The sequence below is a fragment of the Phocoena phocoena genome, chromosome 2 (assembly GCF_963924675.1).
Source record: "Phocoena phocoena chromosome 2, mPhoPho1.1, whole genome shotgun sequence".
Classification (NCBI taxonomy): domain Eukaryota; kingdom Metazoa; phylum Chordata; class Mammalia; order Artiodactyla; family Phocoenidae; genus Phocoena; species Phocoena phocoena.
The window spans coordinates 111,498,401-111,570,187 of NC_089220.1; the positions used below are offsets into that span (position 1 = coordinate 111,498,401).

General features: G+C 46.8%; 1 protein-coding gene across 1 annotated transcript; it reads left to right on the forward strand.

Annotated features, from left to right (window-relative positions):
- Nucleotides 1–9,297: 9,297 nt before the first annotated feature.
- Nucleotides 9,298–42,954, forward strand: NOX5 (NADPH oxidase 5). The gene is given in 18 exon segments (XM_065871180.1): nt 9,298–9,416; nt 9,466; nt 11,081–11,244; nt 15,876–16,085; nt 17,084–17,309; nt 18,808–18,967; nt 19,131–19,265; nt 19,482–19,546; nt 20,869–21,036; nt 22,703–22,835; nt 26,119–26,279; nt 30,681–30,725; nt 31,109–31,233; nt 31,511–31,565; nt 31,567–31,599; nt 35,011–35,107; nt 41,617–41,783; nt 42,823–42,954. Coding segments are annotated over 18 exon segments (2,196 nt in total).
- The last annotated feature ends 28,833 nt before the right edge of the window (nt 42,955–71,787 follow it).

Consider the following 71,787-nt stretch of genomic DNA (forward strand, 5'->3'; position numbering starts at 1 on the left):
AAAATTATGTATTGAATTACTTAAAATTTTAATAACCATATGTGTCTCCATATTTCTAGTTGCATTTTCTTCATACCAGCTGGGCTGGTTTCATTTCTGCCCATTTTTATTTAAGTTCTTATTCTTTTTTTATGAATGTTTTTCTTTCCTTTCCTTCTTTGAGAATTCTAAATATGCTTAATGTCTATTATTTTCACTTCTTACAAAATGAATTCCCCCTATTATTGGTTTGATTGGCTGTCTTCTTTGCAGTCATTCTTTTGAGGTCTTTTGGAATACCAGCTTGTTGACTCATCTTGAATGGTGTGTGTGTGTGTATGTGTGTGTGTGTTGTGTTGTGTTTGTGTTCAGCCCTTCTCTAGAAGTTCTGCATTGCTTCCACCCAGCTTCCTGGTCTCTTCAGTTCAATATTAGCCTTACCTTAGTGGCCTCGGGCTCCCATCCAGGGAGAGCTGAGGATACCATGGGTCCAGTCACCAAGCAGCAGTTGTTGTGGTCCAGCTCTTGGCTAGGAGGCTAAGTACAAAATATAAATCACAGTCCCAGGCAATGGTCAGACACAGCTTTTTCCAGCCCTCTCCCATAAGCAGGGGCATGGCATGTTTCTGCTTCATCTCTGGTCAACAGAGATGTTTATCTTATTTGAGATCAGTTGGTCTTTTAAACTAAAAAAAATTTTTTTTATCTATCATTGCTTTGTATGTGGTACAGATGAGGGGGCCTCAAAGAGTAAATGTAATACCATCTTAACCAGAAGTCCCAAGTCTCAGCTTCTTACTTTTCTGACTCTGGCTTGTGGCTATGAAGAAGTGTCATTAGCATTTATGCCCACCTTTTGCTCACTGCTTTGCTTACTCCACTCCCAATTTTCCCCAGGTACTTGGGTGTCACACATGTGCTCACGAGCCAGCCTGCTCAAATCCCACCAATCTCGTGCTCCTGGAGCTGTCTACTACCTGGCAGCCCTCCTACTGGCTGTACTGTCCTAGCACCTCCCAGTAGAGGGGTGATCTCCTGGACTTCCAAACATTCAAGACCCCCGAGTCCAAACAGTACTGGAGTCTCCTGCAGTCCCTGCAAAGAATTCCCTGCCTTCCCCATCTCTTCAGAGAACTCAGACCAGAGTTCAAGGGCAGAGCTGAAGAACAGACCCGTGCTTCCCTCTCCTTCTTCCCAGGTTTCACCCCCAAACCCTCCACTTACAGTGTTCTCCTCAGTGGCCCCTTTCACACAGGTGACACTGATTTCTAGGAGACAGCAGTGAGCGGTCCTGAGAGAGATCTTAGTTCCCCTGCACAGGAATTGAACCTGGGTAGCCTGGATGAAAACCAGGAATCCAAGCCGTTAGTCCACCAGGGGCTAGAGGCTAGAAGCAAAGTGCCTCTAGCTCTTTCCCCCATTGAAGGCAAGAATGTTTCAAGGAGGCAAAAACTGCAAAATAGGTACAAAGTTTATTACTAGAGACACAGCCCAATGTATGGGAGAGCACACAGAGAAAGAGTGTATTTATTTAAGTCAGAAGCAAGGCAGAAATACACACCCAGAGAGAAAGGGTATAGCCATGCTTCCTAATGAGGAGGAGTGCAAGAAAGAGGTGATTTAAATCACTTACATAGGCACTTCTTCCTGGTCTTTGTTTACCTTTGGCCAATTATCTGGTTTCTTTTTCCACACCTGACCTGCCCTAGGACCCTCCCCAACATGTCTGCCAACTTTTTGCTAAGATGGACCCCACTGCAGAGGCCTGTGGTGGTATGTCCCACACCTATTATGGGGTGGCGCCCCCTCCCTTTTTGACCCCCAAGGAGCCTTCCCGCCCATGTGCAGACAGGGAAGTTTTCCTTGACCTCAGGAGTGGTCATCTTATCTCTTTACTTCAGCAGAGCTCATCTTCTGCCACTAGCTTTGTCCTTGGAGCATCTGGGTGAGAGCAAAGCTTCAGTTTTCCTCCACTTGACACATACCAGCTGTCCAGCCCAGGGGCCCATTTATCTCCTACCTCAAAACCAGCTCATGTGAATGAGTCCATCAAACACAACCCCCCTCTGAATCCCAGGCTGGGCTACCTTTTGCATGTGACTAGAAATAGATGCTCAACATTAGCAGTGATTTTGTTTGGGTAGGTAGATTATAGTGATTTTTTTAGAAATCTTTTTTAAAGTGTTTGTGTGCTTTTAGGTATTTTTCTAATTCTCTACAGTTAATGTTTATACTTTTGTAATCATGCAACAATATTATTGGGGACATTTCGGTTTCTTCCATGTCCTGGCAATTGTAAATAGTGCTGCAATGAACATTGTGGTATGTGTATCTTTTTGAATTATGGTTTTCTCAGGGTATATGCCCAGTAGTGGGATTGCTGGGTCATATGGTAGTTCTATTTTTAGTTTTTTAAGGAATCTCCATATTGTTCTCCATAGTGGCTGTATCAATTTACATTCCCACCAACAGTGCAGGAGGGTTCCCTTTTCTCCACATCCTCTCCAGCAAGTATTGTTTGTAGATTTTTTGATGATGGCCACTCTGACCTGTGTGAGGTGATATCTCATTGTAGTTTTGATTTGCACTTCTCTAATAATTAGTGATGTTGAGCAGCTTTTCATGTGCTTCTTGGCCATCTGTATGTCTTCTATGGAGAAATGTCTATTTAGGTCTTCTGCCCATTTTTGGATTGGGTTGTTTGTTTTTTTAATATTGAGCTGCATGAGCTGTTTATATATTTTGGAGATTAATCCTTCGTCCGATTATTCATTTGCAAATATTTTCTCCCATTCTGAGGGTTGTCTTTTCATCTTGTTTAGGGTTTCCTTTGCTGTGCAAAAGCTTTGAAGTTTCATTAGGTCCCATTTGTTTATTTTTGTTTTTATTTCCATTTCTCTAGGAGATGGGTCAAAAAGGATCTTGCTGTGAGTTATGTCAAAGAGTGTTCATCCTATGTTTTCCTTTAAGAGTTTTATAGTGTCCAGTCTTACATTTAGGTCTCTAATCCATTTTGAGTTAATTTTTGTGTATGGTGTTAGCGAGTGTTCTAATTTCATTCTTTTACATGTAGCTGTCCAGTTTTTCCAGCACCACTTATTGAAGAGACTGTCTTTTCTCCATTGTATATCCTTGCCTCCTTTGTCATAGATTAAGGACAAAGGGTTTATCTCTGGGCTTTCTATACTGTTCAACTGATCTATATTTCTGTTTTTGTGCCAGTACCATATTGTCTTGATGACTGTAGCTTTGTAGTATAGTCTGAAGTCAGGGAACCTGATTCCTCCAGCTCCGTTTTTTTCCCTCAAGACTGCTTTGGCTATTTGGGGTCTTTTATGTCTCCATACAAATTTTAAGATTTTTTGTTCTAATTCTGTAAAAAATGCCATGGGTAATTTGATAGGGATTGCATTGAATCTGTAGATTGCTTTGGGTAGTATAGTCACTTTCACAATATTGATTCTTCCCATCCAAGAACATGGTATATCTCTCCATCTGTTGGTATCATCTTTAATTTCTTTCATCAGTGTCTTATAGTTTAATGCATACAGGTCTTTTGTCTCCCTAGGTAGGTTTATTCCTAGGTATTTTATTCTTTTTGTTGCAATGATAAATGGGAGTGTTTCTTTAATTTCTCTTTCAGATTTTTCATCATTAGTGTATAGGAATGCAAGAGATTTCTGTGCATTAATTTTGTATCCTGCAACTTTACCAAATTCATTGATTAGCTCTAGTAGTTTTCTGGTGGCATCTTTAGGATTTTCTATGTATGGTATCATGTCATCTGTGAACAGTGAGAGTTTTACTTCTTCTTTTCCAATTTGTATTTCTTTTCCTTCTCTGATTGCAATGGCTAGGACTTCCAAAACTATGTTGAATAATAGTGACGAGAGTGGACATCCTTGTCTTGTTCCTGATCTTAGAGGAAATGCTGTCAGTTTTTCACCATGGAGAATAATGTTTGCTGTGGGTTTGTCATATGGCCTTTATTATGTTGAAGTAGGTTCCCTCTATGCCCACCTTCTGGAGAGCTTTTATCATAAATCAGTGTTGAATTCTGTCAAAAGCTTTTTCTGCATCTATTGAGATGATCATATGGTTTTTATTCTTCAATGTGTTAATATGGTGTATCACATTGATTGATTTGTGTATATTGATGAATCCTTGCATCTCTGGGATAAATCCCACTTGATCATGGTGTATGATCATTTTAATATGTTGTTGGATTCTGTTTGCTAGTATTTTGTTGAGGATTTTTGCATCTATATTCACCGGTGATATTGGTCTGTAACTTCCTTTTTTTGTAGTATCTTTGTCTGGTTTTGGTATCAGGGTGATGGTGGCCTCATAGTATGAGTTTGGGAGTTTTCCTTCCTCTGCAATTTTTTGGAAGAGTTTGAGAAGGATGGATGTTAGCTCTTCTATAAATGTTTGACAGAATTCACCTGTGAAGCCATCTAGTCCTGGACTTTTGTTTGTTGGAAGATTTTTAATCACAGTTTCAATTTCATTACTTGTGATTGGTTTGTTCATACTTTCTATTTCTTCCTGGTTCAGTCTTGGAAGGTTATACCTTTCTAAGAATTTGTCCATTTCTTCCAGGTCGTCCATTTTATTGGCATAGAGTTGCTTGTAGTAGTCTCTTAGGATGCTTTGTATTTCTGTGGTGTCTGTTGTAACTTCTCCTTTTTCATTTCTAATTTTATTGATTTGAGTCCTCTCCCTCTTTTTCTTGATGAGTCTGGCTAATGGTTTATCAATTTTGTTTATCTTCTCAAAGAACCATCTTTTAGTTTTATTGATCTTTGCTATTGTTTTCTTTGTTTCTATTTCATTTATTTCTGCTCTGATCTTTATGATTTCTTTCCTTCTGCTAACTTTGGGGTTTGTTTGTTCTTCTCCTTTATGTGTAACGTTAGATTGTTTATTTGAGATTTTTCTTGTTTCTTGAGGTAGGGTTGTATAGCTATAAACTTCCCTCTTAGAACTGCTTTCGATGCATCTCATAGGTTTTGGATCGTCGTGTTTTTCATTGTCATTTGTCTCTAGGTATGTTTTATTTCCTCTTTGATTTCTTTAGTGATCTCTTGGTTATTTAGTAACGTATTGTTTAGCCTCCATGTGTTTGTTTTTTCCTTTTTTCCCCTGTAATTGATTTCTAATCTCATAGCGTTGTGGTCAGAAAAGATGCTTGGTATGATTTCAATTTTCTTAAATTTACTGAGGCTTGATTTGTGACCCAAGATGTGATCTATCCTGTAGAATGTTCCGTGAACACTTGAGAAGAAAGTGTAATCTGCTGTTTTTGGATGGAATGTCCTATAAATATCAATTAAATCTATCTGGTCTATTATGTCATTTAAAGCTTGTGTTTCCTTATTAATTTTCTGTCTGGATGATCTATCATTGGTGTAAGTGAGGTGTTAAAGTCCCCCACTATTACTGTGTTACTGTCGATTTCCTCTTTTAGAGCTGTTAGCAGTTGCCTTATGTATTGAGGTGCTCCTATGTTGGGTGCATATATATTTATAATTGTTATATCTTCTTCTTGGATTGATCCCTTGATCATTATGTAGTGTCCTTCCTTCTCTCTTGTAACATTCTTTGTTTTAAAGTCTATTTTATCTGATATGAGTATTGCTACTCCAGCTTTCTTTTGATTTCCATTGGCATGGAATATCTTTTTCCATCCCGTCACTTTCAGTCTGTATGTGTCCTTAGGTCTGAAGTGGGTCTCTTGTAGGCACCATATATATGGGTCTTGTTTTTGTATCCATTCAGGGAGCCTGTGTCTTTTGGTTGGAGTATTTAATCCATTCACATTTAAGGTAATTATCGATATGTATGTTCCTATGACCATTTTCTTAATTTTGAGGGGTTTGTTTTTGTAGGTCCTTTTCTTCTCTCGTGTTTCCCACTTAAAGAAGTTCCTTTAGCATTGTTGTAGAGCTGGTTTGGTGGTGCTGAATTCTCTTAGCTTTTGCTTATCTGTAAAGCTTTTGATTTCTCCATCGAATCTGAATGAGATTCTTGCTGGGTAGAGTAATCTTGGTTGTAGGCTCTTTCCTTTCATCACTTTAAGTATATCATGCCACTCCCTTCTGGCTTGTAGAGTTTCTGCTGAGAAATCAGCTGTTAACCTTATGGGAGTTCCCTTGTATGTTATTTGTCATTTTTCCCTTGCTGCTTTTAATAATTTTTCTTTGTCTTTAATTTTTGCCAATTTGATTACTATGTTTCTGGCGTGTTTCTCCTTGGGTTTATCATGTATGGGACTCTCTGTGCTTCTGGGACTTGGGTGGCTATTTCCTTTCCCATGTTAAGGAAGTTTTCGACTATAATCTCTTCAAATATTTTCTCGGGTCCTTTCTCTCTCTCTTCTCCTTCTGGGACCCCTATAATGCGAATGTTGTTGTGTTTAATGTTGTCCCAGAGGTCTCTTAGGTTGTCCTTATTTCTTTTCATTCTTTTTTCTTTATTCTGTGCTGCAGCAGTAAATTCCACCATTCTGTCCTCCAGGTCACTTAACCGTTCTTCTGCCTCAGTTATTCTGCTATTGATTCCTTCTAGTGCATTTTTCATTTCAGTTATTGTATTGTTCATCTTTGTTTGTTTGTTCTTTAATTCTTCTAGATCTTTGTTAAACATTTCTTGCATCTTCTTGATCCTTACCTCCATTCTTCTTCCGAGGTCCTGGGTCATCTTCCCTATCATTATTCTGAATTATTTTTCTGGAAGTTTGCCTATCTTCTCTTCATTTAATTGTTGTTCTGGCTGTTTATCTTGTTCCTTCATCTGGGACATAGTATTCTGACTTTTCATTTGTCTGTCTTTCTGTGATTGTGGTTTTTGTTCCACAGCCTGCAGGATTTTAGTTCTTCTTGCTTCTGCTGTCTGCCCTTTGGTAGATGAGGCTATCTAAGAGGCTTGTGCAAGCTTCCTGATGGGAGGGACTACCTGACATTATTTTAAATGGTTGACATTTAACCCCCTTTCTAATTTCTTAAATGATTATTGGTGTGTTCAGGTGGTTACTTCTTGAAATTAATTCACGTCTCTAAGTTCACCAAGCATTTGCACACAATACTCTTATATTTCTGTAGCCCTTCCCTTTTCCGGATTCTATTGCCTTTCTCAATATTAATGGTATATTTTTTCACTTTTTTCTTTAATCATGCTTTTTCACTTAGTATTTTCAAAGAACCGACTTGTTTTTTTCACTATATTGAGGCATAATTGATGTACAATAATTAAAATGAACTATTTGATGAGTATTGACATATGCATACATCTGTAAAACCATTGTCATAATTAAAATCAATTTACCATTTTGACCTTTTTTATCTTTTTATCTTCTTAATTTCAGATCTTATATTTAAGAATCTCTCCTTCTATTCATGTATGTGTGTATTTTATTCATTTTCTAGTTCCTTAAATGGAAGCTAGCTCATTTATTTTTTTTAAAGGTTATACTCCACTTATAGTTATTATAAAATATTGGCTACCTTCCCTGTGTTGTACAATATATCCTTGTAGCTTATTTTATACATAAATCTTAATCCCTTACCTCTATCCTTCCTCTCCCCCATCCTCTCCCTACTGGTAACCACTAGTTTGTTCTCTATATCTGTGGGTCTGTTTCTTTTCTGTTATGTTCACTAGTATGTTTTATTTTTCAGATTCCACATATAAGTGATATCATAAAGTATTTGTCTTTCTCTGATTGATTTCACTTTAGCTCATTTATTTTTAATCTTTATTTATAAATACAGTTAATTTTCATTTTTCATGATAGTTGTTTTCTATAAAGTCACCACAAACCCTGAATGAGGAAATTCTGAACCTTTACTCCTAGGGAAAATAAATACAGGGTTTGGTTCCTGCCACCTTATGGGCACAAATTTTTCATATAATAATCAATACATAATTTTGTTTTATGTGTGTTTCTGTTTAAAGACTCCTTTAAAAGCAGAAATTGTTGATTCGTTAACATAGAACTTATGGTCAACAGCACCAGAACTCATGTCCAAACAAAGCTTATCTAACACATGTAATTTCTCCATAAGGCAGATCACAGCCTTTCTGTGCTTTGGAACACTAGACGGTCCTTCAGCATTACTCCTGGGGCCATTTTAAAGAGCAAAATCACCAACGAAGAGCACAAGAACGTGAAACACACAGCACTAAATAGATCGTGGGAAGGGCATTTGTTTACAGTCTGAGAGCTGAGACAAGTAGGCACATCATCGCTTTGTTTGACCTCAGGTGGGAACATGCACATCAGGAGACTCAAATGTATTCCCACTTTACCCATGTCCACAATGACTTCAAAAATGCTGCAAGTATTGATTTGAGGGTTACAAATAAATTTTAGCAAGTAGATGAATTCGCAAATGTGGAATCTGCAGATAATGAAGATTGATTGTAGCTAAATCATTTAAGGTTGTATTAAACTCATGGGATACAGACAAAAGCCATTCTCACAGAGGAAATTTATAGAATAAGATGCTACAAATTCTCACTTATTGACTCAATTTTGTATTGCTGGGTCCTGATGCCACAGAAAGTGTGGTCCTCATTTCATCACTAACCTCTGTTCCGATCACAGTATAGCTAGCCCATCTGTGAGGGGTTTAGATGGCTGATGCCCTTATGACATTGTAGAATACGCCCTGGACCTGGAGAGTCAAGCCCTGAGGTCTCAGTCCTGGCATGGCTTGTACCTCAAGTGTTCAGGTAGAGGGTGGAGGCTCTGGGGCGTGATGGAAAACGCACTGGCCTCAGAGTTGAGCTCTGTCTGTAACCTGCTGAATAAATTCTGCTAAATAACTCAAGTGCTCTGAGCCTGTTTCCTCTCTGCAAAATGTCATAGGAAGGAAATAGGCTCAGAGAAGTTGAGTATTTTACATTTGGTAACAGAGACCAGAGGAAATAGTGCATGGGAAGGATTTTGAAAACAGTAAAGAGCCATGGAAATGTGAGGTGGGACAGTCACTGTCATCATGTTAATAGCACCCGTGGAGCGGGCCATTCTCTGACCACAGTCTGGGGTCTGTCTCACTGGGGCCCTGTCATTCCAGAAGCTAAAGAGACTTAAGCCTGGGCCGGCCAATGCCAGATGGAAGGAAGAAACGGGGACTTAGAGATGTAAAGAAGCAGCTGTGGGGAAGCAAAGCTCCCGCCCTGAAGCTGGTTCAACCCCGTGGGAGGTCCGAGGCCCTAATTGGGGGAAGACAGAAGTCCTGGGGCCATCACGAGTCCTCCTGAGTCCTTGGCCACCCCAAACCGACAAACCTGTCTCCTTTGTCTGCCAGCACCATGAGTGCCGAGGAGGACGCCAAGTGGCTTCAGTGGGTGACACACCAGTTTGAGACCACTGCGGGAGAAGACAGGGAAATCAACCTGCAAGAGCTCAAAAGAGCCCTGAACGTGAAAGAGTGTCCACTCCAGAGGTGGGGACCCCGCACTCATATTTTATAGAGGAAGAGTAATCTGCTTTGCAGGACACAGTACCTCACAAGGAGGGAAACGTTGCTCCCCGGGTTTCTCTGGGCTTGAGGCTCCACTTCTAAGCAGGGCCAGAGGATGTTTCTGTCTCTGCTCCTGGGGTCCTTCCATCCCTCATGGTAGCCATGGCCTCCTGGGGTCTTCCAAACAACACGTGAAGTTGGAAATCAGTAGCTTGTCAAATCTTAAGAAACATTATTGCCCTCACAGTTACTGCTAGCCTCGCGGGCAAAGGTGATGCTATGACTTAAGTGCCTGCCACAAAATAATCTTTTCCATGATTTGTATCCATTAAAGGCCCATTTGCACTGCCACGCCATCCCCAGTCCTCTCTCTTGGTTTCATAGGTCCTCTGCCCATCCCCATGACAGCCTGCATGCCCGACAAACAGCGGAGACGTTAGCTGAGAGGCGGAAGGAGTGAGTCTCGCCCCAGGTGTCCTCTGGGCTGGCATCTCATGGTGACCTGTGTCCTCGATGGGTGCAAGCCAGTGAGCATTTGAATGCCCCTATTTTGATGGGAGAGCCCCTCATTTGCTGGTAACAGAGATACTACTTAGAACTCTAAATGCTCTGCCTCCTTTCATAGTCAATATGGGGAAGGAAAGAAAGATCTTCTGCCTAACAGGGGCTGTAAAATATCTTAAGATAAAGGCCATTTGGGATGGTAGAGAGTGATAAAGGCCTTACTCGAGGGGCCGAGGGGAAAAAGAGTGAAGCCAAGGCAGGGTTGGACTGCCCATAGTAGACTTCCTGCTTGTGAACTGAGGTCAGACACCAAAGCCCTTAGACTCCTCTCCCTGCCTCAAGGGGAGCCTCCGGGCCTGGCATATCTGTGACACTGACCCAGCCTGTTTTCTTAATTTCTGTGTTTCCAGAGCCCAACACCAGACCTGGCAAGCAGAGGCTGCACAGACATGATTGTTGAATGAATGAATGAATGATGAATGGAGTGAGTAAATCGGCAATTGAGAACGGGTGCTGTTCAGAGCAAGTCTACGTTAAGAACACTTAAATGTAGGCTGTAGGCAGCCCAAACGACAGGTAAAGGCAAAGACACAGGTACTCAAGTGGTATCTATTTTCTAAGTCCTTCCTGGCTTCACTATCCCTTGGGGTGACCCCAAGGGGAATGAGACAGGACCTGGGAGGAGCCTTTGAGGGACCCTCGATCTGACCCTTTTCCCATGTTGAGTAAGGGGCCACCAGAGGTCTGGACTGCAAGGCTGATGGGGGCGATGGACTGTGGGGACGGACAGCCTATGCAAATTACCAGGCCCGGGGGCCAGAAGGGGGCCAGAGGCCCAGACGCAAGCCCATCCTTGCTACAGCTGAACAGTTCTTTCACCAGACCCCGAACTTGCTCTCAGCTGGCCAGATGAGCCACGGACACTGCCCCCTGGTGTGGCCTCGTGGGCAGGTCACACACTGTGTTCAGGCACCTGGGTCCTCCCTGATTCCCACCCCACGGTGTGTACACACACACACACACACACACACACACACACACACACACACGCAGATGCAGTGAATGAATAGAAAGCCTGGGCCCTGTGGCCATACTTGTGCCCATCTCCCGCCCCCTTCTGGTCACAGTCCTTCTTTGCCAAGAGATTCTTCATTCTGTTTGACTCAGATGGAAGTGGCACCATCACGCTTCAGAACCTGCAGGAGGCGTGGACCCTGCTCATCCACGGCAGTCCCAGAGACAAACTCCAATTCCTCTTCCAGGTGCATGATGTTGACGGTAAGGGTCCTTTGTGAGGTGGGGCAGGGGCAGGACTCAGTAGTGGGGACAAAGGGAATCAGCCTATCTCAGTGACTACCCAGCATGGGGCTGTTTTCTCCAGGTGAGGCTGACAGCTCTCTCTCTCTCTGTCTCTCTGTGGGTTCCCTGCCCTGTCTCTGGTCTCTGCTTCCCTTTTGTTGGGGGAGAAGGTGGGTCCCTGGCAGGGAGACAAATGCCCTTGATTCAACTCAGCAGAAGCCAGAACTTTCCTTTGTTCTTTTATATGTTTACAAAAAGAAATTGTTTTGTTGCTTTTTAATAATCATCATAATAGCCCACTATGACAAAAATCACCCATAACATTTTTTTATACTGTCTTCTGATAGCATATACTCACCATCCACTTTTTTCAGAAAACAAAATGGGATTATACTATATACACTGCTTTTTTTGACTAAACAATATAACCAATTGTTCATGTAAGACTGTATTGCTTTATAATATCATTTTTATTGTAGTAAAATATACATAACATTAAATTTACCACTTTAACCAATTTTTAAGTGTAGAGTTCAGAAGCATCAAGTAAATCCACATTCTTGGGCAACCATCACCACTATCCATCTCCAGAACTTTTTCATTTTTCCAAACTGACACTGTACCAACTAATCATAACTCCCTATTCCCCCTCCTCCAAGAAGTTGACTACTGTAGGTAAATTATCTAAGTGAAATTACATAACAGCTGTCCTTTTGCAACTAGCTTATTTCACTTAGCATAATGTTCTCAAGGCTCACCCATGTTGTACCATATGACAGGCTTTCATTCTTTTTTAAGACTGAATATTATCCATCGTATGTATGTAACACATTTTGTTTATCCATTCATTTTTCAGTGGACACTTGGGTTGCTTCCATCTCTCAGCTATTATGAATAATGCTGCTATAAACATGGGTGTACGAATATCTCTTCAAGACGCTGCTTTCAATTCTTTGGGGCATATACCCAGAAGTGGAATTACTGGATCACAGGGCAATTCTTTTTTTTTGAGGAACTGCCATACTCTTTTTCCGCAGTGGTTATGCCGTTTTACATTCACACCAGCAATGCATAAGGGTTCCAATTTCCCCAACACTTGTTATTTTCTGTTTTTTTGATCATAGCCATCCCAATGGGTGTGAAGTGGTAACTCAATGTTGTTATAGCCTCATCTGTAGTGGCTGCATCGTATCCCACTGTACGTCTGTGTCCTGTGTTCCATGTAGCACAGCCTAATGGTTAAGGTCTCTGATTCTTTTCTTTTTTTTTTTTTGTAAAATTAACTTTATTGAAATATTTAATACAATATTTTAAGAATTGAGTTCAATGAGCTTTGACAAATTCGTACATCTGTATAAACCACAACCACTGCAATCAAGAAAGAAAACGTATTTATTAGACTAAAACGTTCCCTCCCCTTTTGCTATCAATGCCTCCCACTCCACCACTTTCTATGACCGTACCATTTCTAGAATTTCAAATAAATAGAATCATCTAGTATATACTCTAAGGTCTCTGATTCTGAGGCCAGGTTACCCAGGTTCAAATCTCAGCTCCACCAGGAATTAATCATGTGACCCTGGGCAAGTTACTTAACTTCTCCCTGCTTTAATTTCTTCACGTGTCACATAAAAATAGTGACCATCATAATAGCACATACTCGTGAGGTTGCTAGGAGGATTAAATTAGTTAACTTATGTAAACTCAGGAAAGTGCCTAGTTCGGGGTACCACCTTTACAGGTGTCAGCTGTTATTTATTACTATTTACTCAAACCCCATTTCCAAAAGGGAGAATTTCATTATTCCCCACTCCGTTTTTTGGCATTGTAAGTGACACTGCAGTGACCTTCATTCTTTGACAACTTTGTGGCTTAAAGGGTGTCTAAAGACCCAGAATCATCAAAGGAAGGGAGGCTGAAGTGGGAAAAAGGCACCCAATGAGGCTGGGGTAGTTGGTGAGGCCAGACGGGGCAGGCCCCGGGGGCCATGGTTTGGAGTCTCAGTACAACGAGCAATGGGGAGCCATTGAAGAGCATTGAGCAGGGGAGTCACAGGGCTGGATTTGCATCCTGAAAACTCAACCCAGCTGCAGATCTGCTCCTGGGCAAGGCCCTCTGGCCTATGGGGTTTCTCTACCTCCCATTCCCGCCTGACAGTCTAGCCAGACCTCATTCTTGGAGCCCACTTCCCAAGTTGACCCACACCACCACCACTACATGGGCAATTGACTGTACCTGCTTCCGGAGCATCTTCCTCAGACCCCACCCCAATCTCCATGGGACCCTCTTCACTGACTGCTTTCTGACCACCAAGCTTGGCCCACACCTGGGGCTTATCAACAACCTTAGATGGAGAGGTTGGCCTGTGACAGGAGGAAGCAGCACACTCACCTCCCCCTTGCAGACAGAGGTGGGGAAGGAGACAGCAGGTGAGAGGAGGTTTGTAGTTTCAAGGCAGGAACTAGAGGGCACTCGCTTCCAGGGGTTCCAGTTTTCTCTGAGAGCCAGGCAGGGACTAGATGGGCATGGAGGTGAGAAGTGGTCTCGGCAGACAGCAGGACTGCGGCCATGCTAGAGAAGCATGAGAGGACTGCGGGCAAGCTGAAGGCCTTGCCATGGCTGGGATCAGACACTTCCTGCTCTCTTAGGTGCTTTTCTTCAGCAATGTTCACTTGTAGCTGCCCTGGTGCAGCAAAGGAGAAAACAGGTAGCTGGAGCCCACCGAGGGGTGAGGTATGTTTAGGGTCAGTGTAATGGAAGGGCAGAGGGACGAGGAATAACAATGTACACAACAATAATTCTGAAGGAGAACCCTGGACTTGAGATTGGCTAAGGAGGGTATAAAGCTGAATGGGTGAGAGGGTGTGAAGGGGGTGGGGAGGGATGGGTGCTCTGGATGCGGTCCGAGCGCCCACAGGCCATTGTGAACCCTTGTGTGATTCTGGCTATAAAAAGAGGGCCTGTTGTCACTCTGCAGGGACTTTGGAAGTCCAAACCGAGGAAGTATTTCTTTTAAAAGGGACTTAAAGACTTCCATAGCCCTTTCAGATTGGGTGGCGAAGGCTTCAACCCATCCTGTGCAATAGGTGGTCTTGGGGGGACCCCCTCTTTCCAGGTTTTAAGAAGAACTTGATCCCCGGGGTTTATTTGTGAAGGAACTGCTCCTTCCTCTGTATTTTTAGTGGGAGCTGGCAGTGTCTTGTGGGCATAGTCCTGGATTGCCTTCTGAACTTGTCCTAGATTAATAGTATATCTCAGGGCCTGGTTTATGTCCTCATCCAGTAGAATGTCAGTAGTAAGAAAAGGCCTCCCATAGGTCATTTCAAATGGGCTAAGTCTCAGACCACTCCTGGGGGCTACACGGACCCTGAAGAGTGCAATAGGAAGCAAGTTGGTCCAGGGTGCATGAGTTTCTTGGCAGAGCTTTGCTAAGGTTTTCTTTAAAGTATGCTTCATGCTGGCTCTTGACTAGGAAAACTGAAGGACGGGAGGTATGGCTGGAGAGTGGCATATTAGACTCTGTACGTGATTACAGACTTTGACTTTGGCCCAAGTGATGATCACAGTACCAATAAGACTTTTCATTTATATGCAGCTACCGTCTTCCATATACTGCATTAAGTGCATTAAGTGCTCTATTATCCTTGAACCAACTCTGAAAGGGAGGAATTTTAGAGATGAGCAAAGTAAGGTGCAATACTCTAAAGGACTTATAGCCCACCATCACACAGTAAGGGGCAGAAGCATGTTGCTAACTCAGGTGTGTCTATATCCAAAACAGGCCCAGAAATCACTAATCACAAGTCCTGCTGCTCATGAAGAATGAAAATATATACAGGAAAAAAAAGTGCCCCAAATCTCATCTCAGTTGGTACAGTAGTTTCTCCGATTGGTTCCAGGACCCCAGTGGATACCAAAATCCGTGTATGCTCAAGTCCCGTAGATAAAATGGAGTCATACAGTCGGCCCTCGGTATCCGTGGGTTCCACATCCGCCGATTCAACCAACCGCGGGTGGAATCCACGGATGCAGAACGCAACCTTTCGGAGGGTCGACAGTACTTCTGGCTTCCTTTTCATGTCACTCTTAGCCACTCATGTTCACATAAGGCCACAAGGCTGGACTTGAGGGCCCAGCTGCAGCCTCTCAGGACAACATGGATGAGCAAAGTTTGCTACAAGTCGGGGAACAACAGGGAACTTCTTCACCATCACCTCATATACAATTCGCCTCTGGGTAATTGAAGCTCTGGGCACGTAGCTCCTTATAGATTAGGTAAGCAAGTGTATCTTCTGGACAGATGATCTTGGAAGTTGAGTGGTACTTAGAGAGAAGGCTGCAGATTCTGGAGGAAGGCATGCACTGAGTCCAAAGATTCTCCATGCTTAGGGAGATGTTCACCTCTGTTGAGCTTGGCAATAGGGAGCCATGGAAGGTTTGTGAGCGGAAGGGGCCATATGTCCTTCGATTGCCTGGTCTATGCTCCTAAAGAGAGTTGGTTGGCAGAAAGATGAAGGTGAACGAACCACTGATGCAATGGTTGTGCAAGGCAGGGCGAGTCTGCAAGTACAGAGCGAGGTCTGGGGGCAGGGCCCCACTCGGCGTCATCCTCACTCGGGCCAGGGAGCGGCTCCATCAACGTGATGAGCTGCGCATCGTGCTGCTGTCGTGCCTGCGTGAGAGCGCCATCTCGCTGCCCGAGGAGAAGCTGGACCAGCTGACTCTGGCGCTCTTCAAGTTGGCGGACAAGGACTGCAGCGGCGCCATCACCTTCGATGAGCTTCCAGACGAGCTGCGGCGCTTCCCCGGGGTTATGGAGAATCTGACCATCAGGTACCGCCCTATCTCGTGCAGGGGCACTGCCAGTGCTGGGATTAGACACCAGGTGCGAAGTGTGGCCTGAACGCAGGGATGATCCCTCGGCCCGGCCCCACCCCTCCCCACCCAAGTCGGCCCCGCCCCCCGATAAGCCCCGCCCAGCCCCTCCCCTCTTTGCCTGCTTTCTCTTGGGGACAAAGGTCTGTACTGCAGGGCAGCTGTTGTCATGTGTCCATTTTCTATAGTGTTTCTTTCGAATCAACTCACAATATTAAGTGCTGGGCATTTTTACAAATATACCAGTGCATAGCATGGAAAAGGAAATTAACGTTTCAAAAGGAATGAAGTTACAAAAGGACATTAAAGTTACTTCACCTGAGGTAACACGCCTAGGATCACACAGATAGTTAGCAAAGACAGTTATTTATTCAACTTCGTTGAGCAGCTACTATGTACCAAGTCTTGTTCTTAGTAATGGCAGAGCTCTGCTGGGGCTACGTTCCAGACTGAGGGACAGGTAATTGATACCAGTAAACAAGTACATAACTAGATAAATACAAATTTGATAAGCGCTGTGGAGAAAATAATATAAAAAGGGTGTAACAACAGACCCAAGTTTGTCTGACTCCAAGCTCTGAACAGTGCCAGTTTTGTAGTTCATTCTTTTTGTGTATTAACTTTCTCGTGGGTTATCACAAAATGTCTCAGATTCTTCCATCCTTTTCGATTACCTCTCCCGCCCCGCCCCCAGTTGGGAGGTAAGGAGAGGTAGCTAAAAAAAAAAGTCGTGCGTGTGGCATCCGAAAGACCAGAGATTCATCCCAGTTCCACCTAGCTGTGTGACTGTAAGCAAGTCACTTGACCTCTCTGTTTCCAGGTGTAAAAGAAAGCTGGCCTGTTTGCCACGAGGCTCCCTGAGAGTTAGTGGGCCGCAGAGGGAATGGGGTCTCTAGGTTCAGACTCTGGTGGTCCCCGCCACACCGCGGCCTTCTGAGTGGAGCCCTCTCTCACAGTGCTGCCCACTGGCTGACTCCTTGCGCCGCCGGGCCGCCCCGACACCGTCCTCGCCAGCTGACCTCTGCCTACTGGCACAACCACCACAGCCACCTGGCCGCCTACGTGGGCCTCCACGTGCTGCTCTTTGCCCTGGCAGCTAGTGTGCACCGGCCCCTCGGCGCCAGTGTCATGGTGGCCAAAGGCTGCGGCCAATGCCTCAACTTTGACTGCAGCTTCATCGCGGTAGGTTTCTGCGGGCACGACGCAGCGAAGCGGGTGGGGGACTGATGTAGGCTCCTCTTAGACGAAAGGACCCACACGTGGACACCTGCAGTGTCAGGGTAGGATGGCACCTTACAACTCAACGGCCAACACTCAGTGGTGGGGACTGAGGCTCAGAGGGGGCAGTGAGCTGTCCAGAGTCACACAGCAGGTAAATAACATAGCTGGCATTTTTGTGTGCTACTATGTACAAGTCACAGTGCTACTCACTTTCCATCTCATCCTCACAATAATCCTAAGGTGGGCCCAGAGGAGGTGGGCTGGCTCCTGTGCAGAGCTCTGACCAGAAAGAGAATACGTCCAGAGGCCTATGGATGCCAGGATGTGATCCTGGGGATCAGAGACCGACGTCTCCAAGCGTATTTGATGACACACTTTGGCAAGTGGAATGAAATAAAACGCGACAAAAATAAACAGAAAACAAAAACCCCTCCCAGTTACCCAGTATATGCTCACCTACTTATAATTATATGCATGCCCTATTATCATTAGCCAGTAGGTTTATGGCACAATATAACTATAAGGCAAGCTTCATCCTTTTCTTTCTTTTTTTAAGATTTTCTCGATGTGGACCATTTTTTAAAGTCTTTACTGAATGTTTTACAAGATTGCTTCTGTTTTATGTTTTGGTTTTTTGGCCGCGAGGCATTTGGGTTCTTAGCTCCCCGACCAGGGATCGAACCCGCACCCCTTGCATTGGAAGGCGAAGTCTTAACCACTGGACCGCGAAGGAAGTCCCAAGGTTCATTCTTAATGATCAGGGCTGCACATCTCTAGTCCAAATACTCCTCCTGACAATATCAGCTTCTTATTAGAGTGGGTTTTATTTATAACCTCATAACTGGCTACAAAGAATTCACACCAGGGGTGGGAGACATGTGACTCATTTTTGTGGTCACTTGCTCTTGCCTTATTAACACTATTTTCAGTCTTTATTTTCTCTGTAGGGAATCTTTTTAAGCTACTTGTCCCTGCTGAGGGATGGTTAGCTTACTTAAAAGCAGTTAATGTAATCTGCAAATCCACGTATCAGGGCATGCATGAATACATTGAAGTAAACGAGCAAGTGAGGGGACCTTCATCATAAACCCCTTGAAAAGCCCCATCTGCCCCCAGGACATCTCGAGAACCACATGTGACATGGTGCCAGTCTGACATATGACTAAATGAGGGCACCATGTCTACACAGATACTAAATATTAGTAAAAGCTTATGTGCTTCCCACGTGTTGAGATAAAAGTGATACCAGCAGACATTCTGTTACCAGGTATTCTGGTAACAATTTTTCTTCACCAATTCTGGAGATCCTACTTTGCAGACCCCCAGCTTTGGACCTAGGGGAGCAGCAGAGGCTTGGGGGCAGGGGAGGTGGTGACAGGGCCCCGTTTAGGAAGCACAACAGGCTCAGAGTAGGGAAACAGCTGCTGGGGAGCAGAGGACAGGGCGGAGAGCGAGCCAGGTGGGGCTCTCTACCGCTTTGCCCGGCCTCACGTGACTGTGGGCCACGTGGCTGGCTCAGGTCCTGCTGCTGCGCCACAACCTCCAGTTCCACCCGCTTATGGGCTACGTGGTGGTCGGGCTCTCCCTCGTCCACACTGTGGCCCATGTGGTGAACTTCGGTGAGTAGCCTGGGGCTGGGGGGTGGGCACCTGGGCTTTCCACAAACCACTCGGTTATCCTGCCCCTGTGTGTCCTGCCGGCCCGATGGGCAGAGAAGGGGGAGGGGTGGGAACCCCAAAGGGAAAGCGCAGTGGGCAGAGCTTGTCTTGTGCTCGTCTCCAGCACTCCGGGCTCAGTCCAAGGCCAGCCCCTTCCAGTTTTGGGAACTGCTGCTCACCACGAGACCTGGCATTGGCTAGGTCCACGGCTCGGCCTCCGTGACCGGTGTGGCCCTGCTGCTACTGCTGCTTCTCATCTGTTTTTATTTATTTACTTATTTATTTTGCGGTACGCAGGCCTCTCGCTGCTGTGGCCCCTCCCGTTGCAGAGCACAGGCTCCGGACGCGCAGGCTCAGCGGCCATGGCTCACGGGCCCAGCCGCTCCGCGGCATGTGGGATCTTCCCGGACCGGGGCACGAACCCGTGTCCCCTGCATCGGCAGGTGGACTCTCAACCACTGCACCACCAGGGAAGCCCTACTGCTGCTTCTCATGTCCGCCTGCTCCAGCTCCTGTGTCCGCAGGAGTGGCCACTTTGAGGCGCCCCAGCCCTTGCCCCTTTGCCTGTCCCATCCTGGGCTCCCAACTTCATTTCATGCTGCGTTCCCTCTAAATTACTCCAGAGCCCAGGAAGGTCCAGGCGGTCTGTGTACTATGGACATGTGATTTGGGGTTCTGCCATTGGGCTGTAGTTTATGTCTGCTGAGTGAAAATGTTCTGCTCTAGAAGATTCTTCTGGCTTTTTTGCTGGCTTATCCCCTTGCTCTAATTGTATTAAACTGGGCACAGGGAGGGGAAGGAACACAGGCTTTCGGGATTCTAATCCCCACCCCACTACTTACGGGTCACTCATTGTCATCATCTGTAAAACGGAGCTATAATTCTCTACCTTTGAAGTTATTAATATTTTAGGAATTAAATGAGATAATACATGTGAAGCCAATAACTACACACACCTGGCACATGGTCAGTCCAAAAGTATTAGGTCTAGCCTTGCTTTCCTCTCTCTAGCCTCCTCGAGAGAGGTCACAGAGGATTTGGTTGGGAGATCGGAACTGTCCCTTGGACTGATCTGGTCACATCAGAAATAGACATATATATATATATGTATACACGGCACCTACTTGGGGCCAGCAATGATCCTTTGAAGTCAGAATCAGCATCCTCATTTGACCCATGAGGAATCTGACTCTCAGAAAAGTAACTTACCAGGCCAAGGTCCCACAGCTAGTAGCAGAGCAGGTATTAAAACTCAGGGCTGGGCTTCCCTGGTGGCGCAGTGGTTGAGAGTCCGCCTGCCGATGCAGGGGACACAGGTTCGTGCCCCGATCTGGGAGGATCCCACATGCCGCGGAGCGGCTGGGCCCGTGAGCCATGGCCTCTGAGCCTGTGTGTCCGGAGCCTGTGCTCCGCAGCGGGAGAGGCCACAACAGTGAGAGGCCCGTGTACCGCAAAAAAACCAAAAAAACAACGCAGGGCTTTGCTCTTTCTCCTCCGCTCCCAGAACACCATTGCTGTCTTTCCTTCCTTCTCGCTGAGAAAGGGTCAGTGGGCCGAGACACTGATGCTCATGAGCCCATCAGAGGGGGCAGTTCACTCTGCCCAGAGCACCCCCAGGCAGATGTTCCAGATGTTTGCCACTAGCGCCAAGAATCTTCCCTTACAGACTTTCTGGACCAAGCCCCCAGAACAGAGAGGCCACGAAGCTTCCCACCCCCAACCTCCTACCCAAGCCTGTTCCCAGGAGAGGGTGTGCGTGGCCAAGGCTCTGGGCACAGTCCTGGCTTTAAGGATGGCCATGAACCTTGGCTCTGTTCCACCCCCAGGCCCTGACTCTGGCAACTTACTCCTCACCCCCACAGGTGTTCTCTTGGACCCACCTGTCCTACCTCCCATGTCTGCATGGACCCAACTTCTGGAAGTAGCTGCTGGTCCCTGGCATCTTATTCTTCCTGGAGAAGGCCGTTGGCCCGGCCGCATCCCTCATGGAGGCCCTGTGCATCGTGGAAGTCAATCTCCTCCCTTCCAAGGTGCAAAGGGGGCCTGACGAGCCAAGGGGAGTCACAGGTGGTGGGGTGCAGAAGCTGAGTACTCTGTTAGACCCCCGCTCCCAAGGAAATGGGGCACCCCATCACAGTGGAGAAGATAAGCAAAGTGCAAGACTCGATCCAGCCCTCCGGGAATGACACTTCTGGAAGGGGAATGACAGGTAAGCAGGGTACTACTAAAGGCCAGTGTGCACAGAATACCTTCAGTAAGTATATATTAGTGTCTACAAGGTGGCAGGCCCTGCACTAGGTGACAGAGATGCAGAGAAGGCTTAGGCACTGTCCCACTCTCCATGGGCACACAGGCTAGTAGGATAGCAGCCCTTCCGTTACAGTGCAGGGCTGTGTTGGTAAGAGAAGAAGAATCCCAGGAGGTGTTAAAACTCTTTGTCTTTGAGAGATCAGAGAAGCTTCAGAATGAGAGGGGAGCTGCCTTTTCAGGGTTTTGAAAGATGAATAGGAGTTTGTTGGATAGACAAGACAGGGAAGGGTTTGCTTGGATAAGGAACAGCATGGGCAAAGGCACAGAGTTATGAAAGGGCATGCTGTGCTTGGGGGGCTACAGGTAGTTTGGCACAGCTGGAGCCAAGGTGCCAGGGAGAAGCTGGAGGGGTGGGCAGGGCCTAAGCGTGAGTGGCCTTACTCTGCAGGCCACGGGGAACCCTTGAGCAGGGTGGGGGATGGGTGGGCAGTGGTATTGAGGTGCTTTATACTCCAGCTGCATTTCTTTACTCACTCTGTAGAAGATGGCTTGGAGGGGACCACTGGGGAGGCTGTTGCATACATGTAGATGAGAGCTCACGAGAGCCTTGACCTTGAACTGGGTGGGGAGGGGGCATGTCACAGAAAGACTCAAGAGGTAACTGGCTGCATTTGCGGTTGAGGTGGGGAAGGCGTCTAGGCTGTCTTGCAGGTGCCTGAGTAACTGGGGCCATTTTTGGAGAAAGGGAAGGCAGTTCTGGGTCGGTTTGACTCTGGACAGCTTGAGAGTGAGGACGCGGAAGTTGACTAAGAGGCCGAGATTTCTGTCTAGACCCTGGCATCAGACAGAGTGGTTGGATTCAAATCCCGTGGTTTCTTAGCTGGTGGCCTTGAGCAAGTCATTTAACCTCTTTGAGCCTCAGCCTCTCCTGCATAAAGTGGAGAAAGAATGACATTCATCTCAGAGAGTCGCTGTGAGGACTAGAGATAGCACTAAAAGAGCCCCACACAGCTCTGGCACCCAGTAAGTGCTCAATATACCGAAGCTACTAGCCGGGAGGCAGTTGTATCCTGGGGAGATGCCCGTTCACGGTTGGAATACCACCCAAGTGCCACAGAAGTTCCAAGAAAGGGGCTGGAGCAGTCAGGGGCTTCACAGAGGGGGAGGGCCACTGAGAAGCAATATTTACACCACAAGAAGTGGGATCACACCATGAGCCCCACTTCAGACACAGCCTGACTTCCCTTCTCTGATCACTGCCCACCCCCTGGCTGGCAGATGTGCTGCAGGGGCGAGACCCCGCTCATAGGCACAGAAGAGTCTCATGTCTGGGACCAGCCTGGCTTATGGTGGAGAAAGACGGCTCAGACTCCATCCTCTGGCCTTGGGGCCCCTGGCAGCTCTGGGCCTGCACAGATGACCCTGGTCTCTTTCTTCTCTCCCCAGGTCACTCATCTCCTCATCAAGAAGCCCCCTCCTTTCCACTACAGGCCTGGCGACTACTTGTAACTGAACATCCCCACCATCGCGCACCACAAGTGGCACCCCTTCACCATCAGCAGCGCTCCCGAGCAGAAAGGTAGGCCTGCGCCAGCCCCACTGGTCACTCAGCAGGTATTACTGAGTCCTTGCCGTGTGCCAAGCAAGGCTGGGAACCAGGAACACAGAGGTGAACAAGACCAGACACACAAAGTCGACCTCCCAAAGCTCCCTCTGGAACACAGATGCTGACCGAATGGGGTGTTTCGGGCTGTACTGGCTGTCGTGAGGGTCACAGGGGAGGGCCTGGCCTGGTGGGGGAAGTGGGCAGGGTGGCATTTCAGCTGAACTTTGAAAGGTTCGTAGGAGTTTCCTAGGTAGGGAAGGACGAGGGGGTGGAGGCGGAGGGAGAAGCATGAAAACATGGAAACGTAGGAGGGTCTGATGTAGTTTGGGCTGAGAGTTGGGTGGAGTAGGGAGGAAGGAAGTAGGGGCACTGGGGGCCGGAGAGAGGGTCAGAGAAGGGACCAAAGGCAGACAAGAGTGGCTGGCAAAGTCGATGAGAACCAGGGTGGGACTGTGAAAGACTTCGAACGCAGAGTGGAACGCAGGATGGCGTAGGCGGTTGGGAGCCCGCAGGGGTCTTAAGTGGAGGAACAGTGGCTCAGAGGAGAGGGGACCAGGTCGTTTCCAAAGGGGCTGTGACAGGAAGCCAGGCTTCCGCACTCCATGTGGGCATGAGCCCTGTGGGGCGTCAAGGCAGCAGAAGCCCTCGCACCCTTCTCCCCCATCCCTGGACCATCCCTATTCCCTCTGGATACCCAGCACCCATAGAACCGCTCAGCGGACCCTCCCTTTGCCCAGCTGTCCTCAGACTCACAACCATGCGTGGGCCTGCCTTCTGGTCCTGAGCTGTTGGTCGGGCCACAAGCTGGACCTCTGACCTCCTGGCCAGGCATTGGCCCTCCCACCTCAAGCGGTGCTTCTGACAGAGGAGGCCTTGCGTGGCCTGTTACAGCGAGACCCTTGCTCGGCTTCATGAGGAGTAAAGGCTTCTGGTTGCCAGGGTTCTCTGACCCACCCCCATTAAAAGCTGTAGCTTCACTCAGGATGCCTCCCACCCCCTGGCCCGGCTCCCTCAGCTCAGGGCGCAGACCCAAGTCCAGGGTTCCCCACCCGATGCCGCACAACACCCGCCCTGGAATCATGTGAGTGGTGGCCTGGATGTACAACGGGGTGAGGGTATGGGTTAGAGAGGGTGGGTTATCTTCTTCCTATTTTTCTTTCCTTTGCTGTTTTGTAAAGAACAGATATGCTTCCGGAAAATTCAGACAGTATAGAAACATGTCCTGAAGAAAATTAAAATCCCTCAAGTAATTCCACCCAAAGAAATCCATTGTCCCAAGTGGGAAAGGGGCAATGGGATGAATTGGGAGATTGGGATTGACACATATACACTCTTGATACTATGTATAAAATAGATTCCATAATAAGAACCTACTGCATAGCACCGGGAACTCTACTCAATGCTCTGTGGTGACCTAAATGGGAAGGAAATCCAAAAAAGAGGGGAAGTATGTATACGTATAGTGGTTCACTTTGCTGTACGGTAGAAGCTAACACAACATTTTAAAGCAACTATACTCCAATAAAATTTTAAAAAGAAAAAAAAATAAAACCATTGCCTTCCAGATCTCGATACATCTCAATGGATAATCAGAAGCAGAGATAATTCTGCATGCAAGGGATCACTGTTCACACTGTCTTGAAGCCCACTTTTTCTCCGTGAATAGTATGTCATGAAAATCTTTGCATGTCAGTTCTTTTAAAAGAAGAACTTTTCCTTTTTATGGCTGCATACTATTCCAGTGTATCAATACTAATATGATTATAATGACCATGTTTATTTTATGGATGTATTATTTATTTGACCAATTCTTGAAGGGGTTTCTTCAGGGTCTCAACTTGGAATCTGCCCATATCTTGGGCCTGAGTCCCCTGCAGTGAGCTGAGTGAGTCTATACGGGGACTGGTAAATCCTCCAACTTTGTTTGCAGAGCTGGCTTACAGAATCAGGAGTGGAACTCAGGCTGGCAGGTGCGGCTGATTGAATTCAGCTGACATTTAAGAGACCTTCTCCATATGAGTCATTGTGTGAGGCAGTTCAGGGTGCATCTGTGCGACAGGGCATAGCCCAGCCCTCCTGCCTCTTTGCACCCTGAAGGGTGAGGAAGCGCCAGGAAGGCGCATGGGAGTAGGGATCCAAACACGTGACTTTTCAGTCCCCTCCTCACAAAGCTGTGAGAGCATGCCTCACCTCTGTGTAAACACAGGGTCCAACTAGTCCATTCAGGAACTTAGGTGGACAAAAAAGTGTGACATCTTTGTTTTCACTAACAGCTAACTAAAATTTAGCATTTTCTTCAGGTATGAATGCAGGTAACAATCCATAGTAGCATTACCAACCCGTGTGCCTTTTTCTAAATGAAAACCATGGATTCTTCTTCATATCACATTACGGTTGCTGTCCATACTTTCGGATATCATTCATGCTTATTGCTAATTCACGTTTCCAGTGGCCATGTGACTCCTGCTGCATCTCAGTATTTCACGTATTAACAAAAACGCACATGTATTCTTAAATCAAAATTTTAAAAAATATATTTTGATAACTGTTTCATTATAATTGGTTTCATTTGTAATTTCTACATATGTTATTCAATGTATTTAAAAACCTTATTCTGAGAAGGAGTCTATCCATTTCCTTCATACGACTGCCAAAAAGAGTCCATGGTTTAAAATAAAAGAAAAAGGATGAGAACCCCAGACCAGGAGATCTCTTAGGGGCCTCCTTACTCTCATGTGGGTTCTTTCTGGTACCCCTCAACAGAGGGATAGCCCCCCCAGTCATCCACTCAACAGGGAACCTTAGTAAGCAACCCCTGCATCCCAGACACTGGGGGCAGTGCAAGCTGTGGTTCCCACCATTGATTGAGCACCTACTGTGTGCAGAGCCGTTGTCAGGCACCCGGTTGAATGTGGGAGGGAGAGGGTCCCCACCTTGGTGAGACCCTGGCTTGATGGAGGAGGCCTGGCCCCCACCCCTAGGGAGCTCCCAGTGTGCTCAGGGGCACTCTGACCCCTGCCTTGGCAAAGGAGACTGAACCCTTAGGTTGACCTCACCGAGCAAGATTGCCAGGTCTGCACAGAGAGCTCGGCTCTCCAAGTCCCATGACTGTGGCTGCTAGTTTGGGCCTGAGGAAGGACATTCAAAGGAGGACTTAAGGGGCGGACACCCAGTCCCAATCCCTCCAAGTGGGACGGGCCTGTCCCTGCTGGAGCACGGTGCTGAACACTTTCCTCCCTCCCTGTCTCTTGCTCAGACACCATCTGGCTACACACCCGGTCCCAGGGCCAGTGCATAAACAGGCTGTATGAGTCCTTCAAGAAATCAGACCCAGTGGGCTATGGTTCCGAGAGGCTCTCAAGGAGTTTGAAAATGAGAAGGAGTCAGAGGAAGCCGCAGGGAAGAGACTGCAGGGAAGTAAGGCTCCACCACGGTGACAAACCCATGGGGACCAAGTTGCCTTCTTAGTTGGCAACCACAGAGCAGCTGTCGTGTACACCGGCTGGATGGTGGCACACAGGGCGAGGCAACTACAGACTGTGTGGCCCAAGAGCCTCCTCGAAGCCTGACCACGCCAGATCCTCCCCGCTCCAGTGTGCTCCGTTAGAAAGAAGGGGACAATGCAAAGAGGGGGAAATTGAGTTGAGAAAAACCCACCCCCACCTCTCTGCTCTAACGCTTTCTAACTGTATGGCCTTGGGCACATCTTTTAGCCTTGCTGAGCCTCAAGTTGTTCATCTACAAACTGGACGTGCTTCCCACCGTTGGCTTTCCTTTTACACATGATTCTTTTAAGGACCAGTGGAATGAATGCATGTCAAGTATTGAGTGAACTGAGCAACATGGTCCAGAGGGATCATTCATTATCACCATAACCAACATCACCGCCACCATCATTATCATCATCATATCATCCTCACCGTCACCGTCACCGTCACCGTCACCATCACCATCACCATCACCATCACCATCAGCATTGTTATCTTTTGAGCCCTGATGAACTGCACAAGATTGACGATCTGGCAGTGCCTGGAGTGAATACAGGTTCTGGGAGGTTTGGGAGGAATACAGAGAGATCAGAGCAGCACCTGAGGAAGCAGAGATAGATGCAGGAGGCTGAGGGTGCCTGACCACTTAGTAGGCTGTACCACTAAGCCGGGAGACAGGTTAATATGTGGAAACCCTGTCAAAGGTCAAAGGAAGAAAGCCCCCAGGCCTGGCCCAGCCCTGCCTTGCCCCTGTGGAATTTAAAGTCCAGGGGAGAAAACCATGTGGAATCCTGCCTGGTCAGACCAGAGGGACCTTCTAGAACAGTGCCAAGAGCAAAGCTCCGGGAAAGGGAGAGGTAGGTAGAAACAAGCAGAATGTTCTCTCCTGTTAATCAGGGGAAACCTCCCAAAGGAGAAAGCTGATTTTCAAAACCGGGCGAGTCTTGGCACACTGAGATTGGTGGGTAGATACACTAAAAGCGGTGTTTCCTTGGGGTCTTAAGCACCGCTGCCAAAGAATAAACTGGCACAATCTTTCTGGTGGGCAGTCTGGCTATATGTGTCAGCGTTTTAATATCTATACCCAATGGCCCAGCAATGCCATTTTTAGGGATTTAGCCTAAAAAGGGATTGGACACGTACACAAGAAGTACATGAACCACCTTGTTCATTCATTCATTTAGCAAATATTTATTGAGCACAGGATCTACTGTTTTCCAGGTACTGTTTTAGATGCTGGAGATATGTCAAAAAGCAAAATAGCCATTGGCACTGCTTCCCTTCCGGAGGGGGAGATAGACAGTAAATGCAAATAGGTATAAAATGTGTCACGTGGTAATAAATGCTATGAAGAAAATCAGTTAGGGTAAAGGGAAAGAGCTAATTTATATAATATACCGTGGTTGTTAACAAGAATGAGAAAATGAGGATAACCAAAATGCCCAACAATAGGGAAGCAGTTAAATAAATTACTGATCGCCCGTCTAATAGAATAGTAAGTTGCCTAAAAAAGACTATGTGAATGTATATGCATTAGCATGTAAGCTGGTCAAGATGTAGTAAGTGAAAAAGGCAAATTACAAAGCAGTACGTTCCATTTATGTGAAAGTGTGTGTGTGCGTGTGTGTGTGTGTGTGTGTGTGTGTGTGTGTGTGTGTGTGTGAAAAAGATCTGGAAGGACAGAGAAAATGTTTAGAGAAGTTGTGTATTCCAATTCAGGGTACTTTTTTACATTATTCTTGAAAGTTCTGTAGTTGCTGAATCTTTAAAAAAAAACTAACACGTACTGATCTTGAGGTTTAAATCATAAAGCACTGTTTTTTTTGAAACCAAACAGAGTTTGCAGCCCCAGCCCATCCACTTTGGAGCCTCGGCACAAGGTGCAATGGCCTCCAGAAAGAATGTCTCTGTGGAGATGATGCCCTACAGGCCCAAGGGAACTCCACAGCAGGGGGATGAAGGCCTGCTGTACGTGGGGACAAAGGACGGGGTTCAGGCACAGTTGGAAGCTGTAGCCAAGCACCTGGACCAGGTAAGGCTGAGGAAGCTGGGGCTGGAGCCTGGAGAGCCAATGATTTTTCTTCCGAGGAACGGTGGGTGGGTCCTTGGAACTTGGAAGAGAAGGCCTCAAGGGCAGGCCACATTCAGGAAGGACCACACACCATGTGGTGTTTCTGTAGCCAGTCACCTGCATGGCACCTTCATAACTTTTGCCATATTTACTTCCCACAGGTAATATTTCCTACTGAATCTTTCTCCTTACATCCCAGCATTACTTTCAACTTAATCGTACATTAAAAGGACTCTTTAGATTGCCATGTTTAATGAAGAACCAGTTATCACGTGCTGTAAACAGAAGATAACTCTGAAAGCAAAAGCAATGTGATTAAGTTCTTGCCAGATTCTTGTCTGCTAAGTGAGGCTCTGAGCCTGAGCTGCATCCACTGCTTGTTCCCTCTCTCTTCTCTGTCATGCTCTCCGTCTCTTTCTTTCTCAGATTGTTAAAGGAAAAAAAAAGGAGGAGGGGTTAGTGTTAGAGAGATGTTAAAGATATAATAACCATGATGTAAGGCTTTCTCCTTGCAATCAGAGGATTTTTAAAAATTGTAAGAGAAGTATCCCTCTCACAGTGTACTTCCTAAAATAATCCTCACAAGTAGTTCACATCCAGCACTGTGGAGGACACAGAATTCGGTTGCCGCCAAAGAAGCAACGTGGTGTGAAGTGGTGAGTGCAGGGTGGGCAGCTGGAGACCCAGGCTCCACCCCGAGCTCTATGGGAACTTGGGCGAGTCATTTCCACACTCTCGGGTTTGGCTTCTCTCTGTGAAATAAGGGATTTGCTTGGATGATTGTGAAGGTCACTCCTCACCAGAAAGAAACTATCACAGGGCCCTGCAGCCCTTTGGTGGTGGTGGTGGGGGGGGATTCTGTTTCCTTCATCTTCAGGAAGGAAGCACTTTGACCTCAGGGAATCTGGTCTGCCTGTCCTCGGGGCTGGAGGAGTTAGGCAGAGCAGAGGAGGCCTGCTCCCTGCCCTCAGGCAGCTCCCTGTCAGCAAGCCCAGAGCAGCGTCCCAAGGGCAGGGGCGAACTCTGAACCAGGCCCATGCGTGGCTTTTCTGCCTGGAGCAGCTGGGCAAAGCTTCCAGCAAGCCCAGAGCAGCGTCCCAAGGGCAGGGGCGAACTCTGAACCAGGCCCACGCGTGGCTTTTCTGCCTGGAGCAGCTGGGCAAAGCTTCCAGGAGGAGCAGCGTCCCAAGGGCAGGGGCGAACTCTGAACCAGGCCCACGCGTGGCTTTTCTGCCTGGAGCAGCTGGGCAAAGCTTCCAGGAGGAGCAGCGTCCCAAGGGCAGGGGCGAACTCTGAACCAGGCCCACGCGTGGCTTTTCTGCCTGGAGCAGCTGGGCAAAGCTTCCAGGAGGAGCAGCGTCCCAAGGGCAGGGGCGAACTCTGAACCAGGCCCACGCGTGGCTTTTCTGCCTGGAGCAGCTGGGCAAAGCTTCCAGGAGGAGCAGCGTCCCAAGGGCAGGGGCGAACTCTGAACCAGGCCCACGCGTGGCTTTTCTGCCTGGAGCAGCTGGGCAAAGCTTCCAGGAGGAGCCGCGTCCCAAGGGCAGGGGCGAACTCTGAAGCAGGCCCACGCGTGGCTTTTCTGCCTGGAGCAGCTGGGCAAAGCTTCCAGGAGGAGCAGCGTCCCAAGGGCAGGGGCGAACTCTGAAGCAGGCCCACGCGTGGCTTTTCTGCCTGGAGCAGCTGGGCAAAGCTTCCAGGAGGAGCAGCCACTCCAAGTTAGCTGCACACTGAAGGGTGCACAGGAAGTTTCCAGCTGGGCAAGAGGAGAGCGTGCTCTAGGCACAGGGAAAGAACGTTCAAGGCCGGGGCTGTGTCTAGAAACATGAAAGCTATCTGGGAGTGGCTGAGCCCAAGAGGCGGCTGGGGTGAGTCTTCTCCCATCACACCCTGAAGCTGACTTGTGTTGGACCTCTAGAGCGATTGTTACATGTTCAGGAATTTTGAGAGCCAGTTATTAAGCACAGTCATTGGTGGGAGCCATGATGGATGGCAGTGTTTACACCGGAAATCTAGACACTAAAAATCAGGAGTTTGTCGTTGCTGGTGGCGGTGCTTTCTTTTTCTGAGGAGTCCATGTACCAGCACACCACTGATGTTCTCCCTCAAAAGTGCCCCATGCTCCCTGGAATGGTTGGGACAGAAAAGGCAATTCCCTTTTTGTAAGGTTGCTCAGACTGGCAAGGGTGAGGAAACCTCTGAGAAATGCCTGGCCCTCCCACTCCCAGAGACCCACCTTCTCTGCTCTACTCCCTGCAGGTCTCCGAGGTGTCCTCTGAGAACCACCAGTTCTGCAACATCAAGGTGAGAGGCTCAAGGGGGTGGCCCCAAGCAGAGGAATCGAAGCCTCTGCCCACGGGGAGGGCTTGCTGTGGCTCTTGGTACCCGGGTTCCACAGTCCCCACCGTCTGACTCCCAGGTCTCCAGATAACGGAACCAAACCCCTGCCCTCGCAGGGCACACGGGGCGTGCTGGCTGGGCCCTGCTCTCACCAGCTCTGCATGAGAACGTTCTAGGGCTCTCCCAGACTCGGGCTCAGACCACAGCGTGTAGAATGTGCTTTGAGTGGGAGCCAGATCCAGCCCAGGAGATGACTGCCTGCATATAAAGGGAGGTCCTGAAGCGTCGGGGTCCGCTTCTCCCTCACCCACCCATCCTGTCTTTCCTCTAACCCCTCCTGCATGCAGTGCTACATCGATGGCCCTTACAGGACCCCCAACCGCAGGATCTTCGCCCCCGAGCATGCTGTGCTCATCGGGGCAGGCGTCGGCATCACCCCCTTTGCTTCCGTCCTGCAGAGCATCTTGTACAGGTGGGTGGACAGGCTGTGGCCCTGCCTGCATCCCAGGTCAGAGTCCTGAGAGACGGCCTCCCCTCCCCACCCTGCCTTCTCCCTCCTTTCACCTGGCTCCCTCTCCCCTTTTCTCTCTTTCCTCTCCTGCTCTTTTTCAGGTCTCACCCCTCCCCCTCCTCATGGGGTGGGCCCTGCCACCCCACCTCCCTCCCTGTGCCCTGCACTGTTCTCTGGGGTCCTGAGAAATCTCATACTCACCCCAAACTCAAGAGCCCCTCCTCTCTTCTCCCCTCAGGCACCAGAAGAGAACGCACATCTGCCCCCACTGCCAGCGCTCCGGGAGGGAGGGTGTGTGTGCAGGATGCTGACGTGAAGCTCCACAAGGTGAGTGAGCACCGCCTCCTGCAGGAAGGACTGGGGAGCTCCCCAGACACCAGAGCTACGTGCCCCCTGTGCAGAGGCAGGGGAGGGAGAGATGACCTCTCCCCGGCTTGGATCCATTGGTCTCTGTGTTCAGGGCTCCCCCAGAGAGACATTCTGGGCCCTAAAGGCCGGCATCTCATTAAAGAACACGGAGCCTGAAAGTCAGGCAGCCGGGATTCAGTTACAGCCATGATGCTTGCTAGCCGTGACCTGACGGTGGTTTTATTTTTTTTTATTTTTATTTTTTAAACATCTTTATTGGGGTATAATTGCTTTACAATGGTGTGTTAGTTTCTGCTTTATAACAAAGTGAATCAGCTATACATATACATATGTTCCCATATGTCTTCCCTCTTGCGTCTCCCTGCCTCCCACTCTCCCCATCCCACCCTTCCAGGCTGTCACAAAGCACCGAGCTAATATCCCTGTGCCTTGCGGCTGCTTCCCCCCAGCTATCTACCTTACTACGTTTGTTAGTGTGTATATGTCCATGACTCTCTCTCGCCCTGTCAAAACTCACCCCTCCCCCTCCCCATACCCTCAAGTCCATTCTCCAGTAGGTCTGCGTCTTTATTCCTATCTTACCCCTAGGTTCTTCATGACATTTTTTTCCCTTAAATTCCATATATATGTGTTAGCATACGGTATTTGTCTTTTTCTTTCTGACTTACTTCACTCTGTATGACAGACTCTAGGTCTATCCATCTCATTACAAATAGCTCAATTTCATTTCTTTTTAAGGCTGAGTAATATTCCATTGTGTATATGTGCCACATCTTCTTTATCCATTCATCCGATGATGGGCGCTTAGGTTGTTTCCATGTCCTGGCTATTGTAAATAGAGCTGCAATGAACATTTTGGTACATGACTCTTTTTGAATTTTGGTTTTCTCAGGGTATATGCCAAGTAGTGGGATTGCTGGGTCATATGGTAATTCTATTTGTAGTTTTTTAAGGAACCTCCATACTGTTCTCCACAGTGGCTGAACCAATTCACATTCCCACCAGCAGTGCAAGAGTGTCCCCTTTTCTCCACACCCTCTCCAGCATTTATTGTTTCTAGATTTTTTGATGATGGCCATTCTGACTGGTGTGAGATGATATCTCATTGTAGTTTTGATTTGCATTTCTCTAATGATTAATGATGTTGAGCATTCTTTCATGTGTTTGTTGGCATTCTGTATATCTTCTTTGGAGAAATGTCTATTTAGGTCTTCTGCCCATTTTTGGATGGGGTTGTTTGTTTTTTTGTTATTGAGCTGCATGAGCTGCTTGTAAATTTTGGAGATTAATCCTTTGTCAGTTGCTTCATTTGCAAATGTTTTCTCCCATTCTGAGGGTTGTCTTTTGGTCTTGGTTATGGTTTCCTTTGCTGTGCAAAAGCTTTGAAGTTTCATTAGGTCCCATTTGTTTATTTTTGTTTTTATTTCCATTACTCTAGGAGGTGGGTCAGAAAGGACCTTGCTGTGATTTATGTCATTGAGTGTTCTTCCTATGTTTTCTTCTAAGAGTTTGATAGTTTCTGGCCTTACATTTAGGTCTTTAATCCATTTTGAGCTTATTTTTGTGTATGGTGTTAGGGAGTGATCTAATCTCATACTTTTACATGTACCTGTCCAGTTTTCCCAGCACCATTTATTGAAGAGGCTGTCCTTTCTCCACTGTACATTCCTGCCTCCTTTATCAAAGATAAGGTGTCCATATGTGCGTGGGTTTATCTCTGGGCTTTCTATCCTGTTCCACTGATCTATCTTTCTGTTTTTGTGCCAGTACCATACTGTCTTGATTACTGTTGCTTTGTAATATAGTCTGAAGTCAGGGAGCCTTATTCCTCCAGCTCCTTTTTTCGTTCTCAAGATTGCTTTGGCTCTTCGGGGTCTTTTGTGTTTCCATACAAATTGCGAAATTTTTTGTTCTAGTTCTGTGAAAAATGCCAGTGGTAGTTTGATAGGGATTGCATTGAATCTGTAGATTGCTTTGGGTAGTAGAGTCATTTTCACAATGTTGATTCTTCCCATCCAAGAACATGGTATATCTCTCCATCTATTTGTATCATCTTTAATTTCTTTCATCAGTGTCTTATAATTTTCTGCATACAGGTCTTTCGTATCCTTAGGTAGGTTTATTCCTAGATATTTTATTCTTTTTGTTGCAATGGTAAATGGGAGTGTTTTCTTGATTTCACTTTCAGATTTTTCATCATTAGTATATAGGAATGCCAGAGATTTCTGTGCATTAATTTTGTATCCTGCTACTTTACCAAATTCATTGATTAGCTCTAGTAGTTTTCTGGTAGCATCTTTAGGATTCTCTATGTATAGTATCATGTCATCTGCAAACAGTGACAGCTTTACTTCTTCTTTTCCGATTTGGATTCCTTTTATTTCCTTTTCTTCTCTGATTGCTGTGGCTAAAACTTCCAAAACTATGTTGAATAAGAGTGGTGAGAGTGGGCAACCTTGTCTTGTTCCTGATCTTAGTGGAAATGCTTTCAGTTTTTCACCATTGAGGATGATGTTTGCTGTGGGCTTGTCATATATGGCTTTTATTATGTTTAGGAAAGTTCCCTCTATGCCTACTTTCTGGAGGGTTTTTATCATAAATGGGTGTTGAATTTTGTCGAAAGCTTTCTCTGCATCTATTGAGATGATCATATGGTTTTTCTCCTTCAATTTGTTAATATGGTTTATCACATTGATAGATTTGCGTATATTGAAGAATCCTTGCATTCCTGGAATAAACCCCACTTGATCATGGTGTATGATCCTTTTAATGTGCTGTTGGATTCTGTTTGCTAGTATTTTGTTGAGGATTTTTGCATCTATGTTCATCAGTGATATTGGCCTGTAGTTTTCTTTCTTTGTGACATCCTTGTCTGGTTTTGGTATCAAGGTGATGGTGGCCTCGTAGAAGGAATTTGGGAGTGTTCCTCCCTCTGCTATATTTTGGAAGAGTTTGAGAAGGATAGGTGTTAGCTCTTCTCTAAACCTGACGGTGGTTTTAAAATGAAAACGTTTGCCGTTTGAAAATTTATTATTCTGTGTAGACCACTTCAAAGAGTTTCTAAAAAAAAACAATGAAGTAATGTTTTTCTGGCTGTCCTAAACTTAAGATCTCAGAATACTGCTCGCTGTAAACAATAGATTATTAGAGAAAATCATGACCTGGTTGTCAGGACCCCGAGTTCTGATCCCACGCTGCTCTCTGGCCTGGGCAATGTTCCTCACCTCTACGAGCCTCGGTCTCCCCCTCCCTTAAATGGGGGCGATAACGTGTGCCCTGCTCACAGCAGGGTGGTTACACCAGGGCCCTGGGGATCACAGATATGAGTGAATGAGGTAGGCCCCCTCTGAACTGGACCCTTTTCCGTAGGTGGACTTCATCTGGATCAACCGAGACTTGCGGTCTTTCGAGTGGTTTGTGAGTCTGACCAGACTGGAGATGGACCAGGCCGAGGAGACTCAGGAGGGTAGGAGAGGGGCGGGGCCTGAGGATGATGGAGGTGGGGCAGCGGGGTTCAGGGTCTCTTTAAGAAAGTGTTTAGATTATTCTATCAAAAATGTGGGGGAGGGGATTCCCTGGTGGCGCAGTGGTTGAGAGTCCGCCTGCCGATGCAGGGGACACGGGTTCGTGCCCCGGTCCGGGAGGATCCCACATGCCGTGGAGCAGCTGGGCCCGTGAGCCATGGCTGCTGAACCTGTGCGTCCGGAGCCTGTGCTCCACAACGGGAGAGGCCACAACAGTGAGAGGCCTGTGTACCGCAAAAAAAAAAAAAAAAAATGTATAGCCTCCCCCACCCCATTTCTCTTTTTTATGGCATTTCTTTTTATTCAAAATGAGCACTTATTAAAAAGTTAGATTACCAGGCCTCATTCCAGACCTTCCAAGTCGGATTGTGTGGGAATAGGGCCTGGGAAGGTACATTTTAACACGATTCTCAGACGATTTGTATTCACACTTTTTTTTTTAAGTTTTCTTGAGGGATAATTTACATACAATAGCATTCATCAATTTAAGTGTCCAGTACAGACAATGGCATTTTGACAAGTGTGTCCAGTTGTATAACCATCACCATAATCAAAACATGGGACATTTCTATTACCCCCAAAAGCTCCCTCATCTCACTTTGCATCAATACCCTCTCTCCACTTGCAGCTCCTGGCAACCTCTGATCTGCTTTTGATCACTATAGTTTTTCCTTTTCTAGAATTTCATAAAAATGCAATCATATAATATATATGTAGTCTTTTCTAACGTCTTTCACTAAACATAATACCTTTGAGATTTATCCATGCTGTTGCATGTTAAATTAAAGTAAGTAGTTAATTCCTTTTTGTTGCTGAGAAGTGTTCCATTTTCTGGATATACCACAATCTTTTCCCACTCAGTTGCTGATGGATGTTAGAGTTATTTCCACTTTTTAGCCATTTTTGACTATGAAAGTCTCTGTGTGGACATATGTTTCCTCTTCTCTTGGGTAAATACTTAGAATTGGGATTGCCAGGTAGTATGGTATGTGCTAAGTTTTATAAACTGTCAAATTATTTTTCCCAAATGACTGTACCACTTTGTATTTCCAACAGCAGTGGAGTTCCAGTTGCTCCACAACCTCATCAACTTTTTTTTCTTTACATCTTTATTGGAGTGTAATTGCTTTACAATGGTGTGTTAGCTTCTGCTATATAACAAAGTGAATCAGTTATACATATATCCCCATATCCCCTCCCTCTTGAGCCTCCCTCCCATCCTCCCTATCCCACCCCTCTAGGTGGTCACAAAGCACCAAGTCATCAACACTTGATGTTGGCAGTCTTTTTAATTTTAACCATGCTAGTGGGTGTATAGGGATATCTCAATATTCTCTTAATTTGCAGTTCCCTAATTAATTATGATGCTGAAGGTATTTTCATGGTCTTATTTGCTGTTTGTATGCCTTCTTTGTAAAGTGTCTTTTCAAATATTTGTCTGCTCTTTAAATCCAGATATTTTTCTTCTTTTTATTAAATTGTAAGAGTTCTTCATATATTATGGAAACAGGTCCATTACCAGGTGTACATTTTATAAATATATTCTCCCAGTCTGTGGTTTGTCTTTTCATTTACTTAAACTGTCTTTTGAAGAACAAAAGTTTGAAATTTTAATGATGTCCCATTTATCAGGTTTCTTTCTCTCATTCTTGATGCTTTTTGTGTCCTAACTAAAACCTTTGCCTCACCCAAAGTCATGAGTATTTACTCTTAGGTTTTCTCCCAGAAGTTTTATAGTTTTAGCTCTTTATTTAGATCCATCTCATAGTGAGTTCAACAAGGTCCAGGTTATAAGGTGAATATGCAAAAGTCAATTCTATTTCTATTTACAAACAACAAATAATTAGTATTTGAAAATCTCTAAATAGAATTTTAAGAACCATGAAATACTTAAGGATAAACTTAGCAAAATATGGGCAAGATCTGTATACTAAAAACTACAAAACATCTCTGAGAAACAGTTTTTGTATATTTCTTGTACTTGAAGTTCATTGAACTTCTTGGACATCTGGGCTTAGAGTTTCTATCAAATTTGGAGAAATTTCAGCCATTTTTTCTTTACATATTTTTTTTCTGTCTCCCCTTCTCCTTCCTGTCACTTCAGTTACACGGATCTTAGACTGTTTGATACTCACAGGTGATTGTGAGTATGGTTGTTGTTGTTTTTTCCTCTCAATCTGTGCCTCATACCAGATAGTTTCTATTGCTGTGTCTTCAAGTTCACTCATCTTTTCTTCTGCAGCAACTTATCTATCCTTCCCATCCTAATAAAAGTCCCAGCAGGTTTTAAAAAATAGATATCAAGAAGCTTATTCTAAAATTTATAGGGAAAACCCAAAACACCTAGAACAGCTATTAATCCTATCCACTGTATTTTTCATTTCTCTTATTGTGTTGTTCTTCTCTAGAAGTTCCATTTGGGTATCTTTTATGTCTTCCATTCCTCTTCTCATCATAGCTGCTTTGTTTTGTTTTTACATTCTCAAGCACATTTATAATATTTGCTCTAACATCTTTGTCTAAGTCCATCATCTCTGTCATTTCTGGGTCTGTTTCTAATGACTAATTTTCTCCTAGTTATGAGTCATGTGTTCCTGTTTCTTTACATGCTTGATAATTGTTTACTGGACGGCAGGTACTGTGAATTGCATGTTGTGGTCTGGATTTTGTGGTATTTCTTTAATAGTACTGTACTTTGTGCACAGTGACATTGTTTAGGATGGTTTGGATACTTTCAAGACTTGCTTTTAACTTTTGTTAGGGTGAGTCCAGAACAGCCTTTATTGTGGGGCCAATTCAGCCTCAGGGCTTAGGTGCTGCACCTCTGAGGACTCATCCTACTGCCTTATATATTAGAAGGTGTCTGCACTCTTGATGGTGGAACACAAACTATTGCCAGCTCTGTTTGAGCTCCAGGTACTGTGAAGCCTCATGTTTTCTGGTAATTTTCTTTCACAAGTGTACAGATTAACACTAAGCCAAAGACTGAGGGGGAACTTTATGCAGATTTCCAGAGCTAGTGAGCCCTCATCCTCCCTTCCTCTTTCTCTTCTTCCTTTGGTCTCTCTTCCTCTCTGCAGTTGCCCTTTTTCTAGTTTTGTGCCTGGCACGTTCTAGCTGTCCTGGCTCCCTGATCTCCAATTTCTGTCTCCTCAATTCAGTGAGGCCAACACCAGGAAATTGTAAGGCTCACTTCAGTGTTTCCTCCCTCAGTAATGACAGTCCTACATGACCTGTTGACCAATGTCTGGAAACCATTGTTTTATATATCTTGCTTATTTTTCTAGTTGTTCAAGGTGAGAGAGTAATATGGTTCCTTTTACTCAAGCATAAAATTTTAATAGATGTAATCTGTAAGTAGAAACGAACATGTGAACAAACATACATATTTACTGGGGGTGTGTGCTCAATATGTTTCCTGATGAGGTAGCAATCAAAAAATTTAGAAAGTGGTCTAAGATAAAAATTATACAGCTTGGCATGTACGAATTCTTTTGCTGATGGTCCCTTCTTTTATGTGTTCATTAAATTGGAATGTTTAAATGTCCTCCCCCCAGGCCCTGCAGTCTCCCCTCCCCACCCAGCAAGTGTTGTATCCTACATTTTTTACTAAGCATTGTATGATAACATGTTTCTCTGGGTTATTTAATAGTCCTCATGGGACATCTTTGTGGAATACTGAGGTTTTGTACTATGTTTAAAGTTAATCTGTTAGTCATTATTTTGTTTTGTTATGTTTTACTTACGGAAGATCTTAGATAAGGAGGAATATCTCTAGATATGTTTCTAACTTCAAGAGAATTGGTGAGGTTTTTTTTTACAGTGTTGAGTCCACTGGAACTAGATCTTATTTGGCTGGTTAATTATCACAATGTTGCCATGAGTAAATTCAAATTCCTATGCTAAACATAGTTTATAAGTTCAAGTAATCAGACACAGTTTTCTACAAAAAACATTCAAACACATATAGTTTACTATAAGAAACATCCAAAGGCTTAAAGCACCAGTCAACAGTCTTTGGAAGAGAACAAATAAACCCTAGAATGTTGTAGTAAAGCTTCTTGCCCTTTCTTGTAAATAACAATTAAAGCAAATATTTATATAGCATTGACTTTGTTCCAAATGCTTTTAAGTATATTAATTCATAAGAAACTTGCTTTTATGATGACAGCCTAAGGGAGAAGTTTAGATTTAATTTAAATTTTCTAGTTACTGGTATATAAATATTTGCTGTTTGCTTCTTCCAAATCTGTATAAGCAAAGGGTAACAGCTAACCCACTGCTTTGCATTCTCAAAGCCACTTGAGTCAACAACTGTGTTACCTCAAATTTCTTCCAAGGTTTCTCATTGCAGCTGAAGCACGTGGCCTCTGATTTCAACTTTAATCATATACCGAGGTCTGAGTCAAAGAATTTATGGTTTATAATTTTTAATTTCTATACCTGAAGCTTCAATTGTGCTGTTTGAGTTGGGTCTTTTACTCTATCCCATAATAGCTATAGAACCTTGGGCACATTGCTTTGCCTCTATCTCCTCATCTGAAAAATATGGATGCTGCTAAGTACCTACCTCATAGGATTGCTGTGAGGATTGGGTGAGAGATCATATGTACAGCACTTAGAACAAGCGCTGGAGTTTAATAACTGCTCAGTCAACTTACCAGTAGTAGAAGTCGTACTAATAGTAGTAGAGGTGGTAGTAATAGTAGTAGTAGTAATTGCTCCATAAATTTAGTAGTAATAGTAGTACCAGTACTAGTAGTATTTAATGGCTATGTAATGAAGGATACGGTGGTTTGCCGTAAATTATTTAACCATGCCCCTACTACTGGACATTTTGTTTATTCCTAATTCTCCGCTATCATAAATAAAGCTGCAATTAATATGCATGAGCACATAGTTTTGTTTTCCCCTTGCTTTGGATGATTTCCTTAAGAGAGTGTCCCAGAAATGGGAGGACTGTCTGGAACACGCTGTCTTGGAGAGAGCGAAAACCTCCACAGCACCTCCTCCTCCCTCCCGCTCTGATGTCTCATTCTCTCCTTTCTTACCCCTGTGTGGGGGAATGGGGGGGGGCAGTGACTCTGAGGAAGAAGGGCCAGGGCTGTCTCAGGTGGGCATCCCTTACGGTATGTCTTCTTCCCTCCTGCACCACCACACTACTGAAGTTCAGTGATGTGTGAAATGAAATGTGGTGTCCCTCCTAGGGCCATTTGCATTTTAACAATGGCTGAGATCTTGAGCCAAAGGAAAAGTGGGCTAATCGTGGCGTATGAAACAATAGAGAACAAGCTGGGCTGGCCTGAATCCTTTAGGGAGAGAGAATCCTTTAAGGATAAAGGATTGTCAGCTCGTGAATCCAACGTGGTAGATCAGGCCCCGCCGTTTCTGGCCTGCGTTGTGGCAGGGGTGTGGGGCAGCCCTGGGCAGTCTTCTCCCCATCATGGCACACCGGGAAAATGACATTTATTTGCCACCTCTGGGAGAATGGAGGAAACTGCTTGAGCACAGAGGTGCCCACCTGGATGTACCGATTGCCCTAGAGCTGGTGGGATCAGTATCTCACAAACCTGTCCTATTGCAGACACAGAGCTGTGGACATTCAGGCCTAATGGTCTCCTAGATGCCAGTCTCTGCCCTGTCCCTTCAGTCCTCTGACTCCCCTCCCTGAAATGCTCTTTTCATTTCATCATGCCTTGCTCCAGTACCCTCTCCCTGCCCCCATTCCCTAGCTGGGCATTCCAGATTCTTCACATTCTGGCCTCATTGTGTATCCAGTCCTACCTGCTGTTGCACCCATTCAAGGATGCTCTGCTCCAGCCAGGCAGTCACATAATGCCCCACAAACTCCAGCCTCCCACCTTTGTCTCATGCTACTCCCTTCTTAGGGTGCTTCCTTCACCTCCCCTTTGAGTCTCAGCCCTCTTCCAAGACCTCGCCCAATCCCCACCGTCCCAGGAAGCAGCTGTGTGTGTGCTCCAGCCTGCCCTGTACATCAGTAGCATTTGCCATCTGATCCACTCACTCAACCCTTGACTCTGGTCTCAGTGGTCTTTCCATGTGTGTGTGGCTTGTGTCCCCAACTAGGCTAAGCAGACACCATGAGGCACAGAAGGGCATGAGTTCAGAGACCAAGGACAGCCACGCTGCCCTGGGATTCATTTACCTTCTGTAAATATAAGGTCCAGCTCCTGGGGTGGTTGTGAGACTTACATTAGACAATGGCTATACGATAACTCGTCTGTGCTGTGCACAGGGCCTACCCAGCTCGAGCAGCTCAAGAGAGCCATCTTTCCTCTCTACAGCGCTGGTCAAATGGAGGTACTGGGTGAATATGGTTGGCCGACAGTGTGAGTCCTCCTTCAAGCCCCAGGACAAGGTGGCTGGCATCCTGCCCTGGCCCCATCATGGGTGCTGGCCCCTCAACCCTGCCCTCTCCTCCCCCACGTAGGCCGTTTCCTGGAGCTGCGCATGTATATGACCTCCGCGCTGGGCAAGAATGACATGAAGGCCATTGGTTTGCAGATGGCCCTCGACCTCCAGGCCAAGAAGGAGAAGAAGGATTCCATCACAGGCCTCCAGACACGCAACCAGCCTGGGCGGCCAGATTGGAACGAGGTAAAGGCCACCTGGAGCCCTGAAGCCTGCAGGGACTAGTGGGTCTGACAGTCTGAGGCAGTGACTGGGGAGATTAGGGCCAAGCAAGCAGGGGCAAAGATTGAGGCCAGCATCCGAGTCCAGCCAGGATCTCAGGGCTGGAACGGGAGGCAGGGGACCTACATTCTGGCTCCATCACTAGCACCGCTTGTTCCACCCCTAGCCTCCGTTTCCCCATTTGATCACAGAGGAAGTTAGCCCATATAACCTCCAAGGCCTCTCCCAGCCCTGACCCCCTGCAAACCAGAGTCTGAAGGCCCCAGTGGACAGAGTCCCGGGGAGGCATCAAGTCTTATCCCTTCCTGGTACAAACAGGGAAACTGAGGCCCAGAGCCACAGAATAGTTTGCAGTCTTTCTATTTTATTCCTCAGGTTGGTTTTATTATTATTTTTCCTCCCTGAGCACTTACCAGTTGGGGTGCAGAGTCTGCCTGAAGTGAGCCGAAGGTATTGCTTTTCAAACTGCTATAGATGATCCATGTTTAGATAGTGAGAGCCCAGGGGGAACGGGGTGCCGGCGGGGCTTCGGCACCAAGAGAACTTTAGGCAAAGGCAATTCTTAAGCAGAACCTGGGGTGGAAAAGGCTCCTCGCTGGGGGAGAAAGCCTGACTTCAGGAAAGCGGCATTTTGATGGAGGCCCGTGGGCTGGCATGAGATTGGGGCTTTGGAAGTCAGTGTACCCTCTGGGCTCTGCCATCGCCCTACAGCACTGCAGCTGGTTTAGTGCACATCTCCCCCATGGATGCAGCTCCTTGAACCAAGGGCCTGGGTCGTATTTCTTTCTGGTCCAGCCCCTCCCTGGGGTCAGAGTCAGGTTACTCACTGAGCAAACGGCCCCTAAACTAATGGCTGAAGCCAAGCAGCTGTGCCCTGGGGCTCCTCATGGGGAGGACAGCCATCCTGGCCCATTACATCTTCGGCTCCACTGGGTGTGTCACTGGGCGGGTCCACGGTCCCCCCTCTTCTCCCTCTGCTCTCCCCCAACCCTGTGCAGTCCACGTGTTCCAGAAGTTAGCCACTGAGAAGAAGGGCAAGGTGCAGGTCTTCTTCTGTGGCTTCCCAGCTCTGGCCAAGGTGCTCAAGGACCATTGTAAGCAGTTCGGCTTCAAGTTTTTCCAAGGGAACTTCTAGCCCTGCCTCTCCAAGCTCTGCCCAAACCCGCACTGCCTGCCAGCCGGATCGGATTGCTACCAGGGCCCTGCAGAGACCAGCCTCAGACGACCCAGAAAATCCTGCTCACCGTGCAGAACAGGAGGCCCTAGGGGACCCATGGACTTCCTTCAGAGCCCAGGGAGAAGGGCAGGGCCTTGTGCAGTGCTCCTGTGAGTTCTGGGATTGCTGTGGGACTGGTCAGACTGGGGGTGGGGGGTGGAGGTGACATGGCTGGGGAGTGCAGGGGGCCTTCTCAGGGCAACAGCTTCTCTAGAAGTCCTCTGAGGATGCCTTCCCTCCTACTACAGTGGTCCCAGACCTGCCTAATCATCAGGATCATTCAGGAACTTCCACACACTCAGCACGTTATTATGAAAGTTTTCAAACATACAGAAAGTTAAAACAATTGTGCAGTGGACAGTGTTACCCACTTCTTGATTCCTCGGTTAACATTTTGCTGTATTGGCTTTACTGTGAATTTTCCATCCATCCCTCCCTCTAGCCGTCCACAAATCTATCCCATTTATCTGATGCATTTCAAAGCACACTTTGCTACTCCGAGGAGCTTTCTTTAAATGTAGATTCCTGGGTCCCACTCCCAGAAATTCTGATTCTGAAGATCAGGGGGTGAGACCCAGAATGTGTATTTTATCCCAAATCCATTCCCATACGGAGAGAGAAGCAGCTAATTTTCCCTTCTCCTTATGTCATTGTCTTCCTGTCTCCCTATTTATCTGTGTCCCTTTTCTCCCTATTAATCTCTGTCTGCCTTTCTCCCTGTGTCTCCCCCCTGTGTGTGTCCCTCCCTTGCTCTGCATGACGGTTTTCCCTTCTCTGCACACACTGAGTCATTAGAGAAGCAGTATGGAGACAGCGTCTCTGTGTGTGTCTCTCCATGGTGGTCACAGAAAGGCCTTGTGCCCAGGAATCTAGCAGGTTGTGACTTGATGCTCAGTTCAGCCATGCCCCAGTGACGTGGCCCTGGCAACCTCTCTGAGCCTGTTTCTTCATCTGGAATATGGGCCCGGTGCCCTGTCCTCCCTGATCACAGTTGCTGAGGGTGAAATGATATACCACCATTAGTGCCCAGGACGTTCATCCTCCGTCCCTGGGTGGCTCTTTATTGCTCCAGGCATCTGAGTCTCTGCATCTTCTCTCTGCACCCTAGCTCCCTCTGGTCTGTGTTCCAGCCTCTGTCTGCATCTGTCACTGTCCGGGTAGGAGTGGATGGCAAGGACAGAAAATACAAAAGCCCCCCTAGGAGACTCTTGGGGGAGGAGAGGTCCTAGGTGGCAGGCAGGCCCAGGAGGGCTAGCCTCACCTGTTGGATCTGAGCTGGACATTTTCTCTCTGCCCCACACTGCAAGCCCCTGGTGACCCCACCGTTCCCGGGCATCCTCTACCTTGCAGCTGGTTTAGGCCTTGCAGCCTAAACTCTCCTCCCCAAAGCTGCCTTCAGCGGGTTGGAATCAGGCACTTTTCAATGGGATAGTAGATTGTACCTTTCTTTTCTGTGGGTTGGAAGTACTTGGCGTAGAACAGGTAAAGAAGCTGGTGACAACCATGATGGTGACACCTGTTATAAAGGGCTGGGCATCAAAGGGGGATGGCGGCTGGATGCAGCCGGTGAGGGGAGTGCAGAGGACGAGCAGAGAGGACCCTTGGAGTCATCTTGCGGATGACAATGAAACAAAGTCGGTGGGAGAAGTTCTTTTCAAAAAGAAGCAGCAAGAAAAGGGGATGGTGGATGAGGACGTTGATGTGCATCTTGGGGCAGAGGGTGCAACGCAGAGTGAGGACTGAGACAGAGAAAAGACGGGACACAGGACGTCATATTCAAGATGTGGGAGGAGCTGGAGGAAGAATACAAGAGGAAGAGTGGGACCCAGCTGTCAGCTCTGTGGTGAAGGAGGCAACCACGTGCCATATGGAGGGCAGGAAGATGGGGAACTGGGCTCAAGGAGCCTCTCCTGGGGCTGGGAGCCAGCATATCTGGGAGGCCTCGTGTTGGGGCACTTATGCGTGATCGTGTTTAATTTCCAACAAGCCTGGGATAGGCGCCCAACTCACGTGGAGAAACTCAGACCAAGGGAAGTTGTTACCAGCTTAACTGGCAACACTCCTGGAACCCATTTCCTCCTGTTGAGTCTGTGTTTTCCCCTCATAATCAGACTTGGGAAGCCTTGGAAAAGCAAAAACAAAAACAAGAACAAGAACAAAAAACAACTGTCACTCTATGGAGGGTAGAGAGAGGTAAGCTAAGAGGTCCTGATGGGCTGGGGTATCTAAAGAGGATATAGCAAAGTCATGGGGGGAGTTGGCAGGGCGGAGTCTGTTTAGCACAGGACTTCACACACACACACACACACACACACACACACACACACACACGAGTCACCATTGTTTTACATTTCACCCAGTCTCTGTCCACAATGCCCTAAAACACTGGTGTCCCAGTCCTCAGTCCCTTGCTCTCTCTTTACAGACTTCTACCGGTCTCCCACTCCTCTATACAAACAGCCAACTGTTCATTTAGAACCTTATCTTCCAAAAGGCATGGAAGCAGGTGGAGGAACTTGAACCTTGATTCTAAAATGCCTGAAGGATCCACACCTGTGACTTGTGACCACGTGTGGCGAAGGCTTTCTCTCCAGACATATTCTGCTTGCCCACTGGAGGGCACTGTGGAACCAGCGATCTCGGGAGGTTTTGTTTTGCTGGGAGGGACACTGGTTGCTGAATGGTAGTGAATCAGGAAGAGCCAGGGAAGACCCTGCCCCACCCCAAAGCTCCCGGCCCTGGGCCACACCTGCAGCCCCAGACTCGAGCAGAACCGTGAAGTCCAGAGACTTCATTTTCTAGATCAGAGTTTCTCTAGCTGCCAGCCCCTTACCCCAACATACAAATGCACGCACAACCCTCCCCTCCCAACCCCCTGCCCCCATACACACACACACACACACACACACACACACACACCCTCCCATCCCTGTACCAGTGTCCGGGTTCTGGGCTTCCCTCTTTTCTGTCTGCAAGGTCAGAACAGGCCTGGCTTGGCTGGAGGGATGGAGTTCGTTGGTCCAGGCTCTGCCACCTCACATTGTCATAGGTGGCAGGATCAAATATGTGGGTATACAGATTACTCGGGCTGTCCGTCTAGATGTTTCCTAGATGCCCAGATGGGGGCCATCCTGCCGTCAACCAGAAACAAATACATCCCCATGGCTGGCTGACTTTTCTCCTTCCACCCAGATGTCGGCAATGCTGTAGGCACATCTGGGGCCAAGATGGCCAAGGTCGACACACACACACACACACACACACACACACACACACACACACAGAACAGAGAGGGAACACAGGCGACCTGCAGATCAGCGGTGGGTGTATCAGGGTGTGTGCTGCCCTCCTCCACCAAGCTGTGAGCTCCTGGGGGGCTGGCCTGTGGCCCCATAGCCTCCTGTAGAGGGAGGGGCAAGAGCCCTAACCAGATACCAGCTCCCACCAGGGCAAGGGATTACTTAAATGGAATCATCCTCGGGAAGGGTCTTCTGCCTGTAACTGTCACTTGTAATCTGGGGAACGAAAGCGCAGGCACAAACTGAATGAATCGCTTTGCCAGGAGGCTCCACGACGCTGTTCTGCTGTGACGACAGCTCTGGCAGAGACAGCAGTGTTAGTGAAACAAACCATTAGGCCCCCGCCCCGAACAAGCCGCACAAGTGCATTCTGTTAATACGCTGCGAGGCAGCGGTGTTGGGGGGACGGGGCCGGGGGACGTGGGCGGTATGGAGAAGTGTCACCGCCTGGCAGACAAGGTGGAGGTTAGGATTAGCCACACCAGCTGAGACTGGCTCTGGGCAAACTCCCTGGAGATGTGCCATGGAAAGGCCTTTGCCCTCTGAAGTTGAGGCGCCCGGCTCTGCATTTGCTTCTGCCCCAGTCAGCCGTGTGACCTCGGATCTGCCCTGTGACCTCTCCGAGCTCTCACTTCCTCAATGAACAGATGGAGGATGTGAGTGTTTAAATGCCTGTACGTGCATAGTCATTTCCAAAAAGATACACAAAAATATATTTTATCTGTTTGCTCTCGGGAGTGGGAATGAAGAGAAAGGAAGGAAAAGATTTTCTTTTTGGGGTTTTAGAGTTCTTTCTTACTTTTTATTTTCTACCCCTCTATCGATTTTGAAGTTTCTATGATAAACATGTATTAGTTTTATAGCTTTATTTTTAAAGAGAAACCCAAAGTAGAATGTTAATTAAAAAAAAAATTCAAGTACCAAGTTTTGCTATGTTTCTATTCCATCTAACAAAAACCAAACAATGTATGTGTATCATGCAGGAGACAGATAGAAATGTATCGGAAGACACTGAGAAAGATGCACACCAAACAGTTCACAGTGGTCAACTGTGGAAAAGGCAAACGCACTTTTGTGGTTTTCTCTGTTCTGTTTTGTGTGTTTATGTGTTACCCATGTCATGTTTCACAGCATAGAATTTTTATACCATGTACTTCATATACTACTCGTTTTTTATCTACATACTTATGTGATGGCCTACGTCACTTTTTAAAGAATGAAACAAAACGGAGAGATTGTCTGAGATGTCTTCTAAAGATCCCTCACATTGATTAGTTCTCGAATGGAAGGGTTTGGGGCATGGCTGGGACTGAGGGAGCCGTCCCTCCAGCTGGAGGGGCCTCTCCCGGCCTCTTCTGCAGAGTATGGCTGCTACAGTGCCCGTATTCAGAATGCAAAGCTGCCAGCCCTAGATGCTCTAAGGATGCAAATGAAAGGCCCCTTCCAGGCCCAGGGCTGGTCCAGAAAGGCTGCCTCGGGTGCACTGTCTCTGCTAAACAAATACTCATATTAACCAGTCTTCCTGACAGACTGATGCGTCTTTTTATGATCTGTCTTTACAATATGATGACTTTCTCCTTTTAAAAATAAGATTAATTCAGACAAGACATTTATTTTATGGGGAAATCCATCCCAGGGGGAAGGAGACTCCAGCTGAAAGGCAGAGATGGCTAGAGAAAGACTCGACTCTCAAGGAAGCTTCCCGCTCCCAACCTCAGCCACATGGCAGTGGCCCCAAATGAGCTGCCCTGATCCTACCCCGGGACAAGTGGGGCCACCTGGAATCATCCCAGTTGCGTAAGTGTCACCTCCTGGAGAAAACAAAATAAAATAGGGAGGGAGTTTCAGTGTGGTGGAGGGGAAAGGGTGCATTATTCTTCTGGTAAAAGAAAAAAGTTCTGAGATTCCCCCAAACTTGGTTGGATGTCTGTGTATACAGATTAAGCTTGTCTTAAAAAAAACTGTGAAGTACGTCCAAGGGACATGAATTATTTGTCTCTGTGCCTCTGTGCCGGGAATAGCGCTGCCATCTAATAGGTGCTTGGCAGTTGTTCGTGAATGTTTCTGTGCTATGATCCCTGTTTCAGCTGGTGGCCCATGAGGTACCCTTGACTCTTCTATCTCCCCATCCTCAGCCTTCAGCCAACCACCAAGCATGTCAACATGTTTCTCAAATCCATTCCCTCCAGCATTGGCCCGGCCTTGGTTCAGTCCTTCAGTAGCCTCTTGCCTGGACTAATTACATCCACCTCCTGGCTGTCTTCCTTTCTCTAGTCTCTCCGGGTCTGATCCATCCTCCACACTGTTGCAGATCTGATTACACCCCTTCCTGTTGGATAACTGTCCTATCGCAGTCATCGAACTCCTGAGACGGGCACACAGGCCTCCCCACATGAGCACTCGATTCAGATCTGCAGCCGGTATCATTACTGGCCCTTCCTCCTGTGTCTTGCCAACATCCATTTCACCTTCGTACTCTAAAAACACCCTATAACTCAGAGTTTCCCCGACCACCATGAAATGTCACACCTTCCAGCCTTTGCTTCTGCGGTGCCTAACATTTGGAGCATGCCTGCCTGCCTTCAGATTGAGATCTCAGAACACTTTATCAGCTCATCTGTGAAGACTTCCTTGCTGATCCCTCTCAGCGCAGAAGAACAGCCTCCTTGGTGTGATTGCATGGGACCTACTTCCACGAGAGCATCTGTCACAGGCATTGGCTTTACCTATGCATGTCTGTGAACTCCTTGAGAGCAGGAACAAGGTTTATGCATCTTTGTCTCCTCCGTGCCTAGCACATAGTAGGTGATCAAGCGTTGGTGTTGACGAGCTGACATAACTCACTTGAACGAACCCCTGTGTCTCCTTCCTTTCCCTACCTGCTCTGCCTGTGGCCCCTCAAGGATGAGCAAACTGCAATATCCCTGCAGGCAGACTGGACCAGCCTTACATGTGGATAGTGTGGGAAGCTGCCTTCAAGGTGCAACTTCAGGGGCCCTAGAAAGATCCCTGCCTCCCCCACCTCCCATCCCTCCCACACTTGCTTCTCTTCTACAAGCGGAGGTCAGGATTAATATAGAAATCCTAACGTGGTGGGCTCCACCTCCAGCTCCCCCCGTAGAATGAGGAGGTGGGGCTCAGGGTCCCTTGTACCTCTGGGACACGTCCTTCTCCTCTTCCTGATTCTTCTTTCTTCCTCTAACTCAAAAGAGATGAATGACTTAGAGCCAATGAATCAGAAAATAGGGAAAGAAAAAAAAAAGAGAGAGTAATTTTGCCACGTTATTATTCAAAGGAGCTCTCTGGGACCAGGAACAGAGTAGCCCCATCAATCACCCCGCAGAGCTCTGGGGGCCGGCGGGGGGAGATGGTCACTCTGTGTGCGGATGGCTCAGTGCGTGAGTGAGTGGCTCAGCCGGGAGCCCGAGGCCCTCTGCCAGGCACCACAGGGAGGGAGGCCAGAGGGACACTGAAAGAGGACAGTCAGCCCAAAGCCTGGGGAACAAGTCTTACTGACCTGCTTTTCTCGACAGGCCATAGCCCTGGAGCCTGCACTCTGGGCTGGGCCAGCTCTGGGGAAAGCGCCCCTTGGAGCAGAGCAGAGATAGATGGAGGGGGCAGACCTCAAGCCTGGAGCCTGCTCTCCCCAAGCCTTTGCTTCCCTGGGGGAGGCAGCCACGGCCTCACCCACCAGAAGGGGGACCTACATCACATTCATCCCTGCATCCCAGGGCTTAGCTCAATGCATGCTCCTTGGATGAGTGAATGGATGGATGGATAACAAACTTGTTACAGCACACTGTTTGCTTCTCTTTGTGTTTTTTATTACTTTGCTGGAATTTTTCTGCATAGGTTATTCCTGCTTATTACGCTGTAATTATAACCCACTTGGGGGCAGAAGGGAAATCTGATTCCTCTCTGTGCACAAGTTCTACATATAGGAAGCCCTTGAAAAATAAGTATGGAAGGAAAGAGGGCAGGAGGGAGGGGCAGAGCCTCTTGAATGGCATCAGAGCCTCTGTGCATCTCCAACGTCCCACTACATCATCATCTGGGAGATTGTTGGCCCCCAGGCTCCACATTAGAGCAATTTTGGTGCTGTTTAGTGGATGAGTTTGTTGAATTCCTGCCGTTTTGGGTGCTGGAGTTGAACAGTGGACACAAGAGTCAAAGTCCCTGCTCTCAGTTTCCTCATCTGTAAAATGGGGACAACAAGAATAATGGTACCTATTAGATAGAGAAACGGTAAAATGATTAAATAAATAAATGTGCATGAGGTGCTTCAGACAGTGCTCGGCAGGTAGTAAGTTTTAACAGATGCTGGTTATTTCTGTCTTAGTCCGTTGGGACCATAGCATGATATCATAGAATGGGGGGCTCATAAACAACAGGATTTATTTCTCACAGTTCAGGAGGCTGCAGTCTGAGATCAGGGGGCCGGTGTGGTCGGGTTCTGGTGAGGACTCTCTTCCAAGTTGCCCCTCTGCCATCAGAAGGGGTCTGCAGCCCTTTGTCTTCAGGTCCTTTATGACCGGACATATTTGGGGGCCTGATAAATGCCCTCGCCTCCCAGGAAGGACCACCTGGCTCCCAGGAGTCCCCAGACATCGCCCTCACACGTCCCCGGGGAAGCCCTGGTTAGCTGTGTGGGCATCACTGCATCCTTTCCCAAACTGGGCTGCAGGGCATCACTGCATCCTTTCCCAAACTGGCTAATCCTGGGCTGCAGGAGACACGGGAAGATGGGAAGATCAAATCACAGGCGCTCCAGCTTGTGAGGGCTGCCTTGTGAATTCGGGGGAAAATGTAGGTTCTTTTCTCCCCTGATTGCTTCTGGAATCTCCTGCCTGTTTCTCAAATCCGAGTGCTTCGTTGCCCTCTGCTCTGGCTCTGTCTGTGTGCCTCTTGTCCAGAAGAGGAAAACAGAGAAGTGCTCCTCGGGAATTTCTGTTCAGTGTTGAGGACAAGAAGGCCAATTTCAGTGAGGCTGTCCCCACGTCACCAAGGGAGCAGGCAGGTGGGATGGTCTTTAAGGGCAGGAGGCAGGAGGGCCTCAAAAAACAACCTGACTCCCCCGTCCAGGCTAGACCGAGGCTAATCTCCCAGGAAGGAAAGCCCCCTCCTCACACCCAAATCTCCCAAAACAATCCTATCAAGTCAGCTGAGGTTTATTATTAGAGAATCACTCATTCATTCATTCATTCATTCATCCACCCCACAAGCACAGTGCCAGGTGACAAGGACACAAAGCGTGGTGCTAACACAATGAAGTAGATGCCAGCACAGGGCCTCATGAACTGCTGTCATGGCCAAAGGAGAGGGGAACCAAGGTCAGGGTGGGGGTGAGATGTCCCCTGACCTTGATCTTGGAGGAGACACGGGAAGCAGGGGTGGAGGGTGTATTTGTACGCACAAGTCTGGACATGTGCAAAGGCACAGAGGTGTGACTGTCTAATCTCAGGGTGGCTGGAGGGCAGGTCAGGAACCTAGCCAGGGAGGGAGTGCACGGGAGAGACAGGTCTGGAGGCTGAGCTATGAGGAGCCACAGATGTAAAGCAAGGGCATGGCAGGGTCATGTTGGAAAGACCACTGTCCACAGTGTGGACAATGAAATGAAGGGGAGAGCAAATGCAGGGGGAGCAGCTGGTAGAAGAGCACCTGGATTAAGGCAGAGGCGGGGGATGGACTGGGGAATGGGTAAGAGGGGGTTGCAGGGATGAGGGGTGAGGACAAAGCCTTCCCTCACTGTACCATTCAAGCAAAGACACAAAACCTGTTCAAAGCAGCCCTAGTAAAAGGAATGTTGATGGTCAGGATGGAATGGGCAACACCAACTCCAGTTCAGGATGGACCCAAGTCAGGAGTGAGGCTGCCCTTTCCTTTTTTTTTTAACTTTTTTTGATGTGAAACAGTTTTTAAAAGTCTTTATTGAATTTGTTACAATATTGCCTCTGTTTTATGTTTTGGTCACGAGGCATGTGGGATCTTAGTTCCCCGACCAGGGATCAAACCCACACCCACTGCATTGGAAGGTGAAGTCTTAACCACTGGACTGCCAGGGAAGTCCCTGCCCTTCCCTTCTTGAGGTTCTTTGTGGTCTCTTGACACGTCCTGCCGGGTGTCAGGACTTCTCACCCCGGGCAGTAGTCTCTGCGTCTCTTACTTCAGATTCTCAAGAGGGAACATCTGAGTGGCTCAGCTCACATGTCCCTGCTGCCAGGCAGTGGATTGGCTGCCTCGGGCTCAGGGTCCACGTATGGTCCCATCAGCCATGGCTGCGACTGGGGAGGGGCCTGGACGTCATAGGACTCCATGGTTAGGAGCTGTGACAGGTTCCCCAGAAGGGGTGTGGGCAGGGCAGGCAGTGATCCTGCTTCCTACCATGACGGCATTTACTTGTGCCTCTATTCGATACTGTGCATTCAGACCCAACAAAAGCCTTTTCACTCTCTCGTGGTCCCAGGTTGTTTCGTCTCTGTGGCTGTCATCTTCAGCTAGCCTGAAAGCTCCCTGAGGCTGGATCCTTTCTCTCCCACCCCTCACATTTCCTACAGAGCACTTGGAAAAGAGCTGAGTAAACAGCAGTAAGTAAAGACTTTTTGCCTGATCTTGGATTGCATCCAATGTCATTTTTAATTCTTTTACTATTTACTTAAGATTTGCAATAGGATATTTGTCCCTTTGTCAGGGCCTCGCCCGTGAACAACCTGACCCCGACATCCTTCCCTCCTCTGCAAACTGACCCCTGGAGGCGTGCTGGGCAACCCCAGGTGAAAATGATGACCAGATTAATTAGTCCTGAGAATTCATGTAGCCATGTGCCTGTTCTCCCCAGTGATGGTGAGAATCTGCTGGGGGTTTTGGGAAACTTCATTTTCCTGATAAAAGGAACAGGAGAGCCTGGTGCCCCCTCTATCTCCTGCTTCCTGAAACAGGAAGGGAAGGGGGCAGGGCACAACCTTTAAAGAACTGACACAGGCATAGGACACAACAAAAACTGGTTCGAACCAACTAGGTTGAAGATGGCAGAATATTCGACTTCCAGTAGACCTTGAGCCTCATTATACACTCATTGTAATACATCAGCACATGCTAAACAACACACCCACCAGCGCCATGACAGTTCTGAGGCCAACCATAAAAGGTCAAAAGGTGGGCAGTGGCCCAATTCTTGGAAATCCACCCCCCCAAAAAAAATAGTTGGAATAATCCTCCCACTCATTAGCCTAAGAAATTACCCCGCCCATAAATACTAACGACCCCTTATTTCAGGGCATCTTGCCACACTCTGTCAGTGGAGTGTGTTTCTCTCTAAGTAAATCCACTTCTTACCTTTTGCTTTGTCTCTCACTGAATTCTTTCTGAGACGAGATATCAGGAAGCTGAGCTTCATTAAGTCCTGAGACCAGGTGTGTGATCTCAATTAAAAGAAGGTGGGTTCAAGTCGCAATCTGAGTTATGCAGTTTCACAGCTAATATCAAACTTTAAGCTTCTCTACTTCTCCTCCTGGGGCTCCCAATTTGTTTTCTTGCCACGCTGCTATCAGTGCGCCGCTCTCCCCCCATTCTCTGTAATGTCATCTAACGTCATCTGCCCTTTCCTGCAAAATCCAGCTCAAATATTTTTCTCTCAGAAATATTACCTTCCTCGGCCTCCCAACCCTATCACCAAATAGTCTGCATCGTGTTTCTAAGCACACATTTGAGTGTGGATTAGTAAATGCTTCAAATCTTTATACTCGCCTATGCACCATCTTCTTGCCCAAACTAAGTTCCTGAGGGTGATTTCTCTGTACCTCTCATAGTGAGACACCATGCTGTAGTACATAGTGAAAGTTCAAAAATATCGCTGATTGCTTCAATTATATATTGCTGTGTAATTCACCGCTCCAGAAGTTAATGGCTTAGACAACCATTTTATTGCCTCTCATGAGTTTGTAGGCTGATTGGGATCGCAGGGTAGTTCTGTTGCATATGATATCGGCTGGGACTGCAGCCATCTGGGGGCTGGACTGGGCTGGGGCATCCAAGATGGGTCACTCACGTGGCTGGTGCCTTGGAGGTGAGAAATGGAATATTACCTGCCGCATCAGTAAAGAAAGGATGTCACAGTCCTCAGAGATTGCGTGAGCTTGTGAGCCCTGAGGGAACTCAGGAAGGAAACAAAGAATACCTGCCCTCTCGCAGCCATCAAACTGCAGTCACTCCCCATGGTGAGCCTTGAGGAAACTCAGGATATGAAAACACAGGACACTGGTCCCAGAGAGCTGAGGTGCATATCAAAGGAGTGATTTCAGTGAGCCCAGACTCTTGCATTTTCCCATGCATAGAAAAGTGCTGAATTTCTTAACTTGAGATATCTGGTTTTCTTTAATTAACAATAATCTTTTGATATTCAGACTACCTGCCTTTTGTTGCAAAACTCCTATATAACTTTGTTTCCCCCTCACCTCCTCGGAGCAGTTCTCTCAGGGTTACTGCACATGCTGCCCATGTGGCTCGAAGTCCTAAGGATTTCCTCCAAGTAAAACGTAACTCTCAACTTTTAGGTTGTGCATATGTTTTAAGTCGACAGAGGGGAGGCTGGAAGGCTGGCCTCAGTTGGGACCGCTGGGCCTCTCTCTCTCTCTCTCTCTCTCTCTATCTCTCTCTCTCTCTCTCTCTCTTCCTCTCTTTCTTTCTCTCCTCCCATAGATTCTCAGGGTCTCTCCTTTTCCACCAGCTCTCTATACTGTCTCTGTAATGGAGCAGGACCCTATGGGGCCTTCCTGGGACCGGCCTTCCCCCATATCCTCTGCTTTATCTCCTCTCCAGGTACTTCTGTACCTAGATAACAGTATTTAAAGTACATTTCCTGAGTGGTTTTACAGATGTGAAAAACGCCCACTAAATGGAAGACGTTAACTACTTGATGGCCCAGGCCTCCTGGAACCTAAGGATTGATAACGTTAACCCCTGTGACAGCGCCCTGTCACCTCACCATCAACCAATCAGAGAATTGTGCATGAGCTGATCGCATACCTTGCAACGCCCCTCCCTCACCTGGCCTTTAAAAATGCTTTGCCCCTTAGGGGAGCCTCTTTGGGGAGCTCGGGGGTTTTGGGGGGCCTGAGCTGCCCAGAGCATGAGCCACCCATCTCCTTGCATGGCCCTGCAATAAACCTTTCTCTGCTCCAGATTGCCACATTTCGGTTTGTTTGGCCTAACATCTCTACAGTGCAGAGAGACCAAATTTCTTATACATTGGCTCAAGGCCTCCCCCAGAGCACAAAGGTGGAAGCTTCCAGTGCTTTTTAAGGCTTAGGCCCAGTGTCACTTCCACCATATTTTATTGTTCAAAGCAAGTCACAGACCAGCCCAGATCCAATGTGGAAGGGCACCATGCAGGGCGTGACCGTGGGGAGGCCTGGTTCACTGGGAGGTGTCTTGGACACTCTGCCTGCTGACGGAATGCCCAATGGCATTTCATCGAGGCGGGGGTCTAGTTTTCTAAAGCACCAAGATTGCTACAAAAGACTCAGCTCTCTCTCCCTCAGACTGTCTTTTTATCAAGAATAAGAAACACAGGCACACACACAGAGCTCTGAGAACATTGCCACCCTAACGCGTAAAAATAGAAATCTCTAAGAGGGTGAAGTTGTATGTTATGAAGGAGAGATTAAACACTATCATTTTTAGCTGCCTATTTATGAGGTGTCTTAAATATTATTTCATTCAATCCTGATCTTCATCCCCATTTTAGAGATGAAGAAACTGAGGCTCAGAAGTGTTAGGTCATCCGCTCACAGTGGTGGAGCTATGTCTCTCTAACCCCAAGACCCTTCCATCATACCAAACAGAATCATTAGAGAATGATGTAATGTTTCTAGTCTGCAGAAACAAGACCCTGAAAGCTGAAATTGGCCAGGGTCCCTCAACCAGGATCCTAATCCTCCCTTGGAAGAAGACAGATGCAAAAGCAAGCACAGGGCCTGGTACATAGTGGGTGTCCAGTAAACACAGGGCCTGGCACACGGTAGGTTTTCAGTAACATATGAACGCCACCTCTCCACCCCAAACCTATTTCTTCCACAGCTCGCTGTCATGGGTCCCCAGCAGCTGCCGTGATGCTGAGTTGTTGGCATGATTGCAGGCATAACTGATTCACTCTCTGATGAGATGTGAAGTCGGATGGCCAGCTTGGAAGGGCTCTGTCCACTCCACCTCACTCCTTTCCCTGCTCGCATTTCACCCAACGGTCCTGTGCTTTTTGAGCAGTCTGTTCCTGGAAAGCAGAGAAAAGTGACAGATTGACTGAGTGTGGCCAAGTGATTTATTTTTAATGTGACTAAACAAGACACACACCTGCCTATGGAAACGCAATCACGCTGAATCATCAGAGACTCAGATGGCCATTTAGGCAAGAAAAAGACAGGAGACAGGGGAGAGAAGGAGAGAGGGGAGCAGAAGAGAGAGGAGGAGAGGAGAGGAGAGGAAGTCAGGGCCATCTCCTAAAAGTTATGATTTCAACAGCATCAGTGAAGCACCTCCAGTTGGGCCAGGTGTCCCCATTTAGCTTGACTGATGCCAAAAATTTCATAATTAGACTTTCATTCCTCTGGTTTAATCAAACACAGGATGTCCCCCACTAAAGTGTAAATGTAACAGGATCAGTGCATAAAACCACACCAACTATTTCTCAGTGAGAAAGATGTTTTACAAAAGCAGGGTTGTTGTTTTTTTTTCCTTTTCCTAGGCGGGGATGGGCATTAATGCAAAGTTTACGGGAGTCACCTGTGAGGGAACAAAAGGTCACAGAGAGGAAATTTGGGGGTCCTGGAGACTTCATGGAAGGGTTCTCTCCTTCATGGCTTTAAAAAAAATGGAAGTATAGTTGATTTACAATGTTGTGTTAGCTTCAGGTGTACAGCGAAGTGATTCAGACATATATCTATACATATATATGTATAGATATATACCCTTGTGCAGATTCTTTTCCCTTATAGGTTATTACGGAATATTGAGTATAGTTCCCTGTGCTGTACAGTAGGTCCTTGCTGGTTATCTATTTTATATATAATAGTGTGTATATGTTAATCCCAAACTCCTAATTTATCCCTCCCCCTGCTTCCCCCTTTGGTAAGCGTAAGTTTGTTTGCTATGTCTGTGAGTCTATTTCTGTTTTGTAAATCAGTTCATTTGTATAATTTTTTTAGATCCAACATATAAGTGATGTCATGATATTTCACGGCCTTTCTTAATTATAGCAGCTGCCCGTACTGAGCCTTTGCTACGCAGGTGCTGTGGGCACAATCTCACACACGTGTTCTTTCATTCAGTCTTCCCAGCAGCCCTCTCACTCTGCAGGTGAGGGAGCCTTGGCGCAGCCTGGCTTGTCCGTCTCAGCGCTCTAAAGGTAAGCTCTGGATACGGCAGGGTTTCTCATGGGACTCCCAGCACCGCCAACAGTGCCTGGGTGTCAGGAGGCACTCAGGGCATCCCTGTCCACAGAGTGAAGGGCCAGGCATGGGACGTGATGCAGGCACTCTAAATCCAGAGCCCGTGCTCTTCGCCATTTGCCATAACTTTCCCCCAGGTAACCCATTCCCTCCTCCCCTCTTCTGGCCAGAGTAGCATGAGAAATTCGTGAACCACGGCCCAGGGGGAGGCTAATGTCCTCCATCATAGCTCCCTCCCCGAGGTCCCTGGGTCAGCCCCGATAACTGGACAGCCAGACCCTTCCACTTTGCACAGCTAGTTGTCTCTTTCCAGGTGCTTCCTCTCCCCAGTACGGCTGTAATGCCTTTGAGGGCAGGCACAGCATCTCCGCGGAGACATTTTTTGGTGATGGATGTGTACTTTTAGAGTTGTATGACGTTTTCGAGAGCAACATTGTATCTTTGTGTTTTCTATTAATCCAGATTGTGGTGGGCTTTCTGATCAGTATCCCTCCTCCTGTTCCTAGTATTTGGTCCAGCAGCAAAGGAGGGAGCTGATAAAGTCGTAAGCAAAGGGGGGAGTCCATTAGATTGGTAAAATTTTAAAGATTGATAATACTGTGTGTGGGCAAGGATGGGGGAATGGATACTCATATACTGTTGGTGAGGCCTTTTTAGAAGGCAAATCATCAGTAAACAACAGTGACTTAAACAAGACAGAAGTTTTATTTTTCTCACAAAAATCTAAGCTGGTAGGAAGTCCTGAGAAGAAGGGTGGCTTGGCTGCATGGGGTTATCCAGACGCCCAGGTTCTTTCTATACATCACCCCACCATCCCCAAAAGTACTGTCTTCATCACCTGGTGGAAGCTCGTTCTCACTGCCACCACATCTGATCTCCAAACAGCCTTCTCCATGGAGAAAGAGGAAGTAGGCCGACAGTGTCTTTTACGAGCATGACCCAGAAATTTCACACAATACTTCCCATTGGCCAGAACTTAGTTACCTGTCCCCATGCAGCAAGGAAGCCTGGGAAATCCATTCTCAAGCTGTGCCCAGCTAAAACTCAGGAGATTCGTTGCTAAAGGAAGAAGCGAGAAAATATTTACTTGGGGAAAATAAGCAGTTTTGACACATACAGGAATTACCCAAATTAAAAGTCTACATATCACCTGATCTGGCAATTCTAGTTCAAAAAAATCTATTCTAAGGAAATATTCACACAAGTACATAAAGATTATGTATAAGGATAGTACTGAGGGCTTTCAAACATGTTTGCAAACTCTTTGACACGCCTCCCTTCAAAGGGGCTGGACTTGGTGACTCACTTCTGATGAACAGAACGTGGCAGAGGTAACGGTGTGTGACTTCTGAGGCTAGGTCATAAAGGGCATTTCTGCTTCTGCTTGCTCTCTCTTGAATAACTCACTCTGGGGGAACCCTGCCACCATGTTGTGAGGACACTCAATCCGCCTCATGGAGAGGGCTACATGGGGAACTAGGAACGAGGGCTCTGCACCATCACCTATCATCCACTTGCCAGCCCTGGAGCAAGTACACCCTCCAGCCTAGTCAAACCTCAGTGATTGTAGCCCTAGCCAACCTTCTGACTGTAACCCAATGAAAAACACTGAGCTGGAAGCCATCCAGCCAAGCAGCTCCCAAATTCCTGTCTGGCAAAAACTGTGAGCCATATTAAATATTTATTATAGTTTTAACCCACAAAGTTTTGGGGTAATGTGTTAGGCAGCAGTAAATAACTAATACAATAGACATTGTTTCCTTGCTTGTAATAGCAAAAAAAGTTAGAAATACCAGAAATGTCTATGATGAGAGGTCAGGGAGGGTGCTTGGAGGCCCCAGATGCACTCCCTGTGGTACACAGTTGTGTATATGTATTGTGTACCCGAAGTTCCTTTGTGGAAACATAGTATGTACACAGTTGTGTATACGCATTGTGTACCCAAAGCGCCTTTTGTGGACACTTAGTATATACACAGTTGTATATATGCATTGAGTACCCAAAGTTCCTTTGTGGACACATATTATACACACAGTTGTGTACATAGGTGCTGCCCTCCTTGGGAGGGTGCTTGGGCTGATTCAATCAGCCCCTTGGATCATGTGACTCCTATTGTTAAATCAGTCCCCGTAAATCAGGTGACTCCCATTGATTCAATCAGCATGCTTGTATCACATGACACCCATATATTAAACGGGCCCCCTAAATCACATGACTCCCCTTGATTAAATCAGCCCTGTTAAATATCCTGACCCCCATTAAATCAACCATCCTTCTTAAATCTCCTGACACCCATTATACCAATCAAACCCCTTACTTTTCCTGACCCCCATTAAATCAATCTGCCTTCTTAACTCTCCAGACACCCATCAAGTCATTCTACCTTCTTTTTTTTGGCTGCATTGGGTCTTTGTTGCTGCACGCAGGCTTTCTTCTGGTTGCGGCTGTGGGGGTCGGGGGCTACTCTTCCTCGCGGTGCACAGGCTTCTCATTGCAGTGGCTTCTCTTGTTGTGGAGCATGGGCTCTAGGCTCGTGGGCTTCAGTAGTTGTGGCATGCGGACTCAGTAGTTGTGGCTCGTGGGCTTAGTTGCTCTGCGGCATGTGAGATCTTCCCAGACCAGGGAGGGCTCTAACCCGTGTCCCCTGCATTGGCAGGGAGATTCTTAACCACTGAGCCACCAGGGAAGTCCCCATTCTGCCTTCTTAGTTCTCCTGTACCCCATTAAACCAATGGGCCTTCTTAATCTCCTGACCACCCTTAAAACAATAAGCCCCCTTAAATCACATGATTGCCTTTGATTCAATCAGTCCCCTTAAATCAGCCCAGGAAGGGTGCTGTCCGGGGTGCTTGGGTGGAGTATAGTTGATTAACAATGTCGTGTTAGTTTCAGCTGTACAGCAGAGTGATTCAGTGATACATATACATGTATCTATTCTTTTTCAAATTCTTTTCCCATTTAGGTTATTACAGAATAGTGAGCAGAGTTCCCTGTGCTGTACAGTAGGTCCTTGTTGGTTATCTGTTTTAAATATTGTAGTGTGTATATGTCAATCCCAAACTCCCAATTTATCTTTCCCTTTGGTTAACCTTTGGTAACCATAAGTTTGTTTTTGGAGTCTGTGGGTCTGAGTCTGTTTCTGTTTTGTAAGTAAGTTCACTTATATCATTTTTTTTTTTGATTCCCCATGTAAGCGCTATCATATGATATTTGTCTTTCTCTGTCTGACTTACTTCATTTAGTATGCTAATTTCCAAGTCCATCCATGTTGCTGCAAATGGCATTATTTCATTCTTTTTAATGGCTGAGTAATATTACATTTTATGTATGTACCACATCTTCTTTATCCATTCACCTGTCAATGGACATTTAGGTTGCTTCCATGTCTTGGCTATTGTAAACAGCACTGCAATGAACATTGGGGTGCATGTATCCTATCAAACCATGGTTTTCTCTGGATATATGCCCAGGCCTGGGATTGCTGCATCCTATGGTAGCTCTATTTTTAGTTTTTTAAGGAACCTCCATACTGTTCTCCATAGTGGCTGTACCAATTAACATTCCCACCAACAGTGTAGGAGGGTTCCCTTTTCTCCACACCCTCTCCAGCATTTATTGTTTGTAGACTGTTTGATGAGGGCTATTCTGACCAGTGCAAAGTTATATCTCATTGTAATTTTGATTTGCATTTCTCTAATAACTAACAATGTTAAGAATCTTTTCATGTGCCTCTTGGCCATTTGTATGCCTTCTTTGGAGACGTGTTTATGCCTTCTGCCCATGTTTTTTTTTTTTTTAATAAATTTATTTTTTTAATTTATTTTTGGCTGCACTGGGTCTTCATTGCTGCTCGCAGGCTTTCTCTAGTTGCAGCAAGTGGGGGCTACTCTTCGTTATGGTGCGCGGGCTTCTCATTGCGGGGGCTTCTCTTGTTGCGGAGCACGGGCTCTAGGCACACGGGCTTCCATAGTTATGGCATGTGGGCTCAGTAGTTGTGGCTCGCAGGCTCCAGAGCGCAGGCTCAGCAGCTGTGGCGCACGGGCCCAGCTTCTCCACGGCATGTGGGATCTTCCCGGACCAGGGCTCGAACCCACGTTCCCTGCATTGGCAGGCGGGCTCTCAATCACTGTGCCACCAGGGAAGTCCCTGCCCATTTTTTGATTGGGTTGTTTTTTGTTGTTGAGTTGTATGAGCTGTTTTTATATTTTGGAAATTAAGCCCTTGTTGGTCACATCATTTGCAAATATTTCCCCCCATTCTGTGGGTTGTCTTTTCATTTTGTTTATGCTTTCCTTTGATGTGCAAAAGCTTTTCAGTTTAATTAGGTCCCATTTGTTTATTTTTGTTTTTTCCATTACTCTAGGAAAGTAAAGATATTGCTGCAACTTATGTCAAAGAGTGCTCTGCTTATGTTTTCCTCTAAGAGTTTTATAGTATCAGGTCTTACATGTAGGTCTTTAATCCATTTTGAGTTTGTTTTTGTGAGTGGTGTAAGAGAGGAGTCCAATTTCATTCCTCTACATGTGTTTATCCAGTTTTTCCCAACACCATTTACTGAAGAAACTATCTTTTCCACATTGAGTGCTCTTGGCTCTCTTGTTGAATATAAGTTGACAGTATACGCTGGGGTTAATCCTGGGCTCTTTATTCTGTTCTTGGTCTATGCGTCTATTTTTGTGCCAGTACCGTACTGTTTCTATTACTGTAGCTTTGTAGTACAGTTTGAAATCAGGAAGTGTGTGACACCTCCAGCTTTGTTCTTTTTCCTCAGGATTACTTTGGCTATTTGGGAGTCTTCTGTGATTCCTTATAAATTTTAGGATTTTTTTTTCTATTTCTGTGAAGAATACTATTGATATTTTGATGGTGATTGCATTGAATCTGTAGATGGTCTTGAGTATTACAGACATTTTAGCAATATTAATTCTTCCGATCCATGAGCACAGATATTTTTCCATTTGTTTTGTCTTGTTTGATTTCTTTCAGAAGTCTTATAGTTTTTGTTGTACAGATCTTTCACTTCCTTGGTTAAATTTATTCCTAAGCATTTTATTGTTTTGATGCTGTTGTGAATGGGATATTTATATTTCTTTTTCATATGCTTTATCCTTAGTGTATAGATACGCAACTAATTTCTGTATGTTCATATTGTACTGACATCACTCATTAGTTTCAACAGTTTTTTGGTAGAGTCTTTGGGGTGTTCTATATACAGGATCATATCGCCTGCATTTCTATATACAGGAAGAATAAGTTTTAGTTTTCCCCAATTTGGATGCCTATTATTTCTTTGTCTTGCCTAATTACTCTAACTAGGGCTTCCAATACTATATTGAATACAAATGGTGAGAGTGGAAATCCTTGTCTTATTTCTGATCTTAGAAGAAAAGCTTTCAATCTTTCTCCATTGAGTATAATGTTAGCTGTGCATTTGTTATACATGACGTTTATCATGTTTAGATATGTTCCTTCTATACCCAATCTGCTAAGGGTTTTTATCATGAAACAATGTTGTATTTTGTCAAATTGTTTTTCTGTATCTATTGAGATGATCATGTGATTTTTATCTTTCATTTTATTAATAGGTACTGCATTTATTGATTTGCATATGTTGAACCATCCTTGCATACAAGGTATAAATTCCACTTGGTCGTGGTGTATAATCCTTCTTAAGTGTTCTTGAATTCAGTTTGCTGCTACCTTGTTGAGACTTTTTGTTCCTATATTCATCAGGGATATTGATCTATAGTTTTCATTTCTTGTGGTGTCCTTACGTGGCTTTGGTTTCAGGGTAACACTGGCCTCATAGAATGAGTCTGGAAGTATCCCCTTCTCAAATTTTTGTGAGAGTTTGAGGAGGAGTGATGTTGAGACATCAGAGAACTCTCTCTCTTGCGCACATTGAGGAAAGGCCATATGAGGACATAGCGACAAGGCAGCCATCTGCAAGCCAGGAAGAGTGTGCTCACTAGAAACCAAATTGGCTGAACCTTGATCTTAGACTTTCAGCTTCCATAACTACAGGAAAATAAATGTCTGTTGTTCAAGTTGCCCAGTCTATGGTATTTTGTTATGGCAGCCCCAGAAGACTAATATAGGTAATACTCCCATTTCTTCTCTGTCACCCTCTCTGCACTGAGAGGTCTCAGAAGGCAGAGAGACTTGGGTTTGCTTATAGTTATGTCCCCAGAACCTAGAGCAGGGCCCGACACACAACTGTGCCCAAATAAATATATAAACATTTGAAATTAGCCATTCATACCTAGCAAAACATACAGTACAAAGTAAGACTGCATAGTTCATTCTGACCTGTGTAATTAATTCAGTTATTGCTTCACCTTATTCCCCTTGTCAGTGTTTACTGAACTCCTCCCATGTGCCAGACAGATAACGGTCAATATATGTTAAGTTTCCTCATGCTAAACTGGACTTGGTGTCCACCTAACTTTGCTGGGACCCTGAAGGGAACCAGTTATCCTGCCCTCTCCCCAGGTGTCTGACTGAACTCAGCGTGTCCATCAGAGCCATAGAAATATCACTAGCACGCAATGCCAGCAGGATTGGATCTGCAAAGTGTTTAAAGTTTAGCCAAGAAAGCTTTCCGCAAATGTCAACACTACCACTCTGTTCCCGGCAAACCAGCATCCCAGTCAGCAGGGCTGCCATTTCCGGCTCATTGAGCAATGCTGTAGAAAAGTCCCAACACAATCAAGTTCTCTAGACAAGAAAGCAGAAGGGAGGGAATAGCCATCACAGCTGCCTACTACGTGCGATGTGCGGGACGTGTGGCTTCAGTTATGTCGCCTCTGATCCTCACGATATCACTGACGGATGGAGAGCTGAGGCTCACAGGGGTCACACAGCTCCAGCTGAGGCAGTTGGGGGTCTTCCCTTCAACTTCTTTGAGCAGGAGGGGCTTCAGAGGCCAGTCACAGGAAAAGAGGAGAGCTGTGCTCCTCATGCCCAGGTGTCCTTGGGCCCTAATCTTCCCTTCTCCCTCTTCAATTCTCTTGAGTCCACATATAGGGATGTAACGATTTTGGAAATTTTGAGCTGAAGGAGGACAATCTTTTCTTTTAAAGGGGGAGCTGTTAGGGTGTTTGCCTATTGGGATGCTGGGATAGCACCTGGTAACTTGATGGGATTTCAAAATGAAGTTACTAATAGAAATTACACACTGGGAATTACACAGTTTCCAGAGAAATTGCTAATAGACAGTGGCTTGTGCTGGGAGGTTGGAAATGTTGCTCCAGGCTCTCACAGCTGTGTGCAGGAGGTATTGAGGCCAGGCACGGCGGAAATGGTATAGGAGGGGTTCCCTTGCAGACTTGGCTCTGCACAGGAAGTAGAGCAAGCAGGAGCCAAGGTAAAAGTATAAAACCAGATGCAAAAGACCCCGTCCCGGGGCTTCCCTGGTGACGCAGTAGTTGAGAGTCCGCCTGCCGATGCGTGGGACACGGGTTCGTGCCCCGGTCCGGGAAGATCCCACATGCCGCGGAGCGGCTGGGCCCGTGAGCCATGGCCGCTGAGCCTGCACGTCTGGAGCCTGTGCTCCGCAACGGGAGAGGCCACAGCAGTGAGAGGCCCGCGTACTGCAAAAAAAAAAAAAAAAAAAAAAGACACCGTCCCCACGCTAGCTATCAGTCTGTCCCTGGGTGGAGATCTGAAGACATTTCATCTTGGACACAGGCAGGCAGCCGTGTGCTAGAGCCCAATTCCTGATTCCTGGGCAGGGGAGGATAGCCTGAGGGCAGCAAGTTCCTAGTCTTGATTTCCACACATCCCTCCCTGAGAGAGTGTGGAGGACTGCAGGAGAGACACTACCGCAGAGGGAGCAGCCTGTGCGGGGAGGTCAGGAGTATGGCCGGGTGAGAGCCCGTGAGCTGGGAGGTGGGAGGTGAGGCTAGAGCGGGCAGCAAGCACCACGTTGTGATCCGCCGCAGAAGTGACCTTAGTCTCGGGTTACATACGTCCCACCTTCTTTCAACCTCAGAAGTGCCCTGTGGGGCAGCAGGTTCTGTTGTCGCCCTACTAATAAGCCATTTTGAGACGCTCTTTATCCTGACAGTGATGAGGAAGATTGCAGGGTTTTAAATGAGGAGAGCCACACAATCAGATTTGTGAATGTGTGCGTGTGTGTGTCGGGGGGTTGTGAGGATTGCTTAATGATAATTTTTTTGAAGAGCTAACATGTTCATACAGGTCAAAATGTTAAAAGACTGAGAATTCCCCCTTCCACCCCTGCCCTCCTCCCATCCACCCGCCCACTGGCCCCTACGACCTAATTTCCCTCCCTAGAAGCAAACCATGTTACCAATTTCTTGTGTGTCTTTGCAGAGATATTTAACGCACATACAAACAGATCTTCTTTGTCTTTTGTTTCTATCATTTTCTCTCTCATCCTTTTTTTATTTTCATTTAATTTTCTGACTTCCCTTATTTCTCTTGCTTTCTCCCTCTGAATTTCTATTTCTTCTCCTTCAGATTTTAGACTTCATTTTAAGAATGAAGGTTAAACAGTTCTCTTTTTTTCTTCCACTTCTTCCCTGAGCCCTGCTGGCTCAGGATCCATTTCCTCCTATTATTTCATGACCTCTCCCCTGAGGTCTCTTCACTATGTTTTCTTAATTTTCTGGTTAGAATTTTCATGTGTTCCGTGGCAACATTTTTTTGGTGCGCCTTTGCCTGCTGTTGCTTTTTTTTTTTCCCCTCCTTTTTTCTTGTCAAATCTCTGTATAGATGATTCATCATTGAAGCTGGTGATTTGTTTTTTTCCTTGCCTGTGGACCTCCTGTATGAGAGTGGCCGAGGTTGCCTTCCAGGTGGTCTAAATTTTCCTTATGACCCAGGGTTAATATAAGTGCACTTAGCTTGATTTATCTCCAGCCAATGGTGATGCTTTTTCCAGTGCAAAGTCTCCCCTCCCCTATTGCCACAGAGACAGACCACTTCCTACAAATATGGCTTGTCTGGGTGAGGCCTCATTTAGTCCTGGTCCAGCAGAGCTCATGCCACCAGCATGTGTGCCTGCTTCCTGCTGTTGTAAACAAGGGCTTTCTGTATTGCACCTCCAGGTGTGCCCCTCACCCTGTGGTGAGCGTTTTGCAGGTTGTCCCTGAGACTCTGCAGTGAATTATCCTCACTCCACCTTCCTCCTGTGAGTGCCTCTGCTGCTTTTTTTTTTTTTTTTTCTCCCTGCTTTCAGGATCCGAGTTCCCCAACCAGAGATTGAATCCACTGAAAGCATAGAGTCCTAACCACTGGACTGCCAGGGAATTCCCTGAGTGCCTCTGCTTTGGAGGCAACTCTTCTACCTATTTTGTGTTTTAAGCATCTCCTACTTTCACTAAAAATGGAGTTTGTAATTACTCAATTCCTTTTCAGTTTTAGATTATTTCCAGTAAAAGAAAAGGGGATTGCTAACTTTACATCATCTTCAAATGAGAAGTTCTCAGCTTAGAAAGACTATGTTGGCTGTGGCAGTGAGAGACTGAGGCAGAAAGATGGCAGGCTGTTAGACCAGAGGGGAGATTGCTCGTGCGTTGGGAGTTGATGTTGGGGAGGAAGAAAAGTGGACCCAAGACAGACTTAGGAGGTGCGTTGATAACTTTGGCTGATTAGATGTTTGAGTGAGGGTAGGGGGTGTGGACCAGAAGGGGGTGGACAATTTTAGGGCAGGCTACTGGAAGCTGCTTGTGATGTGACATGGAGCTGGGCTTCCTCTTCTGCAGCTTCCTACCAAGTTCCAAGCCAACTCTGTTTAGGCTGGGCCCTCTGGGAAGAGTGTAGGAGAGTCCTAATGGGACAGTGAGCTTCCCACCCGTTCCTTGGGAGGTCCCCTGCAGATATCTGTATGAAACTCTGATGGAGACCTCCGAGAAGACCTGAGGCAATCAGAGTTCCTTGCCATTCCAAAATTTCTGTCCTATTAACCCAGTCTCCCTGATGATGAGACCTGAAAATAGGGTTTGCAAGATTAAAAAAAAAAACTGGGCATAAAATGCTCTGTAAAATTATTGATATCCCAGTGTTCCCTGCCAAGCTCTGACTAAGGAACATCGATTCCTAACTTCCGGTGGGTGAAGGTGGGAGCCAATTAGAGGTCCTATAGCCCACCCCGTCTCCTGCCTCCAGAAATGCTTTCTCGGTTATCGAACCTGGAAAAAATGAACAGAGAGCATTGTCTTTCTCTAGGATTCTCCAGAGCAAAAAGATCAGATTTTTTTCTTTAATCAGAATGTGATAAGTCCTGGGAATTTCCTTTGTTTTTTTCCCTTAATGTGGTCAGGGTTGAGAACCAAGGGCTACACAGTCTCAGAGATGGTCAGAGTTCATTCAAAGTTAGGAATTTGCTGGCCCCAGGCCTGTCCACTCCTATCCAGTAACACAGCTGTCTGCCTGTGTCCAAGATGAAATGTCTCCAGTTCTACTCCCTGGGGACAGATTGATGGCTGTTGACACAATCACCCAGGTAATGTGTCTTTTGTATCTGTTTTTGTTTTTGTGTTTTACACTTTTACCTTGGCTGCACCTATGGTATGTTTCTTGACCTGGCTCACGTGTTACAGCAGGGCTGGCAACACCTTCTGCACACAGTTCGATAACTTACAGCCTCATTCCCAACCTAAAAAGGCTGTTGCCTGTTAGCAATTTCTTTGGCAAGTCTTCAGCAGTTCCTAAGCTAGTTATTAAGCCTCATAAGGATTTACTTTAGCAAGAATAATCCTGGAACATTGACTTTCTGCCCCTAAAAATCCCAGGCTGTGCTCTGCTCTACAATGGAATGTTATACAATCATTTAAAATGGGGCTTATATAAGACACGGTGTTTAGGGAGGGTTTTAAAACTTGAGAGGATGCTTACCATATTGCGAAAACAGCAGGCTACAAAATTGTATAATTTCAAGTACGTTAAAAACTATGTGTGGGGCTTCCCTGGTGGTGCAGTGGTTGAGAGTCCGCCTGCCGATGCAGGGGACACGGGTTCGTGCCCCGGTCCGGGAAGATCCCACATGCCGCGGAGCGGCTGGGCCCGTGAGCCATGGCCGCTGAGCCTGCGCGTCCGGAGCCTGTGCTCCACAATGGGAGAGGCCACAACAGTGAGAGGCCCGCGTATCGCAAAAAAAACCCCAAAAAACTATGTGTGATAGAGTGAAAAGAGGCTTCTCACCCTGCCCTCCCTGCTACCCCACACCCACCCCTATTTCCCTTCCAAGCAATTAAAGCCATATGCTTTTTTGTCAAGTTAATGAAGGATATCTTGGCATCTAACCTTGGCAGAGAGGAGGTAAATGTTCTTTCCGCCAATAAGGTCAGGGCGTTTGCTCACAGGAAATAGAGTTACAAGTACAGTAGTAGGAAGAATATTAATTTCTTATGCGGGTCAAATATTATTTGTATGGTTGTGGGAGTTTTTTTCCCCTGGAAGAAATTAATCTTGGGGTAGCAAGGTAGGTTCTGTTTTAGATGCACTGTTGGGAGAAGCAGCTGCCATTTACGTGGCAGACACCCCCCATTCCCCGCCCCCGACGTTTGTACCCCAGAGCACCGTGCTTCCCCTTCCTCCCCGGCACCCTACCTCCCCAGCAAACCTGCTTCTCCTCTGCTGTTAGCAGCAGTAGCTGGCGGCATAGGAAAAAGACATGGCCGTTCAAAGCCAGAGGCTGGGCGTGCGGGAGGCATAGGAGTCGTTTCAAGAATTCCTCATTTGTTTGAGGGAGAGAGGTCGTTCCCAGAAGGGGATGAGCTGGATTTCTGAGCAGAAAGAGGTGAAGAGTCAGAGGGACAACTGGAAGAGAGGAGAGGGGGCAAGAGAGCCCAGTAGGAGACCTTGGGGAGGTTCATGCAGCAACCTACTCCACCTTCCCTCCCATCCCCGCCAAATAGGACCCCAGATCTGTTCTCATTCAGTGCAGAACTGAAATCTTTATTAAGGTCCCAGGGGCACCTCGGAGAAAGGCTGGGCTTGGACAAAGCCCTGGGCCAAAGCAGCATGGGTCATGCACAGTATGTGTCCACTGGGGACACGCAGAGGTAGCAAGTTGACCTCTTGACACCCTCTCCCCAGAAGACCCCAGAAAGAAGGCTTTCGCAGGAGTCACAATTACACAAAAGGAAATAGGCTTAAATGCTAACCATGGTTCCCTCTGAATATCTGGATTATGGCTATCATATCTTCCTGTTTATTTAAGCTTTTCTGAATTTGTCTTTTTTTTTTTTTTTTTTTTTGGGTAATAAGAGATAAGTGCTATTTTTACAATCAGGAGGGAAAATATGGCCACTTGCCCAGGGAGGTCTCAAGGATGGAGGTTTCAGAGTAAGAGGCCTGAGGCAGCTTTGCAGGGGTGGGGATATGGCGGTTATGACCATGTCAGGCTGGAAAGAGTATTGAGAAGTCATCCAGTCCATTCCCCTGCCTCTGAGATGAAGTACCTGAACAAGACACAATAGCTGAACCTCTTCCCCATGTCAGAAGCTGCCCCTTGCCCCCTTCATCCTTCCGCTCCAGCAGAACCCACAAAGAGGTTCAACTTCCTGGTAAATGTCTTTATCACGCTCATGTCTCCAGCGTTCTCCTAAATAGAAAATAGGGCATGATTTGCTCCCAGGTGGCTCTAGGACCTGCCTGTGGGCAGTGTCCTCTGAGAAGACCCAGTCACCCGAGGGGCAAGTGGAGTCAAGCCGGGCCCCAGGGCAGGGGGAGCCCAGGTGAGGAGGGAGGGAGCACGGTTTGCCCAGGACTCAGCCAGGAGAGCTGCTGGGCCTGGGCAAAGCAGTTGCTTCCCTCACTTCCTTTTTTCCTTCCTTCCTTTTCTCTGCAATCACCTGAGGTGCTGTGCCAGGCATGTTGAGTGTACTACAACAACAATGGAAGCCTAGGTCTTGGCCCCTGGCTTCCAGGAGGTTATAACCTGGTGAGGAGGGAAGGCCCACGCGGGAGTGTTAATTTCCTAGCACAGGTGCCTGGTTTCCATAAGCTGTTCCTGTGCCCTGTGGCAGGGAGGCGAATACGAGACACACACGGCGATGTGACAGGCCTTGAAGAACGAGGATGTCGCCTTTTAGGTGGGGCTGCAAGAAGAGGTCCGTGATGGGGCTTAGGTCACACGAAGTGTAGAGCGTTCCAGAGTTCCAGAGATGGAGGGATGGCTATGCTTTTTCTTTGGAGCCATACTATTGCCCCTCCCTCCCACCCCCTCCTCCGATTCTTCCCTGAATAATGCCCCCCCACCACCACACACACAGAGAGATTCCCTGTCCTAATGCCTGGAATTTGTGAATATGTGATTAAATTAAAGATTTTGAGGTGGGGAGATTATCCTGGATGATCCGGATAGGCCCAATGCAAGGATAGGGATCCTTATAAGAGGGAATCAGGAGGCTCAGACAGAGAGAAAAGATGTGAGGGTGGAAGCAGAGGCCAGAGAGGGAAGAAGATGCTGCATTGTTGGGTTTGAAGGTGGAGGAAGGGACCACGAGCCAAGGTGATCCCTGGAAGCTGGAAGAGGTGAAGGAGTGGATTCTCCGCACCACCCCCAAAGCCTCAGGGAGGAATGCAGCCCCACCAACCCGCCTTAGACGGCCAACCTCCTGAACTGTAAGACAGTACATTTGATTTGTTTTAAGCCACTAAGTTTGTGGAAGTTTGTTACTGCAGCGATAGAAAGCCAATACAGCCCCTGAAGTCCCTGTGAGGCAATCGTTTGACCTACCTCTAGAAACAAGAAATGCCAACATGTATTTGAAATTAAACAGTAAAAAACAAGGAAAACATATTTGGAACCCATAAAGTTGACCAAGAACTGATGAATATATAAAGAGTTGGATAAGAAAATGATCCTACAGCAGATTTCTCAATGAGCAAAGAATATGATGAATGCTATGTGTTCAAGGAAAAGAAAGGTAGATGGCTTTGTGCTGAAATGGAAAGATTCTCTCAAATGGGTTATTGGGTGAAAGAGAATAAGCTGCAGGAGTATCACACGATCCCATTTGTGTGAAAAACAAAACGGAGTC